The following is a 72,089-nucleotide window of genomic DNA, read 5'->3' on the forward strand; positions in this document are numbered from 1 at the left end:
TAGACCATTATCGGCTTCGTAATCCTCGTCTAAAACTGTGGTATCTCTAGTCAAATCCTCGTCCTTTTGAATAGGTGAATAATTATTAAAATTATTTGGATTTGAACTAGAAATAACATTATCATTATAAGGCTCAATTGGAGAAACAAATTCCTGATTACTCTGCCTACATATTTCAGATTCTTCATCATCACTATCCTCATCATCATGATACAATTTTTGAAATTCAAGAATTCTCAATCTTTGTTCCAAACTACATGGTCTATGTTTATAATATTTCTCATAGATCGTTAGAGGTGATTCCTCAATAAAAGTTGGAGTATCCATATATCGCTGCCTACGCATATATTCACCAAGAGTCATTTCCGAAGACGTCTCTTGATAACAAGAATTTCTATACATATATTCTCGCAACGTCATCGCAGGTGGCGTCTCCTCAAAAGGATTCATCACCGAAGAAATATAAACTACAGAGGGATTCTATACAATCACAAACAAGGCCGACTCGACTCCACCAAAACAAACCTAAAGATTTCTAGCAAACAAAAAGCATGATAGCTCCACTTAGATTGTTTCTAGACCAGCTTCTATCTTTCGAAAGGGAATTCGTTGCAATTTGAGCAAACCCCTCTGGAATCAATCCGAGTCGAAGTAAGTTGAATTGAGGCGAGGGAAGCTCAATGGAGCTTTGATACCCAAGGCCTCACCGCTATCAGAAGGCGGCGCAGTCACGCATTCAACTCACAGAAACCATCATGAACTTTGTAGTGTGCTTAAAGAGCAACCAATATTTTTCGAACGAGTTTCCTATTAAGCTCGTTACCCTATCGGTCTCGTTCTATTCCAAATTTTAAGCTTGGGTTCGCGTTAGGTTTCGTTTTCCTAAGGCGGGCAAGAAGGGAACGGTGATGAAATCCGAACCCTTATCTTGTATTGTCCAGGCCTTGCCCTTTACTAGGAATTTAAAACAGTCCAAATTCGTCCTCAATAAATGAATCACCTTAAGGAATACAGTAACTCGCTTACAGGAGATTCGCGAGTGTTTCGATGGACTTACCTTCCGTACCAGACGGGGGATGAACCGTTGAAGTCGACTCGGGCCACGACTCCTATGTCATGTACGAACCCGAGGGGCCGATACGATATAGTAATCGTCGTCCTTCCCTGCACACAGTTTATATAATATATATATTTTTTTTTAATAATAATAATACCCTTCCGTAGGGTTAAAAAAATAAAGTCCAATTGTTTATAGTCCAAAGTCCAAAATAAATAAATAAAAAAATTACAGTTTTCCTCACACACTCTAAAAAAATTAAAAATTAAATCCTAAAATTGTCCTTTTTTTTCTTCTCTTTTCGCTTTTCGCTTTAAGCTTTTTCCTCTCCAAGTCCTTAGTTTTCACTTTGAACCTGCAAAATAAAGACAAAAAGAAACGTAAAAAGGAACAAACAATTCTAAAAAAAAATAATAAACCTAAAAAAATAAATCAATCTATATACAAGTCCGCGTCGGCGGCGCCATTTTTTTATAGTTTTGAAAGTGGTAGTAAAAGTTTGTTGCTCGGACTTGTAAAGATTTAAAAATAAAAATATATACACAATATTTGTCAAAATGGGCGAGAGTACTGGGACTAAAGATTCGGCCATTTTTCATTTTCAAGTGGTTCAGAATTTAATTTTAGGCGATTATAGTTCAAAACAAAACAAATATTAACTCTAGTTTATTGCCAAGATAGATTTTATAAAATATTACTTGTATTTCTTAAGCATGGCATATCAATAATCCCTAGGACTAAGCATACTCCATCAAATGAAATCACAAGTAATTAATTTAAAATCTTATTTCAATTAAAATTGGTGCAAAAGGTAAATAAAGAATTAATTTAAATTACCACATGGATGAAACACGGCCTCCTCCGTCGTCCCAGTGTTTGGTTTAGCTCATCATGTTGGAAAACCTCTCAAAGAATTTCATTGATGCTCAAAAGTGTTTTACAATGAAGAGAAAGATAAGTAAATAGTATTAAACAGGATTCTACGACCCACAAAAGGCGTCCAAAATAAACGACACAGAAGAGGTGCTATTATTACTGAATCTCTAAGACCCACACCTACGACCCACGATTGTGAGTCTCTTTCACTGTTGATAAACGACTGCTGCTGCGAGTCCGTTCTTCGTGTTCTTCGTGTTCATCAGCAGCAGCAGAAACCGAGTTTGGGAAAACTCGAATTTCTTCTTCTCTGGACCTCCTTTCCACCCCAAACTCTCGACAGCCTCTCTACTAAACCCAAGGGGCCCTTTTATACCCAACAGGTGCGTTTAATCTCGCCATAACTCGAGATAATCTTCATTATTGCCGCTGTCCAAAAATAGGGAATAATTGCCAAAAATAGAAGATTCTTACGTACTCTTGCTTCCTGCACACTCCCAATTGCCTTCTCCACGCCTCAGAACTCGTCCAATGCTAGTAGAACTCCTCCATGCACACAAGAACTTCAATTTTGCTCGTATTACAGTACACGTGCTCTGTTTTGGGTGTGTGAATCATCACGCGTTTTCCAGCCAATTCCGATCAAACCCACTGTCCAAAATGTGTTCCTTAACCTATATCACATCTCTCTATCAAATTTAAGCCATTGAATCGACCTACAACTCCTTCATTTTCTCGATCGAAATCTCTCCTGAACTGTGAACATTTTCCCGCCAATTTTCAGAATTTGAATTTTGAAAAAGGGTGTCCCCCTATCCAGTTCTGGGGTGCGAATAGAAGATGCCTTGGGGGTGACCTGGGGGTGCCCCTTAGTAATTAGGTTACCCCTTATCCAAACTTGGGAGTCCGAATAACACGTGTCCTCCGGGTGCCAAAATCAACTTTTCAAGCCGAATTTTCCAAAAATATTTATTTCCAAAAAATACCTACAAATACATAAAATAACAAAATTAGTACAAAATCGAGTGCCAACAATATATAGTATTGAGATAAAATTAGACACGAAAATGTGTCTATCACTTTGTCCAATACTTTCCGAAATCTCTCAATAGAAAATCTCCAATTAGTAAATACGCATTACTAATATATTCTCTAGAGATATGTGTTTAATTGCTGGTAATTAAAGCATATAAAACTAACAACCTTAATTAAAAGATTCTTAATTTATTTCGGTCTGGGATCTCCTTGAGTTATTAAGGAATATCTTTGAACAATAAAAGATAAGAGTTATTGTTCATGTTCAAAGTATGTTGACATCTTTTCTTTGTAATACAATCTTGGAATCGATTATACCACACTTCCAAACGAGTTTAGAATTGGCTCATCTGTATTCCAAGACAACTATGTAATTGATCAAATATCAAATCACTAATCATGGGTTCACGGTTCTACCAAACACAAGGATCGGTTCTACCTTAATATGGTTTGCTTGTGATCGAACGCACAAGTTACCATGACTGGTTACATCAGTTACCAAGATCGGTTACGTCAATTACCAGGAACGGTTACCATATACTCATGGTATTACTTGTGATCGGTTACACAAGTCACTAGGTTCGGTTACACCAATTACCAGGATCGGTTACACCAATTAATAGGACCGATTACACTAATTACAAGGATCGATTACACAACTCTTTTGTGATCGGTCACACCAATTACTAGGATCGGTCACACCAATTACACATGTCGATCATACCATCTCAGGTGATTACTTAGGATTGGTTACACTAATTAAGTCATAACAAATCATAAGTCAGGGACTGTGATTAGTTATACCAAGATACATAACAAGTTTTGATCGGTTCTACTAACTCACACATATTGGTAATCCAAAGATATGCAATGAATAACGATACCAATAAGCCTAGCGATTTCCCTTTCAATTCACAAAACAAGTTCATGAATGTACTTCCTTTAAACAAATGTAAACATTGTTTCCTAGGATGAAATCTTCACCTTTACCCATACACATAATCACAATAGCATTCATACGTTTATGTCGATGTCATATATACAAAGTTCAAAAAATAAGCGTTATACTTCGTATTCTAATTCCTTAACAGTATGATCATGTGATCATGTCTCACTACTGGAGTATAATCATTCACAGCTTCGCAGTTATGTTTTCAATATAGCACGACTTGAAAGATATGTTAGGAATGAAACAGTTCAAGTCAATATTACTAACCTCAAGAGGAAGGATGATGTCGTCGTTGTAGCTTGTTACTTCTTCACATTCTTCAGGTCTTCGAGTAATACTTGTATATCTCATAATTCTAGACTTTCTAGTCTAACCTATACGAAGTTGTCTCTAGTTACATAATCAAGCGACTCTTAGATGAGTTTTGATTCACTAAAATATGACAACCAAACTTGACATACCAACGCTTGGTGGGTTCAACCGAGCTATGCTCTAACAATCTCCCCCTTTATCAAGTTTAGTGATAAAACTCTTAATACATATGGATAAACAAATTACAAGAATTCATTACGCATACGCTTGATTCCAAGTTTTAACAACACAATAACCTGCATATATTGAATCCATAAATGCCGTTGTTGACATTTGAATAACAAAGCTAATACTCCCCCTAAAGGAAAGATAGGTAGATTTTCAATCCGAACATCTTTGTCATTCCCCTTTTGTAGTCAAGATAACTATAATAGCAATATGATATGTTGCTCCTCCTTAGTCAATGCTTTACTCTTTCGTTAGATATAATGTTTAAGCACAATTATCCTTTCCTTAGTGATTACCAATCACTTGTTTACTCCATATATTTCTCCCCCTTTTTGTCACAAAATGACAAAGGTTCGAGCAAATAAAGGTCAAACCGAAAGGATCTTATAAATCTAAAAGACTTGTACAACCTATAAGAGTTAAGCACGAAGGTTTGACATACCATTTTAGATAACCAATGTCAAAACTGAAACTACAAGTAATTTAGTTTTAATATGTTATCAAGGAAAGAATTGCCCGAAACAATTTTCCCTAATAGTTTAACAAATTGACTAAGAAACTTAGTTCCCTTGCTAAAACTATTGTACACAATCGGTTATTTCGATAAGACCAAAATAAAGATCAGAAATAACTCTATTTTTCTCATCAGGTTCTAATTACTCAGACAATAACTTAGACCTTTCACTTTAGACAATACAAGTACTAGGTTAGTTAACTAGTATTTCTTGTCAAGGCATTCGGTTAGACTTGATTAACCAAATCCTTTAATTTGATAAGTCTAACTAAGATCAGAATTAACTTAGTTTCTCTTATCCGGAATCGAATTGGACTAAACAAATGATCTCGTATTTCGTTAAGCCATAAACAATACATACAAACCAAATAAATTGACTTGCACAATTATTTCTCTTAACCGGAAGCAATTGAAATAAAACATAGACATTATAGCACTGCAATTGCACCGAAATTTCGTTAAGCAAAAACACTTGATATCAAACAATAAAGAAGATACCAACTAATAAGCCAAATAAATTGACACAATTTTTCTTAACCGGAAACAATTGAATCACGCACACACACATCCATACACACATAATGGAATAAATATCAATTGTACCGAAATTTTTTTAAGCAAAAGCAAAATATATGCAATAAAATCAGGCTTTTCTTAAACAGGAAAACGATTAACTAACAAATTTGTTACCTCAGATTCCGCATCCTCTTCTCCCCAGAAAGATATATCATTAAGCGCAAGTTCAAGTTAGAACTCTCCCCCATTATGTTGTCATCCTCTCGCAAGAATAAAAAATAACAACAAAAGCAACCTTTACCATAGAAAGGTTGAATCAGTTTTAACTAATGCGTGCCAATAGCAAAAGTTGAAAACCCTAAACACATATGTTTATGCTAAAAAAAACTCATGTAAACACAAATTGATTCAACACATTGTGACTTTTTACATATGAGTTTCAATCGGAACACCTTATGATCCTTTGATAAAGCGTACCAACATGGGCTAGAACTTAATCCCGCTAAATCAAAAAGCCACACAAACCATAAGGGTTCACATCATATGAGATCGAATATTAAGGTTATGAAAACCGAAATCATACATCCCATAAACACATAGCAATAATGTAAATCATTCAAGCATAGGCTATGTAGTTGGAAAAACTATCACAAGAAAAATTATAGAATAATAATTTTTATTCATAAATAATAGATAGTTTTATTCAGAAATAGACCTTATACAATAATCGAAATAAATCAAAAATTGATGTCTATTTTTCTTGAAAAACAGAACCCTTCATGATCTTGGGATCTCTTTCGCTTGATAGGAATAATTATCTGAATTCCTTGAAGAGATCCTTGATTGAAGAATAATTCCTCAACCTTGAGGAAATTGGGTTCCTCTTCATTTACTCTTTTAGAGAGTAAATCTTGTTGCTTGAGAAGCTGAGCTTGAACAAGTAAAGAGTTTTCAAGAGTACGTTTCAGCATTAATACCTCCAACTTAGTTTCAGCATAAGTTCGTGCCATCTTATGAAACTCCTTTTCGTAATCGATCATACAGGGTGAGTCACATTCATGCAAGAGGTGGTTCCGTTTCCATTGAAGTTATGTAGTCCAAAAGGATCACATGTCATCTTTTCAGCGCATCTTTCCGAAACCTTTGCAGAAAGTTTTGCATGATAATTTGTATTGTACATAATTCTTTGTTCCAGAGGAATACAAGAATTTTTCTTAAAGATTATCGAAATTTTATACCAATATTTTCCAAAAACTTGGTCATCGACTATGGAAATCAAATATTCTCCTTTAATATGAAAAACCGAAATTTTATCAATATTAGGGTTTTGAGAAAGTGTCTTTCTGTGAATATTTCCATAGATCTTTCAAGTTTTTAAACTATTGTGCAATATACACTGAACTCATCAAACAATTGTTTGAGTACTTCACGAGACAGTGTACTCAGTTACGATACTAAGTATCTAGTCGAAATAGATTATTCTCTTCAAGCGTAGTAGAGAATTTTCCTTTATATGTTTTCTTAAGGATCTTACTCCTTTTGATGGACAACCCAAACTTATCATAGAAATGACTATCATCAAGATATTTAGATATTACCTTATGTGTTGATGAACTGGAGAATTTTTCATACTCCTTTCTGTTTAGCTCCATAGTCTTCTTTGGTATCCACTTCCACGAGTTTCTAGTCTTCAGATCTTTTTTCTTTGTGTGATGAAATCAGTCTTATGTAAGATTTTTCTTGAAAAAGATCTCAAATTACATCCTTGACCGGAAGTGGTTTTGTCAGAGTTTGAGCAAGATAATCGTTGACAATCTTTAACAACATGACCTTTGATTCCACAATGATAGCATCGTCTGTGATGATGCTTATGATGATGTGGAAGACTCTGATATGAGTTGTTCATCTTGGAATTTTATGAGAATACCAATGCTCTTTTAGAAGATGAAACTTTCTTTCGAGAGTTTTTAATGTCATTCTTCTTTCTTTTTGAAGATCAAATCAGAATTATTGGATTTTTCCGAGGAGGATGTGGCCAAATGACTTTCTGACATTAACAAATGCATTTCATCTTTAAGACTATTGACATGTTCTGCAACAGTCTTTATCTCAGAATAATATGAGATTTTTAAGGCATTGTATTCATGTGCAACTGTTTTTCTCAAGATCTCAGTCATTTTTTATTGATCAATACATTTATTTAACTTTGCTTCTAGAGATTGAATCTTTGAGGAGGATACACTCTTGAGAGAGTCTGGATCAGCTTTAAGGGTGGTTAGATCAAGATTGAGTTGATCATTTTCAGGTTTCATATGACATAAGTCTTCAAGAAGTTTTCATTCTCTTTTTAGTGCAAGAGTGAGTTCGGTTGCACATGAGAGGAATTCTTTACGTAGTTCATTTTTTATATTCACATAATCAATATCTTCTTTGTCATTATGAAGTGATTCAGAATCTGAATCGTTGATTGTGAATACAAGGCTTAACTCAACTTCTTCTTGAGAACATAAGGACATATTTTCATAAGAGCAAGTAGAACTTGTGGAAGAAGCCCCTTCTAAACATATGCTAAAATTAAACCCATGGAGAGTTTTACCCGAATCTTGTGGGACGTTAACTGAGTCTAGTTTTGGCTTTGCCTTACCTTTTCGCAGACTCATTACTTATAGGTTGGATCGCACCAAACACAGATTGTTAGATGTTTTCGTGTTTTCCTGCTCTAATACCAATTGAAAAGATGAGGGTACCCAAATACACCACAATCTTTAAATTATCCACTTATAAGTCCTCTTACCGAAAGTGATTGTCTATGGACAAAGTCGAGACAAAACTACAAATCGGTATTCACATTGTGTGGTCGTCTATGGATACGAGATCAAGACAATACAACAATCAAAGCGTGATTACTTGATAATAGGTTCGGACTTAACCAAACTCTATAGGATCACTATCAAGTAACACGAAGTTAACGTTTGTATAATTTACTTTAAATTATAATAACAACAATTATAATTTCGAAAGGAAAAGTAAATGACACAGCAAGATTTTGTTAACGAGGAAACCGCAAATGCAGAAAACCCCCGGGACCTAGTCCAGAATTGAATACTCTCAGAATTAAGCCTTATACAAAATCTAAACCAAAACTTCGTATAGCCGAGACCAAGCAACTAAACCTAGTTCACTTAGTTTCTTCAGTAACCCTGCGCTTCCGACATTCAATAAGTGCACGCACTAGAACAATTCCTTTGGATCGTAATACAAACAGTAAAGGAACAACAAATTTGTTTGGTAACAACTCTCTTGATTCTTTCATATGAAGATATCTCAAGTCATATGCAAAGGCTCTTCTTTTTAAACTAATAAACTCCTTTGCCTGGTTAGATCAATCTATCCAACACTACTGAAGTAGCAGAGTTTAGATTTGTAATCAATCAATATAGATTCCAACAAGAAACTATAAGGTGATGCCGGTCTCAAGAAACTAATCAATCGAATAAATCCGATTCTAGTTGGATCCCAGACGATCAAGGTTTGTTCACACCCAAAGATATAAAAAACAAATAAGAAATCTTCTTTGTCTTTAAATCTTATTTAATCTTCAATAAACACCTGCACAACACCACTTAAATATCTTGTGATCAATCACGCACAGAACGGAGTCTGTTAACAATGGATTATCACAAGATGTCTTTAGATCTACAAACAGTTCTAAAGATCACGTCGATACTTCGATCTAGCTTGAGTGAATCTTATATCAGAAGAGAAGATTCTCAAGAATAAACAAACTAGATGAAATAAAAGTTCAACAACCGTTAGTCAATCAAATCAATCGAAAACTAAAATAAACTGCAATTATCTACTTTCCCACTAGAGCTTCTTGATCCCACAGAAGTCTTTAAACGAGCGGTCGTAAAAGATTTCGCCTAATTAGGGTACTTTCCTCTCCGGATAGACAGCTCCACCAAAAACAACAAAAAGATGAAGCTTGCATGGCTCTTAGGATAGTTTGCTAGAAATTCAAACTTGGGTATTTATAAAACAAAGATGTTTGGACAACAAGGAATTTCCAAAACCGAATATTCTCAAGATATGCAATATATGCCCAAATTGGTTTTCATAATTCCTAGAAATGATTTGTCCAAGATTTTCCAAAATCTCTCAATAAAAAATCTCCAATTAGTAAATGCACATTACTAATTTTTATTCTCTAGAGATATGCATTTAATTGCTAGTAATTAAAGCATATAAAACTGACAACCTTAATTAAAAGATTCTTAATTTATTTCGGTCCGGGATCTCCTTGAGTTATTAAGGACTTTGAACAATAAAAGATAAGAGTTACTGTTCATGTACAAAGTATGTTGACATCTTTTCTTTGTAAATCCTCTTTCATATTTACTATCTTGGAATCGATGATACCACACTTCCAAACAAGTTTAGAATTGGTTCATCTGTATTCCAAGACAACTATGTGATTGATCAAATATCAAATCACTAATCATGGGTTCACGGTTCTACCAAACACAAGCATCGGTTCTACCTCAATATGGTTTGCTTGTGATCGAACACACAAGTTTCCAAGACCGGTTACATCAGTTGCCAGGATCGGTTACGTCAATTACCAGTCCCGGTTACCATATACTCATGGTATTACTTGTGGTCGGTTACACAAGTCACTAGGATCGGTTACACCAATTACCAGGATCGGTTATACCAATTAATAGGACCGGTTACACCAATTACAAGGATCGATTACACAACTCTTTTGTGATCGGTCACACCAATTACTAGGATCGGTCACACCAATTACAAATATCGATCATACCATCTCAGGTGATTACTTAGGATCGGTTAGACTAATTAAGTCATACCAAATCATAAGTCAGGCATTGTGATTAGTTATACCAAGATAAATAACAAGTTATGATCGGTTCTACTAACTCACACATATTGGTAATCCAAAGATATGCAATGAATAACGATACCAATAAGCCTAGCGAATTCCCTTTCAATTCACAAAACAAGCTCATGAATGTACTTCCTTTAAACAAATGTAAACATTGTTTCCTAGGATGAAATCTTCACCTTTACCCATACACATAATCACAATATCATTCATACGATTATGTCGATGTCATATATACGAAGTTTAAAAGATAAGCGTTATACTTCGTATTCTAATTCCTTAACACTATGATCATGTGATCATGTATCACTAATAGAGTATAATCATTCACAGATTCGCAGTTATGCTTTCAATATAGCATGACTTTAAAGATAAATTAGGAATGAAACAGTTCAAGTCAATATTACTAACCTCAAGAGGAAGTATGATGTCGTCGTAGTAGCTTGTTACTTCTTCACATTCTTCAGGTCTTCGAGTAATACTTGTATTCTCATAATCCTTGACTTTCTAGTCTAACCTATACGAAGTTGTCTCTAGTTACATAATCAAGTGACTCTTAGATGAGTTTTGATTCACTAAAATATGACAACCAAACTTGACATACCAACGCTTCCGAGCTATGATCTAACATTAATGAAAAGTAGTTACAGTCAATAGAGAGGACAACTTTATTTATTACACGGAGAGAAAGGGAAAATACAGGCTGTCATGAAAGACAGACTGGTACAATGGTAGCCATACATGTGTACCAATAGAAAGCCTCTAAAAACAGATAAAGACACATGACAGAGAGTGGAGACAGAATGAGTGAACTGACTGAACTATTACCCCCTCAAGCTGGAGAAGGTTACAGGGAACAATCTTCAGCTTGTCTCTGAGAAGCTGATCAAGAGTTGATAAGTACTTAACCTGCAGAGTTTTCTTTTGTACCAGATCCCTCATAAAATGATAATCATTACTGTAAAACACAGGATTAGAAGAAAGAGAGACAAAACTGATGTTGTCACATGAAATGATAGGTGGAATGCCTAAAAATATATGCAAGTCTCTGAGAAGCTGACAAACCCAAACAACCTCAGCAGCAGTATTGGGTAAAGATATGTATTCTGCCTCTGTTGAGCTTCTAGCAACACTATTTTGTCTTTTGCTAGACCAAGAAATGGGATTAGATCCAAAAAATATGCAGAAACCACCATAGACCTTCTTGTATCAATGGAGCCATCCCAGTCAGCAACACTAAAGCTATGAATAGGTAATAAACCTTTTTTAATAGAAGATCATAGTCCACAGTGTGTTTGATATACCTGAGAATTCTCTTTCCAGCAGTGAAGTGAACATCAATAGGAGCTTGCATGTAAAGAAAAACCTGATTCATTGCATACCCAATTGCAGGTCTTGTCCAAGTAAGGTATTGGAGAGATCCAACTAGAGATCTATATTCACTTGGATTACTGAGAATAGTGACATCTGACTAAGACATTTGAGAAGTTGGTGAAACTAGAGTGCTACATGGTTTGGCACCTGTCATGTTGAACTTCTCCAGAAGGTCAAGAGCATACCTTGTTTGGCTGAGAAAAAGATTGTCCCCTTTACTTTTAACCACTAATCCGAAAAAATAATGCAGATAACCTAAATTCTTCATAGGAAAATGAGTTTGGAGTGTGGTAACAAAGTCACCGCAGTATTGTGCAGAATTTCCAATGCTAATAATATCATCTACATAGACCGGCATAATGGTTATTCTTGAACCAATTTTCTAAACAAAGAGAGAAGAGTCTGCCATAGAAGGAGTAAAACCATAACAGACAAGAACTGTAATGAGCTTGTCATACCAAACTCTTGGAGCTTGTTTCAAGCCATAGATAGGCTTGTGCAATTTACAGACATGAGTAGGTTTGGGCTCATCCACAAAACCCGGAGGTTGCTGCATATACACTTCTTCAGTTAAGTTACCATGCAGAAAAGCATTGCTTACATCCAAATGATTGATTTTCCAGCCAACATGAACAACTAAGGAGATAACTAGTCTAATTTTTGTTGGCTTGGCAACAAGACTGAAAGTCTCTATGAAATCAACACCTTCTTGTTAATGAAACCCTTTAGCAACTAGTTTAGATTTATACCTAGAGATAGTACCATCAACATTATGTTTGATTCTATAAACCCATTTGCATCCAACAATGTTGTAAGAAGGATGAAACTCAACTAAGGACCATGTACCAGCATCCTTTATGGCAGTATGCTCTTCAACCATTGAGTTTCTCCATTTTGGAATTTTGTTTGCCTTAGAAAAACAAGTTGGTGTAGGTTGTGGAATTTGACTAACTAAATTCGCAGATAGCACATGCTTTGTATTAAACACTTTGGGTTTAAAAATACCTGATTTGCCCCTGGTTTGCATTTGATGTGCATTAGAAGGTACTGTGTGAGAAGTTGATGAAGAATCAGCAGGTGCAGAAGCAGAAGAAGTAGAAGTAACTGGTATGAGTGATATACTGGCAGCATCATTTGAGGCATGTATGTCAGAAGCACTATTAGTAATAACTGTGTTAGAAACTACAGAAGAAGTATTTGAAGTTGTTGAAGTTACAGCTAATGTATGAGATAACCCTGATGCTGAACTCTTGGATAAAATGGTAGAAGAAATAACTGCAGTGGATCTCAAAGGAAAGTCAGTATCATTGAAGACTACATGTCTTGAGACATAAACTTTACCACTCTTAATATCCAAACATCTGTAGCCTTTATGATGAGAACTGTAACCCAAAAATACACAGTGAATGCTTCTAGGTTGAAGTTTGTGAGAAGTATAAGGCATGAGCCATGGAAAACAAGATGAGCCAAAGGTTCTTAAAAAAGGTATAATCTGGTACTTGATGTAAAAGAACTTGAAAGGGAGAAATAAAACCAAGTCTTCTTGATGGCAGTCTGTTGATCACATAATTTACAGAATGAAAAGCATCAGCCCAAAAAGCATTTGACAATCCTGACTGAATAATAAATGTTCTTCCTATATCAATAATGTGTCTATGTTTGGATTCAGCTAATCCATTTTGTTCAGGGTATTAGGATAGTATATTTCATGTAATATTCCATGAACACACAGAAAATCTTTAAGCTCATTGTTAGGAACTCTCCACCACCATCTGTTCTAATTGTAGTGATAACACATTTTAATAAATTCTCTACCATATCTTTAAAATGAAGAAATATAGTCTTAAACTCAGATTCTCATAGAGTGAATAAATCCAACAATATCTTGAATAGCCATCAACTATGTTTACATAATATTGGAAACCACTAATAGAAGTTACAGGACTTGGACCCCATAAGTCCATATGAAGTACTGCAATGGAGTAGTAGCTCTATGAGATGAAAAACTAAATGGTAATTTGTGACTTCTCCCTAACTGACACTCAATACAGAACATATGAGACTTAATAAGATGAGGTTGTCTTAAAATGTGACTAACTTTTTGAAGTACTTGGAAAGAGGGATGGCCAAATCTCTTGTGCCAAATAGATACTGATGTAGGAATGCTAGCAATATTTGCAGTAGAGTTGAAAGTTGTTGATGATGTGCTGGATAAAGCTTGATGCTGATGTGGAGACTTCAGAAACTGGATAGGATATAAACCATTTTTATGCTGCCCTTGTAAAATGATCTTCCCAGATAAGTGATCCTTGACATAGAAACCATCAGAGTCAAAAGTAATTGAGAAATGATTTTCACTGGTGAATTTGTGAACAAATAGCAGATTGTGTGCAGATTTGGGAAAAAGAAGAACATTTTTTAGAGTAAAAGTAGACATAGGTGTGTTTAGAAACACTACCAATATGAGTAATATGCATACCTTCACCATTTTCTGCTTGAATTTCCTCACCTCCTTCATAAGGTATTGCATTTTGAAGTTCAGAATCATCATAAGTGAGATGATTGTTAGCACCCGTGTCAGCATACCAAGTATTCTCTCCCATGATATTTGCAGAAGCAAGCATTGCACTTAGGTTGTGATGTATGTAGGAATTCTGATATACCATATTCAATATGTGCCTACACTCAAGTGCAATATGACCTCCTTTATTGCATATTTGACAAATCTTGTCTGAAGTAGGTATAGCAGTAGAAGTACTAGCTCTAGTAGGAAAACTAGGATTTGAAGGATTACCAGATCCATTTGAAGTAGATCCCATAAATTTTGAACCAAGGTTGGGTGAAAAATTAGGCACATGACTCATTTGAAAATGAGAAAATCCTCTTGCAAAAGGTCTGTATTGGTTTGGAAAAGAAGGGTGATGATAATAACCACGACCTCGACCTCTAGATAGTGAAATATTAGATCTAGAATTTGTAGCAAAGGCTTTAGTATTAGCTTCATTCATGAGATCTTTTTGGTTAGAGGAAACAACAATTTCTTCACTAAGAAGAAGATTATGTAGTTCTTTGGAAGACAATGGTGGATTACGCATACGTATAGAAGTTGAGAAAGAACTATAATCAGGACCTAATCCATTTAAGATGGTAACAAATAATTCATCATCAGCAATGCGAGAACCAGCAGCAAAAATCTCATACGTAACTTTCTTGATTTCGCTAAGAAAATAAGAAACAGTAACTGAACCTAACTTTAGTCATTGAAGCTTTAGACGGAGTTGGATTGAGTGACTAGAACTGCTACAAGCAAATCTTGACTCAATTGTTTCCCAAATCTCTTTTGATGAATCAGCACCGGCAACATAAGGAATCACAGTGTCTGAAATTGATGATTGGATCCATAGAATGAGAATGTTATCAGCATCATGCTAAGCTGCATATCCATTATTAACTTTATTCTCAAAGAGATATGGTGGACAAGTTAAAGATCCATCAAAAAAACCAAATACTTTGTATCTTTTGAGGAGTTGTAGTAACTAAGATTTCTAGGTTAATAAGTTATCCTCCTTAAGCTTGTAAGAAGTAATTGGAGAAATTTGATTTAACGGAATATTTGAGATTCTTGATTCGTAGTTCGCCATTGATGTTAATTGAAGAATGAAGAACAGTAAATGTATTGATAGAATTAGTAAGAATGAAAGTAAGATTAATAAAAGAATCAAGAAAGAAAATTGTTGTGAAAGAAAGTTTGAGATCTAAAAAAATTCACCATTAATGGCGGTTGGAAGCGTATTTTTCTTCTGATACCATGGTTGTAATGTATTGAAACATGTATTAAATGAAAAGTAGTTACAGACAACAGAGCGGACAGCTCTATTTATTACGCAGAGAGAAAGGGAAAATGCAGGTTGTCATGAAAGATAGACTGGCACAATGGTAGCCATACATGTGTACTAATAGAAAGTCTCTAAAAACAGATAAAGACGCAAGACAGGGAGTGGAGACAGAATGACTGAGCTGACTGAACTATTTCTGTCTCTATCTTAATTACAGCTGAGACTCGAAAAGAAAAGAGAAACATTTCTCTTATGGTGGGTTTGGTAATGATGATAATTACTAATGGCTCCCAGAAACTAGATATGGGCCACCAAATGTGGTATCTCTTAAGCAAACTATGCAAGTTGTCTCCTAGTCCTTGGCTCCGATCATAATATCACTTGGGTGAATGATGCTTTTGCTCTCCTGGTTCCACATGGATAATTTCTTCTTATTTTCGCTCAAAATGACTCCACAGTACCTAAAAGCTCAAAAACGCACATAAGATACATAATTTACAAGAAAACTAGCAAAGAAAGCATAAACAACAGATAAATATCAAGGTGTTTACGACACCTATCAGTCTTCACATACCTTGTTGATGAAGTTCTCCAAATATGTTCGTGGATCTTCAGTCTTTGAGGGTAATGTCTGATACTCAATTGTCAACTTTTATACCTAGTCTGAGACTTGTATTAGTCGACTAGAAATCAAGACATAGTTTTGTTCACCTAACATTGACAATAAGCTTGAGATAGCAAAACTTATAAGTTCGACCAAGCAGTGCTCTAACAAAAAGCCTAGTAGTTCTGTTTCTGGAAACGAGGGATCTCGAAGACCCTTATCTATAGAGCCCTGTTTTTGGACACTTTAATTTTGAAAGCTTGATATTGTGTGAAGAGGTTACTCCTAGTCCTTTGATAATGTCAGCAATGAAACTTTAAAAGCTTTATTGAACCTACTAGGACTAGTCGTCCATCATGTATCAAGTTAGCTGATATTGAAGCAAACTATGAATTGAGACCTGGGACCATACAGATGCTCTTATTTTCTTAGGAAAAGAAAACGAAAATTCCTATATTTTACGTGAGGGATTTTGAGGAAATTTGTAGTACCCTAAGAATTCAAAACTTGGATGATGAAGCATTGAAATTTAGGTTGTTTCCTTTTTCCATTGAGAGACAAAGCCAAATCTTGGCTATATTTTGACTTCTGAGTCCATTAAAACATATGAAAAACTCACAAACATCTTCTTCGAGAAGCTTTTCCCTAGGAACAAAACATCATCTATTACGCAACATATGTGCACATTTGCTCAATAAAAGGGAGAATCCTTATAGAGGTATTTGGAAAAGAGATTTACTGGCACAATGTCCTCATCATGGTTTAGAAAAGATAAGGCTAATCTAGATTCTCTACGAGGGGTTAAATTATTCGACAACCACCATGGTCGAGTCTTTGTGTACATGTGGTTTGAAAACAAAACTGTTGATGGTGCGATGATATTTTTGAATGAAATCGTCAAAAAAAACCCAACAATGGGAAAGTAGTAGGGAACTTCAAAAAAAAATTCTTCTGAGCAAAGCAACTGTCAATAGGGTAGAAGGTGAAAAAGAGAGGGTACCAAGTACACCACCAACTTTTTCGTTCGGCAACATATATGGACAAAACCTAATACAAGTGCAAGTAGACCAATTTAATGATTCTTGACAATATGTATATAGAGTTTATGTCTTTATCTCTTCTCAATTAGAAAGTGTAGACAATGGAGTCTGTGAACCTGATTGTCAACAAGAGTACTTGGACGATCTCAAAAATCAAAATCCAAGATCAATCTAGTCATATCCAAATAATTGAATTGGAATTCTGCCAAGTACGAAACTTGTTATCTATCCTTGAAGATACGAATTTTACAAGAATAAGTCTCGTAATCAGTCTCAATTAATATGGACTCATCTACTAGGATTGATTAGGTATTACTTGTGATATTCCTATTATAATGATAAAACAATATAATGCGGAAAAGGGAAAACATAAGACACCAGAAGTTTCGTTAACGAGGAAAACTGCAACTGCAGAAAAACCCTGGGACCTCGTCCACATTTGAACACTAAACTATATTCAGCCGCTATAGACACTAGCCTACTATCGGACTTCAGACTGGAATGTAGTTGAGGTCGAATTCACCCTCCAACCAATACAGTTACAGTCGCGCTCCTTATGGCACTTGAACCTCGCAAGGCTCTACGCAATTGATTACCTTAGATGATTTCCTTTACAACCTAAGAGTTGCTTCAACCTAAGTGAAGACTTTTGATACCAATCTGCCTCTAACAGATAAGCCTATTTGATTTTCCTTTAGATCAAAGATCAAGGCTTGGGAATCTGTTTGCAATAGACAAAGCTAGCAAACCTCACAAATCCGGAACACTTACACTCAGTTATGTGAGAAGCCGGGATTCTTAACCACCTCTCAAAAATAAACGTCAACTAATCAATTAAGATTAGTTTTCAGGTATCTATCTTGAGGGATCACAAAGTCTGAAACGAAGAAAACTTTGTGATTTCTATCTATTTTGCTACTGAAAAAGATTACAAAAACCTCGATTAGTGCTCATCATCTCTCGGATTTTAAGGTTTAGTAAATGATGACACCTAAAATCTGAAGCAGAGTAAAAATCATTCATCATTTCCCAAACTATGGGGTTTAGCCGATTTTGGCACCTAAAACTAGGAACAGAGTCGGAGGCTCGGAGGTGTTTAAGGAGGAAATATCACCTCCCATATTATTCTCATAGAAATTTGGGCACAAAATAATCCCATAGTTATTCTGGTTTAGGTTTAGAGACACAAGCTTATGAACCAAACCATTGATTCAGTAGTCTAATTTTCCATGGCTACTAATGGGGGTACCAGTTTATTAAGGAGAGTACCAAAACCAATATGAGACAAAATAGAAAGTTCTCTGTCTTATATAGATTTTGGTACCCTCCCCAGTAATCGGACACCCCCATTAGCAATGTTGTAATTTATTTTATCTTCGTTTGGTAGCACAAAAATCTCTCATGGTGTACAGTTTTCACTTCTAGGAATTACTAGTTAATCCTGTTCTGAAGACTCGCTTAATGGCTAGTCCACCCATAAATTTGTTTTAACCGCTAGTCCTATTTCATGTTATTGGACCAGATTTTTTACTCGTTGGTCCAAAAACTTTGTGGAAGTTATAAAGTATGTTTCTTAAACGCCTAAAACACCCTTCCAGATCTGATTCTATTTTATCAGTTCGTTCTTCACCCTCAACCTACTTCAATTTCACCTTTTGGATATCACCACCAAAATACTTATTCTCCACCACCATCACAACCAACAGAATCATCACCACCAACCACCCTCCTCCTACGCCTCCAGCTCAATTAAAGAAAATTTTGTAACTTTAAAATAACTCATATTACACCAGTCTGATTGGATTTTGATTCATACCAATTCAATCTGATTTCAACACATGCCAATTTCGGATCCAGTAGCACAAAGCTTTCATAGATCTCTCTCTATCTTGGATGTAAGACTTTTGTTTATTCTATGTTATTCACTTTGTTTTAGTCTTCATGATCTTCATTTTGGTGAATTTGTTAGAATTAAGTTTTAATGATTTGGGTTTGTTTCGTTTTTAATCTCCACTGAATCTTATTTGTATCTTTGTTGTTAGTCTTAAAACTATGGAATTGGTTTAGTTTCCATTATTTGTTCATATCATATACCGACGGATTTTTGCAATACTACAGAGCATGGAGTTTTAATTTCAATATCAAAAGTTGGGATGAACCTGTTTATCAAAATGCCCAATTGATAATTTTGTATATTTTTTTATTTTGAAAATTGCAACAACATTTGGTATCATAGATACTTATCAATGTCTTCCATGAGAAATCTTAATATATAGGAAAATTGCAAATTGAGGATGACCTGTTTGCCAAAACGTGTCATCGTCATATGTTCCATGAGAAATAATTCGTGGCTAAGACCAAGAGATGGTTGGAAGCAACAACATCAAGGAAAATAGGTTTTTGCTTATTTTTTCTTACATGTCGTTTAAAATAGGTTTGATTTGGTTTAATTTTCAGGAAATCGTGATTTTTGTTCTTTTTCTTGATTTTTTGTATTATCCTGCAGTACATAATAGTATGTACCACATATAGTATGCATTTTGTAACATACTGCATATAGTGTACTATTTAATCGGTACATATTTATTTTTGCACTCCAAATAAAATGCTTTTGTTTGTTGTGTATCCATGAGATATGTGATGCTCCCTAAACTAGTTCACCATATATAACAGTATCAACATATATGTATTGTTTTAAGCATGCTTCACTAATTTAATTTTAGTACATATTTTGTTGTAGTGTACATAATACGCTTGTTGTTATAAATTATTTGTCATGTAGGCTACGAGTAATGGAGTCGGTGTCAGAACGTTGCGGAGACCGTCTTTTGGTGAAACCCGAACTCTCTATCCATGTGTATAAATCCTTGTTTGAACTACACGGTACATATCGATATGTTATCTACGGTTCAACATGTACTTTGTAGATCGCTTGTTTGTTTGTTTGTTCCTTATTATGACAGGTACGTGTTTAAGCAGTACATATCATACATAAGTTAGTTTAAGTAGTAATCATTGTTATATATTAGAGAGTACATATTGACATGTACTGTAGGATCAATACATCTCAATAGGTTTAAGCACTGCATATCAACCATAAACTAGTTTTTTTAGTAGTACATGTTAATATGTAGTGTAGGATACATCAACAAAAAAATAACACAAGAATATACCATGTACATATTGATATGTATTGGTGATTTCTTATTTTATTTTATATTTTTGAATTTACCACATGCATGATGAGTATACTTATTTCTGCCACCAACTGTAATTAGGGCTCCACCGGAAGAAAAAAGAAGAATCGCAAAAAAAGTGCATGAGAGAACAACAAAAATCCGATTACATATTCAAAATATGGTTTGCAAGCTCATCACAACAAGGCTATATGGAATGTCATTCGTTGTTACCAATGAGAATTAAATTCAGTACAGTTTTTTTAAGTACCTTTCATAACCAGTTTGTCTTTAAAAATTGTCGCACTTTTTTACGTTTCTTTTTTACAGCATAATAATTTATGTACCCTTTATTCTCTAAACTAATATATGTTTTGAGTAACAGAATGAGAACTAGATGATGATGTAATTCTTAGATTGCTTACTTTATAAAAACGTATGAATCTGTGGTTCGGGGGTCGAGGGGCAGCATCACGTCGTTATTAGTTAAACTTTTACTAATAACTTTTTCTAAGACACTATTTCAAGAAGAAAATAAGAATTAAAAAATCATATTTTCATATCAATATATACTGTCTGAGTATGAATATATGTGGGGTTGTGGTACATATGAACTGACTAGTATATATCAATATGTTTCGAGAATATGAACATGTGGTTGTGGTACATATGTACATATCAATACATATGTAACGCAAACTACATATCAATTTCTAATGTTATAATAAGTATTGTCTTTTTATAGAACTCGAAGAAATGAACACAAACATGACAATGCTAGTAAGAATCATCAAAAGATATAAACATAATCACACTCGCTTCAAGGAAACAATTCTTTATCAGTTCAACAACGAAAAGGAAATTTCAATAACTAAAATGTACTGCCAAATCTACATATTCTTTCAAAACAAAGTAAGTTACATATCCATATCTTATTCATCAACTCCATATCTTATTCATCAACTTTAGACTTTTTCGACTTCTTTTTTTCTTTGTATGATGGGGAAAACCTACCACCAATACTGAAAGTAGAAACTTTTCTTCTTTGCTGGATTTGCATGAGTCACTGGCTTCTTAACTTCTCCTACTCTCTTCATGACAACTTTCTTTACAATATTATTCGCTTACCTTTGTGGAATCAACCATGGTGGCAAGCAACATGCCAGCAGGGGCAACTTCATCTTCCTGCATAATCAACGAGCATCTAGAAAAAGCATAAAATAGCAATAATGTAAGTATCTAACACTGCATATTGATATGTACTGGTGCTTATTCAAACTAGATATGTACTCATGTACAAATCCCATTTTCCCCAAGTACATACCAATATGTACTAACCAATTGTTAGAAGTAAGTTTTTACATCAGTACATATAAATATGTATATTGTTCTTACACATATTTTCCTTTGCATGTTAGTACATATTAATATATAATGTTAGTTAAGAGTAAGAAACACAAACTGAAAGTTATTTATGATGGGTATTCAGTACATATTCTTATGTAGTGCATGAATGTAACGCATGATCATATTCAAGCATAAACTACTCTTTATACAGTACACAATGACATGTACTGCTTCAACGAACCACTCTTTCCTTAAGCACATATTGATATGTATTCTAGAATCATATCACAAAATAAAAAAATCCTAAAATTATATCCACAACACATCATACTATACACATATTGGTATCAAAAATAAGAAATTTGGTATAAAAAATCAGCAAAAATAGAAGTATAAAGTAGAAGTCGTACCTTTTCCTTGAAAGAAACCTGCGGTTTCTTCTTCTTTTTTGTTGGTTGAGTATCCATTAGATTTTTGTAGAAATCAGTTTCAGATCTACGGTTTTTAATGCTTTTAGGCTTGTTTTTGAGTCTCGATTTTAATTTTTTGTTTTGATTTCGATTTTTGTTGATGATTTCCCTATTTTTGACTAATGGAATGATTTATCGACGACAAGAAAAGGGATCTGGTGGTTACTGAAATGGAGTTAGGGTTACTGTTGTTGATAATGATCAATTTTTAGAGACGATTAAGCATGGATTTTAGGTGGATTTTAGATATGGTTACTGAAATTGAGTTAGGGTTTGTTGAAGAAGATTGAAGAATGAAGTTTTTCTCTGAAAAGTAGATGAAAACAAGAAAGTTTTCATCTGAAAAAATAAAGAAGAAGAATGCGATATAGTCCACACGTGATTGGTGAGGATAGTGAAGTAATTTTAACATTTTTGGACCTCCAGTTATTTTATTTTTGCTGCTGGACTATAGATTAAGCTGGATCCGGTTTTGTGGACCAACCACCAAAGTTCTCACATCATTTTTGCCATCCTGGTTACAAGAACTTGAGCAATGGAATGGAATACATCCTGTCTTTTCACTCTAATAGTCCTATGCATTGTCAGTACTATTGCCCCACTCATGGCTACTAGTAAAAAGTGATTTGGATCATGATCGAACTCGCTAACATGGTAGAACAAATAGATGCTAAACTATGTGTTTACCGCATCATCTATCGAAATTTAGTCGGCAATCACTCTGTCAAGTTACTAGTATGTCCTCTGACTGCAGGTTCTCTACACAAGCGGCTAATATTCCCTGTTCTCATACTACTAGTAGTCTAGTACAAGCGCTAGAAATCTGAAAATGGCATGCCAAAACTTTAAACTGAATCAAATCCATCTCCATAAATAAACCACCTTGAATCGAGCATCAACACGCGGTGAGTAATTATAACACAAGAACTTATTCTATGAAGAAATTTGGGAAACTAGAAAATTATTATTAAATAATGTTTTAAATATATGTAAATCAGTAAATGTAATACAATGATGATACACGTAACTAGGGCAGGGGCCCTTCCCTTACCCGGCATAACAAATTCCGGATTTCCCACATACCAATTCCTGTCGATGGCTCCCAGTTCGTGTGCCCCAAATACGAGGGGGTTCCTGGGTCTTCTCGGGACACTATTTGGCAGTTGCACATGGAAGAAGCCATTCCACCAATTGAGATCTTTGATGCTGTGGCCTCAGTTGAGAAGTCTGCAATGGTGAAGGATACAACAAATACAATAATAAGAAACTACCTTGTGTTCATCTTGATACTTGAGATACAATGATAGAGATTAATGCTGTTACCTTTCTGAGAAAGATTCTCGGAGCTCTCCAACAGTGCACCTTGGAGTCTTTTCCAAATTCCTTCTCTAGTCTGCACATGAAATTATTAGGTCCTGTTAGATATTCGTAAACAAGCAGACGGATGGAGGTCTCGTTAAGGTAAATAAGAAAGTCATAGCAGTGAGAATTCAGAATACCATCCACAAAAGACTACAGAGAAATTAAAATATCCCTAATATATGCATAGTTTAGTGATGAAGTTCTGCTGAAAATGTTCAAGGTTTCTGCAAGAAAATTACTAGTTACTGTTCTGGTGACTGGTGCTATGGAACTACCTATGCCTGATGGTTCTGGAAGGAACCAAGGAAAGGATACCCATTTTACAACGTGCACGTGAAAAAGTAATCAAGATATCTAAAGACAGGAGAGGATCTTGATCACTTACCCAGCCTCTTCTCCAGAAGTGAATGTGTTAGAACTGGAACAGAAAATGTAATGGTCACTTGGACAGAAAGATGTTTCGGAAGGTGAGTTCCGAGGAATCTCGAGTTTGTTATGCGGCTGGATCCGCAAACAGGTTGTACGAGAACCATCGGATGAACGTAGCTTTCTTTGAAGTCTTAATGTCTTTGAGAAGCAGCTTGGTTGATTCTCGGGTTCTTGACCAGGACAAGCCTGGCATTCTAAGTGTACATCCTCTTCCTTGGATGAATCAGCTCTAACAACCTGAGGTCGTAGTTGTTGATCATCTTGGTTTGATCTAACAGACATGGATGTACCGGTGCTTAGAGCGTTTCCAAAGCTATTTCTAATGGTAGTAGCTCCTTCTTTATAATGGGAAGAAGTAGGTGAGAACTGGGGTCCAGGATCAGAAGAGTAAGTTTTAATAGCTTTTCCCCTTCGTTGGGCTGTTCCAGAACTGACATCTGAACTGTCTGACTGGTCAGTATAATCCTCGGTGGTTGATTTCATTCTCCGTGAACAACCCAAGAAACGGAAGGACGGCTTATTCCCTTTGCCATTCTTCACAGCAGAAGAAAATGGCCTAAGGTTGGTCCGAATCTCAACATTACAACCCAGTACAAGTTGAAGTGAATTTGCAATAAGTTTCCACGACTTCTCTGCTTTGGATACGTGATTAGGACGAGTAAATTCAACCTCTGCTACCGCAACACCTGAATACACAGAGGATATCGATGTGGTAAATTTCGGTAGCAGCAGTCAAAGCCATCTTTACTGGCAGAACCAACACGTCCCCATTTAATCAGCAACAAATAGTAGTTCATAGTTATTCACATTGACAGCCCAAATATTTGGAGCAATATGGAAATGAAAATAAATAAATCTCATTATGAACTTACCTTGGTTAACACATATAGATGATACCCTCCCTTCTTTCTGTAAGAAGCTCCTGAGTGTACTGGATTGGCATTTTTCTAAGGCTTTTCTCCAAATGATTTCCAATTTCCTATTACTATCTGTGTGCATCTCTAAATTTTGGGACTTGTTATCATGACAAAAACGTGAAAGGTGGTGCTTCTGACTCTCCTCAGTTAAACATGTACTACAAATGCCATCATCTGTATCAGAAGTACAAATCACTGGGCTTAGGTATTTCCTCCCCAATCAATCTGAAGCTCATAAAAATATGGAAAATTACAGAAACCATAAGTATTACCTCTACGTTGTGTTGCTGCCAGACATGATCTCGAATCATCTCCTTCCACGGAAGAGGAATCTACAGAACTTAATTGTAAAAGTGCTACTGTAAGCCAGGTAGTTTGATTCTTTGATGTCCTCAACTGTTTCTCAGTATCCGAGAGGATCTTTAGTGCATGCCTCAGCTTCTGTAAATCTCCTTCAGCTAGTTCACACAATAATAAGGGGGAGATCTAGTAAGAGTGTATATTGGAGTAGAAATGTAAACATAAGATGGAGTAAATGGTGGACCTGAACCATGACAACAATTAAAAATTATCTTCATTTTGTCTATCGGTATCATTTATACACATGTATCCATGACATGATGTATGAATTTAACTTGAACGTCTTTCTGCTCACAAATATAACCCAAAAATTGGCAAGTAATGAACTTACAAGTATGTCTTCCACAGAAGTTCCTTCCAGCTTCGGAATTCCCTATTTGACATCTTCCAGCGAGAATGTCCATAATGATATTAGCGAGCTGTGATATTAGCTGCATAGGATCAAGCCGCGATTTCATAAGATCTCTAGCCCTTCTAACTGTATTTGACGTGTCTGAGGACAATGCTAGATCCAGCAATTCAAGCAACTCATCATCCGAAACGACTCCAATCTCCACATGGTCAACAGAAAAAAGAGTGATCGTCAAATTATTGAATAAGCATTCTGTATACTGTATATAAAAAAAGGAAGTTGATATATTAGGCCTTACAAGTTCATGTGCTGATGAAACCGTGATTCTTTTTCCAAGTAAACTCAGTTGATCAAGCATCATCTCGGCGTCACGAAGTGACCCACTAGATTTAGCAGCAATGAAATCCAATGCGGGAGCATCATAATCCATACTTTCTTCGTTACATATTCTCGTCAACCTGTGCACTATATCAACATCTGTTATCTTCGAGAAGTGGTATCTTTGGCACCGTGACACAGTGCTTCGTGGCAGGTTATCCAGGTCAGCAGTAATCATGATAAACACAGAATATCGAGGAAGCGAATCGAGGTTGCTCAGAAAAGTTGCCCATGTTTCCGCTTGAAACAACTGACACTCATCTATAATGAAGACCTTATATCGTGAGGAAACTGGAGGGCGAGCTGCACTCTTAAGTAGAGAACTAATTTTACCCGTTCGATTGATTTTTGAGGGATCCAATTCCTTGACGTCTCTACTCCTTCCAGAGAAGAACAACATACATTCTCGGCACAACCCGCATGGTCCGTGTTCATCAAGAGAAAGGCAATTTAAAGCAGCTGCAAAGATTCTAGATGTGGAAGTCTTACCTGTACCACGAGGACCGTGGAAGAGATAAAAGGAAGTGATTCTTCTTCTAGACACAGCATTTAAGAGTGACCTTGCCACAACATGCTGTCCCACCAAATCACTGAAGGTTTTCGGCCTGAATTTCTGACTGAGACTTCTTGGGCTCTCTGAATGTGGAAAAGCTTCTCTTGTACCATATGCGTAGTTTGTTTCCTGCTCAGATATACTAATTTCCCCTGATAACAAGGGGTGGTCTTCTACATCGGAAGGAAGATCAGATTGCCTGAATCTTGGGGTTCTAGACCAACAACAACTGATTCCGCAGTGATCAAGACCCTCATTATCCAACTCATCATTAGCAAACAATGACGGGCTTCGAGTAGACTCGTACATCCGAATATCGCTTACAGATGGGAATGGACTACTAACATTACTATCAAACTCTAAGGCAGCTCTGGATGCTTTAAGTTGTTTATTGTGTCCAGGTTTCCTCTTTATTGCATTGCAGTCACGTCTCTCCAATTGCGAAGATCCTAAAGTTGGTTCACTGTAAGAATCCACATCCTCCAAATTGGTGTCGCTAGGCTGTACACAAACCAAATCCAGTGCTCTATTAGCAGTACTATCACATCTACGGTCAATTGTTTTGTTTCCATAAGCAAAACCTCCATTTGCTGTTGTAAACCCGAATTCTTCACATGGCGCAGCATCCGGACGTCTCTTCTCAAACCTAGTCGACTTGTTAAATTCAAAATCAGTTTTTCTAGGACTATCATCTAATTCAGGATCACTTTGAATGTCCTCTTTCGTTTCCTTTAAACCAAAATTATGGCACCGGATAGTACTATGGTTACTTAAATCACTATTTTGGATATCGTTTCGCAATGCGAGGGAAAACCCATTACCATAATCAGGCTCCCAAGTAAGATTATCAACAAAACCAGAATTTTTTGTTGCATAGTTAGTTGAAGGGTCTCTTAATGACTTAACTCTCCTTAGTGCAACTAAAGTTCTTGACAAAGGAAGATCAACCGAATGTCGCCTTCCATCAGTCATTTTCAAAAATGCTCCACTAACAAAACCAGATTTCAAGTACAAAACATAAACCTCAGCAGAAAGAACCTAAGATTTATCCTAAGCATGAAGTGGGAACCTGAGATTTCTCCTATTAGACACCAAACGTGAAGAAATAGAATCAATGCAGTACTTCACTTGAGCTGCATTCCTGCAACAACAAAAAAAAACAAAAAAAAACAAGACAACCCTTTTTCAGAAAACATGTTTCATCTTAGAAAAAGCAAGGGAAAAAAAACTCATTTGCTCATAAACAGAGACTAGTGCACTTAAAGAAAAAAGAAAAGAAATAACAAAACCAACAAGATCAAACCTGAAGATTAAGTAAAGTTCAGATCTTTACAAATGAGAGAATCCTAACCCTAAGAAAACCAGACTCTTGAGCTTATTTAAGAATGTTCATGGAAATAGTATACAATGTTTATGAGTTTATCCATAAAACTGTAGAGAAGTGAAGAAAAGGGTAAGTAGGTAATTAAACTAAGAACCTTGGTTATTAAATATTGCATTAAAAGGTGCCATTGTTCTTGACAACGTGTACAGGTAGAGAAAAATTTTGCAGATTTTTTTTTCCTCAGAATTTTCTGTTCCGTTTTCAGGGATTATAGTCTTGGAAACTGTGCATGAATTTTAGGTCAAATTTGAAATAGACTGTCGTTTTTAATAGTGACTCTCTATGTGTCCGATGTCCACTTCAAAGCCCCAGTTTTATGCCAAAAAGCTGCGTTCATTTTTCGTCTGATTACAGGAAGAAGGTTATTATTGGGACGGCACATTCCTTTAAAGGGGCTTCACTTGGATTCTTAGTGTCCAAAAAAATGGTTATGCGATATTCTAATACCAAAGCAAAATGTCTAGATTACCCTTGAACTAACATGAAAACTTAAAAACCTAATATTTTCTATTTTAATTCAAGAAAAAAATTGCTCCTCTTCATCTTTCTGCTGGTGTTACGTCTGGGTTCAGGTTTAATTTCTAAACGTAAAATTTGATTATGAAGAACTTACATCTGGGTTCGGGTTGAATTCAACCGTAAAATAGGATTTGCATGTAGTCTTACGTCTAGGTTTTGTTTTAATCAAACCGTAAAATATAGTCTTACGTCTAGGTTTAGTTTATTCAAACCGTAAAATCTAGTCTTACGTCTAGGTTAGTTTTAGTCTTACGTCTAGGTTAGTAAGTTAGTTTTAGTCTTACGTCTAGGTTAGTAGGTTAATTTTAATTTACGTCTAGGTTAGTCTTACATCTAGGTTAATTTTAATCAAATCATTAATTAATTAGATTATAATTAAACTAAATTAAAATTAGCTAAATAAAGATTACTTGATCATTACAAAATTATTTGAGTTAAGGGGTTTTTGATATTATTTATGGATGACCCGTTTTATCCTATTAGGTGACGCCTCTCTAATAAAGTGACGCCCCAATAATAACCTTCCACAGGAATGTGAGACATTTTTTGTTGTGATGGAGAAAAGAAATGCTACCAGTATAACTGTAAGTTGGTAATCATGGAAGAGGACACCGTTGTTGAACGTTGGATGTTCCTTGAGATGTGAATTTTGGTTTGTTGTTGTATACGGAGGACCCGCTAAAAGGAAAATATGGGGATGGAAGTTGGAAAATAGCTTTTTATGGTTTGAATGTTTGATACTTGGCGTGTATTTCATTTCATAAAAGAAAGAAATGTGTGACAGCCAGAAAATAAAAAATACGAAGTACTTACTTAGGGTTCACATAATTTTACATTTTACACTAATCAAAACTCTTGAAATGAAATTACTAACTTGGAACGTGTAGGTTGTGGAAACCCTTTTACGGGATACCATCTAAATCCTTTAATTCAACAAAAAAGACAGTAAATTTTAAAATTTTTCCAATGGAATATGTGTGAAGATAAATGTCTAAATCCACATAGGATATAATTTATTTTTCCTAAAATTATTCTCCAATCCCAACGTCTTATACAATGGGAAGATGATATGGTTAATTTTTGTCAGACATTGTCAAGGTGAATGTCTAGTTTTAGACATTCACCTTGAGAAAGTCAAGCTATCCTAGTAAGTTTTTACTTAACTAAAATTAATTCTAATATATTAAATAACCATTTTTAGCTCTAATAAAATCTTAAAATTACTAAAATAAAATTTGCATTTAATAACAACATGATCACAAACAACACCGTTGTAGATAAACTACTTTTTTTTCACCTAAACTTAAGGAAAAATTGGAATGAGGATGTCTTGTTTGTGTTGCCACCTAGGAAATACATACAACAACCATTGGAGAAGCTCTTGTTTGCAACGCATGTTGGCAAGGAAATCAATGCTTATTTAGGGGATTATCGGTTTGGAGTAGGTGTCAAATGTGGTGGAGAGGCGATCCTACATGTTGTTAACCGTATGATAGAGGAGAAAGGTGACTCGGACAATCTTTCCATGCTATTGGTAGATTTCTCGAATGTGTTTAATATCATTGACCGTTCATCCATGCTTTCTGAGGTACGTAATTTGTGCCCTTCGATTTCTCGGTGGGTTGAATTCTATTACGCTTCTCCTGCACGTCTATATTACATGGATCATGTTCTCCCCTCTTCCTAAGGTGTACAACAAGGTGATCCCTTAGGGCCCTTGTTGTTTGCTCTTACCCTTCACCTATTGGTTAAAAAAATTGTTGTGCAATGTGAGCTTGAGCTGCAGGCCTGGTACTTGAATGATGGTACCTTGATAGGAGATACTCTAATGGTTGCAAAGGCTTTAAAGATTATTCAAGATTATGGGGTTAAAAGGGGATTGTATTTGAATATAGCCAAGACGGAATTGTTTTGGCCCTCTCCAGACCCTAGAGCTCTGGTTCCAGGAGTTTTCCCTGCTAATATCAATAGGCCAACTAAGGGTGTGAAACTTATGGGTGGACCGGTCAGCCTTGATGCTCAATTCAATAAAGATTTGGTTGTTAGTAGGGTGCGCAAAATTATGGCACTCATTTGTAGAAAAATTAGAAGACCGTCGATGTGAATTGCTTTTGTTTCGAAATTGCACCTGTGTACAGAGACTTTATTTCGCCTCGAGAACAACTAGACCTGGTTTTCTACAAGAAGCTCAAGACTTATTTGACGCTCGTATGTTTTAATTACTTTAACGCATCATCACTGGAGATGGCCCTTGCTACAGACTTTTTCAGCAATGGCTTTCTACATTGCCATTCAAACATGGAGGTCTAGGTGTGTATACTATGCAGGATGCCAAACAATATTGTTTTCTTGCTTCTTTAACTCACAGTAGTAATAAACGCATCTCTTCAGGAAATTTATGTTTATATTACAGACCCTAGAGTTGCAGTCCACGATTTTGAGGAATGCTGGTGTCAGTGGTAGTGGCCCATCTCTTCAGCGAGCTTTGGATTCCTTTAACTCACTGTGTGCTGTTGTTTCTCCTCTATGCTCTAGTAATATTGCCACCCATTCCATGAACTCCTTGGAAACTATTTACTTTGACGCAGTGAAGGAAAACATACCCACCAGTTATGATATGACGCGCGTGATTCTGTTCTATGGCACCGCAATCAAACTAAAAATTCATGGGATTTTCATATGGCGATTCCAATTGTGGGGCTTAATCAACATATTGGAGCTAGGCAGTTCAGTGCAATTCTCCGATATAGATTAGGGATCCCTCTTTTCGAGGCATATGGCGCTTGCCCCTTTTGCAAAAGAGATGTGGATGTCTTTGGTGATCATGCCCTTCATTGTGTGAATGAAGTTGGGCTTAAATTTAGACATGATTTGGTGCGAGATACTATTGCGGACATGTGTTACCGTGCGGGTGTGCCCACTAGGAAGGAAGTTGACTTGGGACTTCTTGCTAATAATGGCACTACTTTGAGACCGGCTGACATACTTGTGCATAACTGGGAAAATGGACGTGATGTGTGCTTGGATGTGACTGGGGTTTCGCCTTTTACCGGTGGTGGAGTTCGTACCTTTCCTTGCCATTAAGAATGCTGTCACTCGTAAGAATGCTAAATATTTAGAGAAGTGCACGTCTCATGGCTATGGTTTTGGGACACTTGATTTTACCACCTTAGGTGAGTTGGGCGATGATACTATAGACTTTCTAAATCGCTTGTGCAAAAATATTGCTAGCCATGATGCCAATGTTCGAGTCGGAGAATTTATTTTTCATAAATTGGGTGTAGTTATTCAAAAAGGTGTTGGAGCTCAGCTTGTTGCTAGGCTTCCGACCAATTTCTTACCAGAAGATAGTCTTCCTGAGTTGTAATTATTTATTTATTTTTTTGATCATTTAATAGACTTTTCGCAATGTGGTCCAAAAAAAAACTCTTATTCCTGACCGAAACCAAATGTCAAAGATCTCTAGTTAAAATCCATTATCTCATATTATCCCAATTATTACATAGTGGATCCTATATGTACTGCTGAAGGATTAGTGTTTGCTTGGTTAGATGGCTTCTTTTTTTGACGTTATTCTGTTTTTTTTGCTAAGATAATGAATTCATTCCAAAGAAGAGACTACATGTTTAGGATAAAGGCAGGTATATTTCCTAACGATTCCCCCATTACATTGTTTCTCCTACAATGCTTGGCTGCCTTATCAGCTAAAGATACAAAAGTTCTGTTGACATAATCTAATCCTAAGAAAGAGAAATTGTTCAAAAAAAAATTGACAGTCATCTAATATAGTTTGACTAAACCAACACAATTGACTATTATTATTATTCAAATAAGTGATTGCATTCTTTGCATCACTGCGAATGCAAAAACTGCTAATGCCTTTGTCTTTCATCCATTTGATTCCTTCTAGTATTGCAATGCACTCTGATTCTTATGTTGTCCTTTCTACTCCTTTGATGAGTTTGCATCTTTGAAAGGTCCATGCCATATCAGTTAGAACAAGCCCAATATCTGCTTAGTATCTTTATCAAAGCTTGCATCACAGTAAAGAATACTACACATATCAGGCAGGCCACTGTTGTTCGGGGTCTGAGTAGGTGCAGGTGGTATGACTGGTTGATTATTTGCAGCATGCGTACAACGATCTATATCTGCTATCAATTTCATAGCATAGTTGGCAGTATTTATCGGCATAACATTTTTACTTTGAAAAATCCGAAAACACCTATCCCTCCAAATACACTAATTTGTGGTGAATATCGACTGCTTTGTTGCTAGACTATTACTACTCATCAGCCAATTGTCAAACCAACTTCTTATGTCTATGTCAGATTCTTCCTCAAAAGCAACAAAGTGACCAAATTGAGTGTTTTCCCACACCGATTTCGCATATGGGGAAAATAAAAATAGATGTTCAACTGAGTTGGTATCACACAAGCAACACGAATCAATTTGGGTTTTATATCGCAGTAGTCTAGCATTGATAGGAATAATATTTTTTATACATTTCCATATAAAAAGTTAAAATTTAGGTAGAGTGGGAAATCTCCAAAGAGCTTTGTATGTAATTGACTAGGATGGGGGTTCTGCATGAATTACAGCTCACCTGCTAGAGCCTTATTATCTGTTTTCACAGAGAAATCACCATTGTTGGTACGCAACCATACCAATCTGTCATCCCCAGTGAGAGGGATTATGATTCTAAATATCTTTTGAGTATTTCCTACAGTGAAGAAACTATTTATAAGATCTACATTCCATGTCCTAGTACTAGCTACAATGAAGTCAGCAACTATCTGTTGATGGTAGTTTTTAGCTTAGGGTTGAAATCGTAAAACCTTACATCTGATGTGACGTCACTCTGTAAGGAAACGGTGTCGTGAGTGCTAACCTCTCCACCGACCTATTTATTGAGTCGTTCAATATACTTACATGAAATTTATCCAGACTGGCGAATGTAGCAACCATCCCAGATGTTCAGTAAATTTCGGCGCCTCGCCTATATTCACTTAATATAAGTTCCTTTGAATGCCTTATATGCTATGTTCTCCGGCTGAACCCTTAATGTTGATATGGCATGACGATTTGCGTTCACTCGCAGCAGAGTAGCACGAATTTCCAAATATCAAGGATAAGGTCTTTGCATAAGGTATTCAATCAGAAAAAGCATGCTTCTCTCTGGCAATGAGCTTAAAAGAACTCTATGTCAACACATAGAATTCAATCAATTGCCCTGACTAACTTGCAGAAGTTAGGGTTTTGGGCCTCGCGCAGTATATCAGACCATGCTTGTCGAAATTAAACCTAGGCAAACTAGGTAATTAATCCTCCATGGATTAGCAGGTGCAAAACCTTGCTCAGAATCAAAAACAGGGAGCCGCAACAGCAAAGGGAGGCGTGGTCATGCCTTAGGAAAACTGGCACCACTTACCATTGGCCACGCCCCTTCCTAAACCGACCTTATTTCTCTCGGCCAATCGTGTCGCCTCAAATTAGCCTCGCGCACATAAGTTGTGGTTGGACCCATACTTGTCGGCCCAACTTCCCATCGACCAATCAGGTCGCAATAAAGCTGCCACACTCTCACCATAAGTGTAGCCACGCCCATGCTTGGTCGGCCCTCTTTTAATCGACCAATCAGGTCGCTCTAAAGCCGCCATACTTTCACCAGAAGTGTATCCGCGCCTTATGTTTGGTCGGACCCTTTCCTTGGCCAATCAAGTCACTTTGAACTTGCCACCATACATTAAAGGCCAAATGCACCCTGTCGCGCCACCATTTAAAGGCCAAACGCACCCTTCCGCGCCACCATACTGGCAAGCCAATCGCACCTTACCACAACAACATATTGATCGACATGCCAACATGCCACTCTTCCACGTAGCATGCCACTTTAGCCTTGGCCACGCCGCCAAGCCCTGATTCTTACCACGCCGTCAATCCCTAATTTTACCACGGCGCCGAATCCTAGCTTTGGCCACGCCGCCAAGCCCTAATTTTGGCCATAGATCCAAATCTTAGTTATGGCCATGCTACAACGCCACAGGCATGGCCATGCCACAACGCCACTGGCATGCCACCATGCCACGACTACTAGCATGCCGCGATGTCACGGCTACTAGCATGTCGTTATGCCCCGGCTACTAGCATGACGCCATGTCACGGCTACGCCACTGGCATGCCACCATGCCACGACTACTAGCATGCCTCTATGCCACGGCTACTAGCATGCCACTATGTCGCAGCTCCACCAGGCGCTACTATGCCAATGGCGTCACTTCGCTATACAACAAGATGCGGCCATAATCAATGGTCACTCTTCCTCATGAGTTGCAATCTCAGCCATCCAAGTTCGCCACTGAACTTCTGGACTTGCGGCAAGCCCCAAGCAACCCGCTACGCCACGGCTACGCCAGGCGCCACTATGCTAATGGCGCCACTTTGCTACACAACAAAGATGTGGCCATAATCAACGGCTACCCTTCCTCATGAGATGTAATCTCAGCCATTCAAGTTAGCCACCAAACTGACGGACTTTTGGCAAGTTTTAGGCGGCCAACCAAGGCAAGCCTAATAGCATCACATGCTATTTTCCTATGGCAAAGTCTCTTGACTTTGACTTTCCACACATAGCAACCTGCTACACGTTTTCCACGAAAACACTCGAGACATCAAACATGTCACAAACTAGGGGATACTCATCAGGGTATTGGTCTGGAGGTTTACAGCGTGCGGTGTGCAATGCGCCCGTTACAAGAAAGTGTCATGAAGTAGGACAATTAGTGGTGGTGAAAAGTAACGGTGTAAACAATTCATTACCTTCATCATGGAAGCGTAATGACTGATGGTTATACGAATTCACTTCCCTCATCGAAGCATAACGTCTGACGGTTACACGTTACTCTATTCTTCCACCACTCAATTGTTTCCACTTCCTACGAGACCAGGGTACGTTTCAATATGACTTGTATAAATAGGCTTCACCTATTTTCACCAAACAACAAGTTTTGGTCGGCAACAATACAGTATCTAGAAATCACCTGGTAGTTTTCCATTCTGCTAGCCAGTTCTACTTTCAGATACAAGTCATAAACAATCACACCTTCATAATCAACGATTCTGGTCTCAACACTCTCTTCACTTCCCTCCCTAAGACCAACCCTTCTTCTTCACTGACCGAAGCAAGCCTGGAACGACCATTTCTTGGTTTAGGTCAGGATTGTACAGATTTATCTCTCGAATCAAAATTACTCCCGTGCAGTGTATTGTTTAGGGTTTAGATTCGTTTCTCATCCACACACCCAAAATTACCAAAATCAGCAGAAACGGTTTTCACCCACAAACACTATCATGTTAGGGTTGAGATAATTATGACAAAGAGAAAGAGATGCTTCTGGTATCAAATTGTTTGTGAATGCATGAATCCTTAAGACGTTTCGAACTTCGCATATGGAGTTTTCTCTAATGATTTATAGACCAACTTCTATCCCTTTCCATAACCAAGATGAATCTAATGGTTTCCTGGCATGCAAGGTGAAAACGCGGGGGTATAACAACAACACCCCAATATTTCGTTCGACAATCTGTATGGACTAAACTCCAATATAATTCCGAGAGCACCAACTTAAAAGTGAGACTCAATCAAGAAAGATATCAAAGAGCTTTTTCTCTTTCTCAATACAATCAATAAATCAACTAAATAGAAATGCGTGAGACTGATTGATATGAGAATAACTCGGATGGTACCAAAGACCAATGGTCGAGTGTCAATCAAGTTTTATCCAACAATCAAGGTCGGATTTATCAACTGATTGAACTACGCACAACCTGTGGTATTTTAATTATATAAACAAATATAATGTGGAAAAGAAATAACACAGACACCAGAAATTTTGTTAACGAGGAAGTCGCAAATGCAAAAAAAACCCGGGACCTAGTCCATATTTGAACACCACGATGTATTAAGCCGCTACAGACTCTACCCTACTACAGGTTAACTTCGAACTGGAATGTAGTTATGCCCTAACCAAGTCTCACACCGATTAAGGTACAGTCGCGTTCCTTACGCCTCTTGAATCCTAGCAAGACTCTGCGCACTTGATTCCCTTAGTTGATTTCATCCACAACTAAGAGCTGCTACGACCCAAAGTCGAAGACTTATAAAAAATTTGTCTCCCACAGATATGTCTATCCTTTATTCTTTTTATTTCGTCTTTTGATACAAAGATCAAGGTGAACAGGAACCAACTAATAATCCGGTCTTATACTACCGAAGAATAGCTTAGAAATATTAGTCACCTCACGATAACCTAACAGATTAACGAAAGAAGTTACTGTGGAATCACAAGAGTCTGAGACGAAGAACTGTTGTGATTACTTTTTATATCTTACCTATCAGAGATGATTCTCGAGTAAATCTTAGAGAAGATAAAACTCAATACGATAGAACAAGTAAGATCAAAATATGCAACTACAGAGAAAATAGTTGGATCTGGCTTTACGAATCCTAAATGAAGTCTACAAGTCTTTAACCTAATAATGGTTTTGGAAAAACCTAGGTTAGAGGAGAATCGACTGTAGTTTACAACTAGGACACACGAGCGTGTCGGGATTAGGTTTCCTAGCTGCTAGAGTTTTCCCTTATATAGTCTTTCAAATCAGGTTGCTTACAATCAAAGCTAAGAAAGCTTAGTAACAAAGCAATTTATATTCACCGTTAGATGAACTCCTAATTTAAGATTCAAGCTAAGTCTGCTTAGAAACTAAGCAATCAATCTCCACCTTCAGATGGTATTAGCTTGATACACACAAATGAAATATACTTATATTTAGATAAGGATGAACCGTACCCAAACGTGTATACCTTGTTGGCTCAATAATAGTTAACCAAAGTTAGCCATATTAACACTAACTTAGCCATATTCATCTAACACTTCTAGATCAAATATGATGATCAATCAATTATGATAGATAATCAATTGAATCTAAATGTGTTTCAAGAGAGTTGTTCAAATGTTCATCATCTCATAAAAATATATATGAACCATTTGAAATAAAATCGATTTTGGTTTGTAATTGTACAAAGTGCTTATACAAGAACCAATTCATGAACATAATGCCACGGTTTGTAAAACTAGTTCACATACCTTAATCATTAAAATTTCAGGGACTTTAGTTCGCAAACTGAGTTTGCAAACGAACCTGAGTTCATAAGTATGAAAATCACACTTTACCGACTTTAGAACTTGACCACTATGTTCGCGAACTGAGTACGCGAACAACAGTTCCGGACTTTGGCTTTTTCCAGCCGTTCGCAAACAGGGTACGCGAACAACAATTACGGACTTATCCTTTGTCTAGACGTTCGCAAGAAGGGTACGCAAACAACAGTTCCAGACCTTTTCATAGGTAAACTAGTTCGCAAACAATGGTTCCGGAACTGAACTAGACTTCCACAGTGTACATAAAAAGTATACATACTGTGATAATATCCAAGTATTGGTAGTCGTTCTAAACTCTCATTTAATCATTCAAACATTCTTAGAAGACAACAATGGTAATCTTACACATACCACTAGCCTCAAGAAATTTTCAAGTGATTAATCGATCAATACGAAACTTCCCAAGTTAACATCAAATGACTGTCTCACATAAATCATGTAAGATGTTCAAGGTAATATTCACATGATCATCTTTGACTTAATATTTAGTTTCCAACAAATAAATTGTCTCCAACTAAACTCGTCAAGTATACGATGAACTTAGCTAAACCTAAAACCTTCCAACATATATTTCAAGAAATAGATAAACGAGATAAACTCGGCTCGAAATATCAAATGTGTATAGTGTAAAAGTCTATATAGCTTTACAACTTAGTCTCTTTATAAATAGAATAGAATAGACTTCTGAGTGATAGATAAGTTTCAGTATCCACATACCTTTTGTTGATGATGTTCCTCCAAGCTCTTCAGTAGATCTTCTTCTTCAATTAGTGAACGACGTGAAGTCTAAAGCTCAACTACACACTTCTATCCTAATCCGAGACATATCTATAAGTAGACTAGTAATCAAGTATATGGTTTTGATCAACTAAACTTGACAAATAAGCTTGAGATAGCAACGCTTGCGAGTTCGACCGAGCAGTTCTCTGACACAAGGAATGACAATTTTGAAATATTTACATCTCAATATTTTGACCCACAACTCATTCTGTTAGAACATTGCTCGGTCGAACTCGCATGCGTTGCTATCTCAAGCATTTTTGTCAATGTTAGTGATCAAAACTATAAGTCTTGATTTCTAGTCTACTATAACTAAGTCTCGGACTAGGATAGAAAGTGTAGTTGAGATCAAGAACTCCATGGCGATCGTCATACAAGACGAAAGACTACTCAAGGAACTGGTGGATCTTCATCGACTAAAAGGTATGTGGAGACTTGAACTTATCTATCACTCAAAAGTCTATCTACTCTATCTCCTATCTTGAGACAAAAGTCGTTTTGCTATATATACTTTGATTATGCACATTTGCTATTTCAAGCCGAGTTTATTTCGCCTATCTATTTCTCGAAATATGTGTTGGTAAGTTTTTGCTTTGGCCAAGTTCATCTTTACCTAGTGACGAAAGTCATGATATGTTTCAATCACTTTGAAAATTGCTTTCTTTAACGAAAAACAGTTTGTGAATAACAACTATATAATAACGTCCTCTAAGAATGTTTCAATGATTGAAATGAGAGTTTAGATTATATAACCAATGATGGATATAAGCATTGTGTGGTAACACATATATGTATAAGTCCTTTTTCCTTGAATCGAAGTTTGCGAACTTTGTTGATCAAGAGAACCGGAATAGTGGCGTGAGCTAAGTCCGCGAACTGGCGGAAGTTCTCGACCCGAGAATATCTGCTGGAGTTTGTGAACTCCTTCTGGGAACTTAAGTCCGCGAACTAAGTTTGCGAACTTGAGTTAGTTATATATAAAAACGATTGTTTGTGAACTTATTCATATTAACTAAGGAATGCTAAATGCAAAACGTGGCTATATAGTTCATGAACCGATTCGAGTGAATCAATTCGTTTTTGCTATTGTATCTTGTGCAGTTACATAAGATTTCCTTGCAATTTAACAACTCTCTAACTAGTTCATTTGAGTCATTTGAACTAGTTATGGTGAAGAAGAACATGGTTGATATGAAAGTGCTCATATGGCTAACCATTGGTTAACTATTGTTGAACCAACAAATGTTCATGTTTGGGTACGATTACATAAACCCAAAATAGTACATTTCATTTGTGTGTAACAAGCTAAGTTTTCGATCTAACGGTTGAAAGATATTAGCTTGAATCTAATCAGGTTTTCATCTAACGGTGAATATTGAATGCTTTGTTACCAAGCTAACATTGATTGCAAACCTTGATTTGAAAGACTATATAAGGGAGAACTCTAGCAACTGGGAAACCTAATCCCCACACCTCCTGTGTGATACTAGTTGTATTAGCTAGAGTCGATTCTCCTTTAACCTTTGCTTCCTTCTTAAAAACCAGGTTAACGACTTAAAGACTTCATTGGGATTGTGAAGCCAGACCGATACTACTTTCTCGTAGTTGTGTGATCTGATCTTGGTGATTCTATCGTGTTGAGTACAATCGTAACGATTGGCTTGAGATATTTATCTCTGATAGGCAAGATAGAAAAGTAATCACAAACATCTTCGTCTCATCGTTTGTGATTCCACAATATCTTCTTTCGCCGCGTCGATTAAGATTATTGTGAGGTGATTGATAATACTAGGTTGTTCTTCGAGAATATAAGTTCGGGTTATCAATTAGTTCATGTTCACCTTGATTTATCAAAAGACGGAACAAAAACTTGTAGGTTTATCTGTGGGAGACTGATTTATCTATTCTGTAGACTTTTATGTGTGATACAAATTTGTTTATTAAAGTCTTCGACTTTGGGTCGTAGCAACTCTTAGTTGTGGGTGAGATCAACCAAGGGAATCAAGTGCGTAGTATCCTGCTGGGATCATAGACGTAAGGAGCGCAACTGTACCTTGAATCAGTGTGAAATTTATTGGGGTTCAACTACAGTCCAGACCGAAGTTAGTTTGTAGTAGGCCGGTGTTTGTAGCGGCTTAATACAATGTGGTGTTCAATCTGGACTAGGTCCCGGGGTTTTTCTGCATTTGCGGTTTCCTCGTAAACAAAATTCTGCTGTCTGTGTTATTTCTATTCCGCATTATATTTTGTTATATAATTGAAAGTACACTTTATTAAGATTGAGTCTTATTGATTCTCTTGAAAGTATATTGGAATTTGTCCATACAGATTGTAAGCGAAATATTGGGTGTGGTTGTTATACCCATGATTTTTCAATTGGTATCAGAGCAGGTAAACACGTTAAAGACTTTATAAGTCTGTGTTTGTAGCGATCTGATTATGGACGAGTCTATCTCTAATAACATACAAGTTCAGAAATTACCAGATGATTCTAAAATCTTGGATTCACCCGAGAGAACTGTCACATCTAAGTTAATATCTAAACATTCTCTTGATGTAAAAACTATTGATTGGGAAACTCTCCTAGAAGAACAGTTGGATGAACTTTCTGATGAAGGTGATTCAGATATTGATAGAGATGTTGATGAGGAAGTCTCAGAGTATGTTAAGTTTTTGGATTCGTGGAATATGAAGAAGATTACAACTTCTCATGTCTCACCTCTTCTGACTCCTCTCTGTCGAGAAAACAAGAAATTGAGAAGATGTTACGCATGTGCTTATTTTTCGAATCGTTCTAACGAATCGATCCTCAAGGATTCTGAGAAAAACCTACGTATGAAGTCACTTGAATGTGATAATCTTTATCAAAAATATTTTTTGTTGGAAGAGAAACTTGCAGAATCTGAAGCAAGGTTTAACTCTCAACAAATTAGTTTTGATGACAGAGAAAGTGCTTGTCTCGTTCGAGAAAACGCCTTGAGGCTGATTTAACTGCTGCTCTTGATAAAATCAAGATGTTGGAAGATGACTTGAAAAAGTTCTTTACTAGTTCAAGCAAATTAACCACTATGCTAGGAGCAAGTAAAAATCATCGTGATACACGAGGATTGTGCTATAAGGGAATAAATGCTCCAAATATTAGCAAAGAGGTAAAATTTGTCAAGGCTAGTGATTCTTCTCAACAAAAGGTTTCCACTGATGACAAAAGTGAAATACCTTCACCGACAGTTAAGGTTCAAAAGAGCAAAGTATATCAACCTCCAAAACCAGCACACATGAATCCGGGTAAGAACGTTCCTTATATTTGTCATTATTGTGGAAACAAAGGTCACCTGAAAAGGAGATGTCGTTTCGTATAAGTAATGAAAAACTTCATGATATTCTTGTTTGGGTGTCAAAAGAAGTGATTAAACCGGGATCATATGTTAAGGCTAACACTCTCGACATTACGAGTTGTAAATGTCCAACCTTTAGGCAAAGGAATCAGTGCTGTGATAATCCTAGATTTGCCTATAAACGTCATACGAAGTCTTTTCACAATCGTAATGGTTATCAAAAGGATAACTTCGTAAAGACTAATACAAGATCCGATGCTCCCAATTGGAGAAAGAATAACTTGCAAAAGAATAGTCAATCCAATTCTCTTCCGAGAAATCTTGAAGAGAGTGATGGGAAGAAGGTTCTGATTGTTCCTAAACGCACTCAGAAGTGGGTACCAAAAAAATCCAATGATGCTTTGAGTGTGAAAAGGAATGATCTTCCAGAAAAATCCATGACTATGGAGAAGGCAGTATCCATAATGTTGGAACTTAACAAGTTTTTTGGAAAAATGGAATTGGATGTGAAAGGTTCTAAAATCGATCTCTTTCATGATAATCCAACGGTCACTTGTGGTGAGCAAGACATTGTTCACCCCAACGCAACTTGATTGTGTTGTAAGTGCATCCTCACCAAGGAATGCCCTGCTATGTATACGGTGAGGGAAGCACGAGATTGGGGCACATAGATTATGTTCGGTAGGGCTGTAGAATTCGACTGGATTCTTCTAAAAAGGTACGTCTATAAACCTTAGAAAGATTTATGTTTTTATTTGCTTAGAGTACTTATAATGATCCATGTACCTTGCTTATTGTTCATTTCTACCTACCTTGATCTGTGTTTAAGGTTCTTAAAAGTTTAGGTTTGAAAATAGTATTTCGGGATGTTTGGACTTCATGGTACACCTACCTGGTATGCATAACCTCATTTAAAATCAAAATCCAGGCTTTTAAGTACGCATACCCGTTTGCATACTCTCCCAGGTCATGAAAATTCGTTTGCAAACCCGTATGCATACTTAACGTCGATATTCGATAAACTTGTTTTGACCGTAACTTCTTCGTCCGAACTCAGAATGACCTCATTATTTTTGCATTATCTTCCCCTTTGAATTATCTTCAAAATGGTGATGAGAAATCATAAATTTGAATGAGTAGAGGTTGGTCTTTGTCCCGTATCTTGTTTTTTATTGCTTTGCTCCATTTCGTCGCACTTGTTCTACTTTTGTTGGACTTGGGCACTTGGATTCTTGGAGTAATTCTCTTCTAAGCTCATTTGTAGATTTTACAAGAATGATGTTGGTGAATCACAAAGAAGGAAGTTCAAGAATAGGCAGTAGTACGCATTGCTATGGGATTCTTGAATCTTCACAATCATCTTATGTGAACTATGATGCATGGTCTTTATGACTTTGTATGTCTTCTTTGTTAAGAAAATATTTTTATACGCCTTTGATAACCACTCTTGGTGTAAATCCGTGCGTAAAAGATTGATTCTACCTTCAAAGGGCAGAGATTGTTTTTACAGTATTAATCTTTATGGTTTTATATATTGCAATTTGTTATGGGATATATATGTTTGCGTCCGTGAACTATGATTGTCCCATACCCTGTCAAAATTTAAGTCTTTCATATGTCGATATGCATGTATTGATAAAAGAATGAATGAGCTTTTGACATTACAAAAGTTAAGCCTATTATGTCATTTTTTGATGGAAGATAGGTTAAAATCTTTTGTGTACAAGGATTATGTCTATTGTATGTCACTGTGCAAATAGTGATGGAAAATAGAATGAATCCTGTGTATTCCGCAGTATTGATCTTCCCTGATCCATAATTTTATGTTTATATACTGCGAGGCTCCGTAAGTTCTCTTATGTTGAGCATAATCAATTAATTTCATTACTTTTTGTGGTTAATTTGATTGTATATTTCCGATTAGATTAATTATGAGTTCTCTTGTGATTAATCTAATTGGGTATTTATTTTTGGATTCAAATTCATACTAGTATGTGATTCGTTATGTCCAAAGAAATCCTTCTTTTCTTTTGAAATTAAGGTCGCTCTTGTTGTTCCTTCGGGAATAACATATTATGGGGGATAGTTCTTAATTGAACTTGTGCTTAATTTCCAAATCTTTGTAGGGAGTGCGGCTGTGGAATATTATAGAGGTTATCTTGTATCTTTATAAACTCCTTGATGAATGCATTTAGCTTCGGCTATATGATTGCATCTAAATAAGATGATATGTGTTTTTTTTTTGTCATGAAATGTCTCTTTCGAAAATTTCATTAGGATCCTGTTTTCATACCTTTGCCAATTTTATTGACAAAAAGGGGGAGAATTAATATGTCGTTCACACTACAAATACATATGGTTTTCGAATCATTGTGTAAGGGGGAGTGGTTTCCATATGAGATGGAGTATTGACTAAGGGGGAGTGATACATATCACCACAGTATTGTTGTCGAAGTTGTGATACAATTGAACTTTGATACTATATAATAATAGTATGACACTGTATAACAATGATTGAGAACTCTTGTTTTCTCGTTGTTATAGCTACGGATTTTCAGCAACGATGATGCTGAACTTACAACCTTTGGGATCATTGGAGTACTTGGAAGTGACGAAGATTTCGAGTAATGTTGAAGATTAGGCATGTGGAATAGGAGATACAAAACTTATTTCATTTATTTTTGTATTCCATATATATTGATAGTTTTGTCACTAAAATTGACAAAGGGGGGGATTGTTAGAGCATTGCTCAGTCGAACTCGCATGTGTTGCTATCTCAAGCATGTTTGTCAATGTTAGTGATCAAAACTATAAGTTTTGATTTATAGTCTACTATAGCTAAGTCTCGGACTAGGATAGAAAGTGTAGTTGAGCTCAAGAACTCCATGGCGATCATCATACAAGACGAAGGACTACTCAAGGAACTGGTGGATCTTCATCGACTAAAAGGTATGTGGAGACTTGAACTTATCTATCACTCAAAAGTCTATCTACTCTATCTCCTATCTTGAGACAAAAGTCGTTTTGCTATATAGATTTTAATTATACACATTTGTTATTTGCAGCTGAGTTTATCTCACCTATCTATTTCTCGAAATATGTGTTGGTAAGCTTTTGCTTTGGCCAAGTTCATCTTTACCTAGTGACGAAAGTCATGATACGTTTCAATCACTTTGAAAATTGCTTACTTTGAGGAAAAATAGTTTGTGAATAACAACTATATAATAACGTCCTCTAATAATGTTTCAATGATTGAAATGAGATTTTAGATTATATAACCAATGATGCACATAAGAATTCTGTGGTAACACATATATGTATATCCTTTTTTCCTTGAACCGAAGTTTGCGAACTTTGTTGATCAAGAGAACCTGAACAGTGGCGTGAGCTAAGTCCGCGACCTGGCGGAAGTTCTCGACCCGAGAATATTTGTTGGAGTTTGTGAAATCCTTCCGGGAACTTAAGTCCGCGAACTAAGTTTGCGAACTTGAGTTGGTTATATCTAAAAACGATTGTTTGTGAACTTATTCATATTAACTAAGGAATGCTAAATGCAAACCGTGGCTATATAGTTCATGAACCAATTCGAGTGAATCAAATCGTTTTTGCTTCAATTGTGTCTTGTGTAGTTACATAAGATTTCATTGCAATTGAACAACTCTCTAACTAGTTCATTTGAGTCATTTGAACTAGTTATGGTGAAGAAGAACATGGTTGATATGAAAGTGCTCATATGGCTAACCATTGGTTAACTATTGTTGAACCAACAAATGTTCGTGTTTGGGTACGGTTACATAAACCCAAAATAGTACATTTCATTTGTGTGTAACAAGCTAAGTTTTCGATCTAACGGTTGAAAGATATTAGCTTGAATCTAATCAGGTTTACATCTAACGGTGAATATTGAATGTTTTGTTACCAAGATAACATTGATTGCAAACCCTGATTTGAAAGACTATATAAGGGATAACTCTAGCAACTGGGAAACCTAATCCCCACACCTCCTGTGTGATACTAGTTGTATTAGCTAGAGTCGATTCTCCTTTAACCTTTGGTTTCTTCTTAAAAACCAGGTTAATGACTTAAAGACTTCATTGGGATTGTGAAGCCAGACCGATACTACTTTCTCGTATTTGTGTGATCTGATCTTGCTGATTCTATCGTGTAGAGTACAATCGCAACGATTGGCTTGAGATCTTTATCTCTGATAGGAAACATAGAAAAGTAATCACAAACATCTTCGTCTCATCGTTTGTGATTCCACAATATCTTCTTTCGCCGCGTCGATTAAGATTATTCTGAGGTGATTGATAATACTAGGTTGTTCTTCGGGAATATAAGTCCGGGTTATCAATTAGTTTCTGTTCACCTTAATTTATCAAAAGACGGAACAAAAACTTGTAGGTTTATCTGTGGGAGAAAAATTTATCTATTCTGTAGACTTTTCTGTGTGATACATATTTGTTTATTAAAGTTTTCGACTTTGGGTCGTAGAAACTCTTAGTTGTGGGTGAGATCAGCTAAGGAAATCAAGTGCGTAGTATCCTGCTAGGATCAGAGACGTAAGGAGCGCAACTGTACCTTGAATCAGTGTGAGATTGATTGGGGTTCAACTACAGTCCAGACTGAAGTTAGTTTGCAGTAGGCTAGTGTCTGTAGCGGCTTAATACAGTGTGGTGTTCAATCTGGACTAGGTCTCGGGGTTTTTCTGCATTTGCGGTTTCCTCGTTAACAAAATTCTGGTGTCTGTGTTATTGTTATTCTGCATTATATTTTGTTATATAATTGAAATATCACAGGTTGTGCGTTTTAATCAATCAATTGGAAATACGACCTTTGGTTGTTGATTGAAATTGATTGATCCTTGAACATTGGTCTTTGGTACCGTTGAAGTGATTTCTCTTGTATTCAATTAGACTCGCCGATTTCTATTTGATTGAGTAAGAATTGAATCGAGAAAGAGAGATATAAATCTTTGATATCCTTTATTAAGATTGAGTCTTATTGATTCTCTTGAAAGTATATTGGAGGTTGTCCATACAGATTGCTAAGCGAAATATTGGGTGTGGTTGTTATACCCCCGCTTTTTCATATTCGGCGAGTGAATAAGAGCTCAGGCTAGTTTAGCAAGTATTTCTCTATTAAAGATTCTTAAAATTTTAAATCCCAAACCACCTTGCAACTTATGAGAACAAACATTCCCCCAATTTTTCATGTAAATACCCCCTGAGTTATTCTTCCCCCACCAGAAATTTAGGAGTCTTCCATTTTTTGTGTAATGGTGTCTGGTAGTACTCATGTGTATTGGAGAGGATTTCAAGACATTTTGCACCATTATGGATCCACCATCTTGTGAAAACTGTTTTCCTTTCCATTTCGCAACTCTTTTGTCAAAATGATCAAGAAGATGATAAATAACTTTGTTTTATTTTTATCAATGAACAATGGAATGCCTAGATATTTTTCTTTAAGATCGATTTTCTTAACTCCTAATGCATTGATAAGTGAGATAGCATGTTCAGGATGAACATTTTTGCTAAAGAAACAACCGGATTTGTCAAAATTAATGACTTGACCAGAGATATTGCTAAAAATCTTTGATCAAAGCCATCAAGTTATTAGCTTGCTCATGGAAAGCTTTGACGAATAAGAGGTAGTCATCAATAAAAAACAAGTGCGAAATACTAGGGATCTCTTTATTGATACGTACCCCTTGAATTAGTCGGTAGTTTTCGGCATGAATAAGATATCTAGTCAAAAATTCCATACATAAAATAAAACCATAAGGGGATAATGGATCCCCTTGTCTTAAACCTCGAGTTGGTTTAAAAGAGGATCATGGAGATCCATTAAGCATGATAGAGATGTTGGTGGTGCTAATACATTGATAAATAAGAGCATACCAATCACATGAAAAGACAAAATATTTGAGAATATCAATCAAGAATGAGCATTCAACCCTGTCAAAGGCCTTAGACATGTCCATTTTAAGACCCATGATACCATTTCTATCTTTTTTCCTTTTCCTTTTTATAGTATGAACTATCTCTTGTGCTATGACAACATTGTCATAAATGTTTCTCTTAGGCACTACGCAGTTTTGTATGGACAGATTAGCTTACTAAGTAAAGGTTTCATCCTATTTACAAGAAGTGTAGAAATTATCTTGTAACTAGAAGTGTTACATAAGTGTTAGAGCATTGCTCAGTCGAAATCACAAGTGTTGCTATATCAAGCTTGTTGTCAAATTTGGTTGATCAAAACTATGTCTTGATTTCTAGTCTACAATTATTCAAGTCTTGGATTAGGATAGAAGTGTGTAATTGATTATCGGACATCACAACGTTCTACTGTTTAAAGGCGAAGATCAACAAAAGCTTTTGGAGAACTTCTTCAACAAAAGGTAAGTGAAGACTGAACCACCTATTTCTCAAGTTATATTCATCCTTTTATCTAAGAAACGATGTTGTATGACTAATTAGACTACTGCAAGCATATCAAGAATTTCGAGTCAAGTTTATCTTGGTAATTCATTCTCAATAAATATATGACTAAGATTAATGAACATTTGTTCATACTTGATGAATTTAGGTTAAGAATAATTTATTCTTCATAATCTAAATCTTGATTCAAGATTATCATTCGAAAATAGCCTAGATCAGTGATATGTGTCATTAATGTTATTTGAGAATGTTTCAAATTGATTTAGAGAGAAATATAGAACTATTGTAAATCTGGATACAGGATAATATGCATACCAGTTTCACATACTGGGAAAAATGTTATAGGTCCGGAGCCATAGTGCATGTACCTAGTACACGAACCGGCGTAGCTATAGTTCTAAAACAATTTTTTGGTATACATACCCAGTGTCCATACCATAAAAATTATGTTGCTCGTGAACCAGGAATGGTACGCATACCTTATATGCATACCATAAAAGTACTGTTGGTTTTGAAACCGGTATGGTATTCATACCCGGTACGTAAACGGAAAAGTTTTGTGAGTTCCTGAACTCTTTTTTATCTTAAGGGTACACATACCCCGGTACGTTTACCATGACAAAAATAGTCACGAACAAGGTAGAGTACACGTACTTTCCCTGTAGAATATTAAAGTGGGGGGGGGGGGGGGGGGGGGGGAACATATCATCGTAGTATTACTTCGAAGTTGTGATACAATTGAACTTTGGAGAAGATAATAATACTATGTTTCTGTATAACGACGTGAAAAAGTGGGGGTCTAACAACCTCATCCAATATTTCGTTTAGGCATCTGTATGGACTAACTCCAATATAATTCCAAGAGAATGAACTAGACAGTCAGAATCAATCAACGGAAATATATACAAGAGTTGTATCTTTGTTTCACAATGTAATCAGCAAATCAAACAGATAGAAATATGCGATCCTGATTATTATGTGAAACAACTTGAACGGTACTAAAGACCAATGTTCAAGTGTCAATCTATTTATATCAACAACCAAAGGTTAGATTGTCTAATTTATTGAACTACGCACAACCTGTGATATTTCAATTATATAGAAAATATAATGCGGAAAAGAAATAACACAGACACAAGAAATTTTGTTAACGAGGAAACGCAAATGCAGAAAAAATCCGGGACCTAGTCCAGATTTTAACACCACATTGTATTAAGACGCTACAGACACTAGCCTACTCCAAGTTAACTTCGGACTGGAATGTAGTTGATCTCTAACCAATCTCACACTGATCAAGGTACAATCGTGTTCCTTACGCCTCTGAATCCCAACAGGACTCTGCGCACTTGATTCCCTTAGCTGATCTCACCCACAACTAAGAGTTGCTATGACCCAAAGTCGAAGACTTGATAAACCAATTTGTCTCACACAGAAAAGTCTATTGAATAGATAAATTTGTCTCCCATAGAAATACCTACGAGTTTTGTTTCGTCTTTTGATAAATCAAGGTGAATAGGAACTAATTGATACACCAGACTTATATTCCCGAAGAACAGCCTAGTAATATCAATCACCTCACAATAATATTAATCGTATGGTAGCGAAACAAGATATTGTGGAATCACAAACGATGATACGAAGATGTTTGTGACTACTTTTTATCTTGCCTATCGGAGATTAAATCTCGAGAAAATCTTAGAGAAGATAGTACTCAATACTATAGAATACAGCAAAATCAGAACACGCAACTACAAAGAAAATAGTTGGGTATGGCTTCACAATCCCAATGAAGTCTTCAAGTCGTTAACTTACAAGGGTTTGGAAAAAACCTAAGGTTAAAGGAGAATCGACTCTAGTCGCAACTAATATCACACATGAGGTGTGGGGGATAGGTTTCCCAGTTGCTAGAGTTCTCTCTTATATAGTCTTTAAATCAGGGCTTGCAATCAATGTTACCTTGGTAACAAAGCACTCAATATTCACCATTAGATGAAAACCTGATTAGACTCAAGCTAATATCTTTCAACTGTTAGATTGAACTTAGCTTGTTACACACAAATGAAAAGTGACTTCATTTAGATATGAGTAACCGTACCTAAACGTGTACACCTTTTTGGCTCAACAATAGTTAACCGAAGTTAGCCATATGAACACTTTCATATCAACCTTATTCATCCTAACCATAACTAGTTCAAATGACTCAAATGAAACTAGTTCTAGAGTTGTTCAGTTGTTTATATTCTCATAGAAGTATACACGATACAATTGAAGCAGAATCGATTTTTGATTCACTCGAATCAATTCATGAACATTATAGCCACGGTTTGCAAAAGATTGCATTCCTTAACATATAAATGTATTAGTTCATTAACAAACCGATTTTAGAACATAACCAACTCAGGTATGGAAACGGGTACTTATACCTAAGTTGCCGGACTTGGTTTGGATTCGCCAGTATGCGAACGGGTACGTATACCTTCAAACTCAGTTGAATTCCCTGACTTGAACTATACCGTCGGTACGCATACGGGTATGCATACTAAGTTCCCGGACTTTCTACTAACCAACCAGTACGCATGCGGGTATGCATACTATGTTCCCGGGCTTGGAATAACTTGCAACAGTTAGCATACAAGTACGCATACTGTGTTATATACAATCATGGTTAATTTTTCTAAACTCCCATTTCAATCATTGAAACATTCTTAGAAGACGATAATAGCTGTCTCACACAAACTATTGGCTTCAAAGCAATTTTCAAGTGATCGAATGATCAATACGAAATGTTAGAGCACTGCTCGGTCGAACTCGCAAGCGTTGCTATCTCAAGCTTGTTTGTCAAGTTTAGTTGTCAAAACTATAAGTCTTGATTTCTAGTCTACTTATAGCTAAGTCTCGGATTAGGATAGAAAGTGTAGTTGAGCATTAGACTTCACGGCGTTCATCAATTGAAGACGAAAAACTACTAAGGGGAGCTTGTGGAACTTCATCAATAAAAGGTATGTGGAGACTTGAACTCGTCTATCACTCAAAATTATATCTACTTTATCTCATATTTGAGACAAAATTCGTATTATATAGACTTTGATTATACACATTTGATATTTCGAGTTGAGTTTAACTCGCTTACATATTTATAGAAATATGTGTTGGTAAGCTTTCACTTTAACCAAGTTCATCTTATATTCTTGACCAAAGTCATAAGATGATCATGTGAAAATTGCCTTATAACATCTTATATGATTTGTGTGAGACAGACATTTGATGTAGACTCGGAATGTTTCGTATTGATCATTCGATCACTTGAAAATTGCTTTGAAGCTAATAGTTTGTGTGAGACAATTCCGAGAATGTTTCAATGATTGAAATGAGAGTTTAGAACGATTAACCATGATTGTATATAAACACAGTATGAGTACTTGCATATGTGTAGTCCAAGACCGACAATCTAGTATGCATATCCGTATGCGTACTGGTTCGTCAGGTGAAGTTCGGGAGCTATAGTATGCATACCCGTATGCGTACTGGCGAAGTCAGTTGAATTCTGGGAACTTTAGTATGCGTACCCGTACGCGCACTATATTCAACTGAGTTCGGATGTGAACGACAGTGTGCGTACCCGTTTGCATACTGGCGAACACAATCCAAGTCCGGCTTGTTAGAGCACTGCCCGGTCGAACTCGCAAGTGTTGCTATCTCAAGCTTGTTTTTCAATGTTAGTGATCAAAACCATAAGTATTGATTTCTGGTCTACTTATAGTGATGTCTCGGACTAGGATAGATTGTGTAGTTGAGCATTAGACTTCACGACGTTCATCAATTGAAGACGAAGAACTACTAAGGAGAGCTTGTGGAACTTCATCAACAAAAAGTATGTGGAGACTAAAACTCATCTACCACTTGGAAAGTCTATTTCTACTCTATCTCCTATATTGAGACAAAAGTCGTATAATTATGTAGTATTCGATTATGCACATTTGAGATTTTCAAGCTAAGTTTAACTCGCTTACATATTTCTCGAAATATGTGTTGGTAAGCTTTCGCTTCAACCAAGTTCATCTTATATTCTTGATGAAAGTCAAAACATGATCATGTGAAAATCGCTGAGTAACATCTTACACGGTTTGTGTGATACAATCATTTAGTGTGGACTTGGAATGTTTCGTTAGGATTATTTCAATAACTTGAAAATTGCTTTGATGCTAATAGTGTGTGAAAATGGCTATTTTCATCCTCTAAGAAAGTTTCAATGATTGAAATAGAGTTTAGAACACTTAACCAACATTGGATTTTAAACATGTTATGCTCTCTTGCATATATGTAATCCATGTCTGGGAACCATAGTATGCATACCCGTATGCGTACCTGTTGGTTGAGAAATCCGGGAACCTAAGTATACGTACCCATACGTGTACTTGCGTAAGGTTCAGGTCCGGAAAATTCTGCTGGTTTGGAGGTATGCGTACCCGTTCGCATATTGGCGAAAACCAAACTTGGTCCGGCTATTTAAGTATGCGTACCCTTTTGCATACTTGAGTGGTTAAAGTTCTAAAATCGGTTGTGACATGAACTAATACATTTATATATTAAGGAATGCATTCTTTGCAAATCGTGGCTATAATGTTCATGAATTGATTCGAGTGAATCAAACCGATTTCGCTTCAATTGTGTTCTTATATACTTCAATGAGAATATAGCAATTGAATAACTCTTTAACTAGTTTCATTTGAGTCATTTGAATTAATTATGGTTAAGATGAATAAGATTGATATGAGAGTGTTCACATAGCTAACCTCGGTTAACTACTGCTGAGCCAACCTAGTGTACATGTTTAGGTACGGTTACTTAAACCTAAATGAAGGTACATTTCATTTGTGTATAACAATCTAAGTTCGATCTAACGGTTGAAAGATATTATCTTGAATCTAATCAGTTCATCATCTAACGGTGAATATTGAATGCTTTGTTACTAAGGTAACCTAGACTACAAACCCTGATCTGAAAACTATATAAAGGAGAAATCTAGCAACTGGGAAACCTAATCCCCACATCTCTTGTGTGATACTAGTTGCGACTAGAGTCGATTCTCCTTTAACCTTAGGTTTTTCATGAAACCCTGTAGGTTAACGACTTGAAGACTTCATTGGGATTGTGAAGCCAGACCCAACTATTTTCTCTGTAGTTGTGTGTTCTGATCTTACCTTTACTATCGTGATTGAGTATTGTCTTTGCTAAGATTTTCTTGAGATTTATCTCCGATGGGTAAGATTAAAAGTAGTCACAAACATATTCGTTTCATCGTTTGTGATTCCAAAATATCTTGTTTCGCTACCATACGATTAAGATTATTGTGAGGTGATTGATAATACTAGGTTGTTCTTCGGGAATATAAGTCCGGTTTATCAATTGGTTCATGTGCACCTTGATTTATCAAAAGACGGAACAAAACTTGTAGGTGTTTCTGTGGGAGACAGATTTATCTATTCCAATAGACTTTTCTGTGTGAGACTGATTTTTTTATCAAGTTTTCGACTTTGGGTCATAGTAACTCTTTGTTGTGGGTGATATCAGCTAAGGGAATCAAGTGCGTAGAATCCTACTGGGGTTCAGAGACGTAAGGAGCGCAATTGTACCTTGATCAGTGTGAGATTGATTAGGGTTCAACCACATTTCAGTCCGAAGTTCATTGGTAGTAGGCTAGTGTCTGTAGCGGCTTAATACAGTGTGGTGTTCAAAGCTGGACTAGGTCCCGGGGTTTTTCTACATTTGCGGTTTTCCTCGTTAACAAAATTCTGGAGTCTACGTTATTTCTTTTCCGCATTATGTTTTGTTATATAATAGAAATATCACAGGTTGTGCATTAAGATCAATCAATTAGATAATTTAACCTTTGGTTGTTGATATAAATTGATTGACACTTGAACATTGGTCTTTGGTACCGTTCAAGTTATTTCTCTTATTCGATCAGGCTCGCAAATTCCTATTTGCTGATTGCGGATTTAATTGAGAAATTGAGATATAAACTTTTTGATATACTTTTCTCTAGATTGAGTCTGACTGTCTAGTTGATTCTCTTGAAAGTATATTGGAGTTTATCTATTCAGATTTCCAAACGAAATATTGGGTGTGGTTGTTAGACCCCCGCTTTTTCAATTGGTATATGAGCAGTCAAACACATTTAAGACCTTATAAGTCTGTGTTTGTAGCAATCTGAATATGGACAGAAGTGCTATCTCTGACAAACGCATTACCAGAAACAAAAGGTCTATTTCTTTGAAATCTATTAAAGAGAAATATTTTTCAATCTCGAATATAGACGAACCTAGTGTTCTAGCGAAACAGACTTCCATTGACAAGTGTTACCCGGATTATCTTACTGACGAGTCTGACTCTGAAGTTGAAAGGAAAGCAGCCAAAGAGAGTGCAGTGATTCTAAAACTTGTTAGAATCCAGACTTATGATGTCAACCGGTTGAAACACAAAGTCAATACTCTTGTTGGTATGGTAAATAAGCGTGACTCTCTTCTAAAAGTCCTTCGAGAGGAAAATGCCTCAGTCTGTTCTTCACGAACTCGGCTTGAGGAAAATCTCAAAGAGGATGCTTTGGAAATTGAACTTCCTTTGAGTAAACTCTCTATTCATGGATGTTCCAAGGAGTCCACTCTACCAACTTCTTATGATTTAACTGGAAAATTTTTTGTTACAGAAGCAAAATAGAAATCCCTTCCTGTTAAAAAGGATGTGCTTGTGTCTACCTCTAATCAAGGAATATCCACATCACATGGAAGGAAGACATCTCCTAACGATTGTGTCAAGACTGTTTTGTCTAATCACTTAGGTGATCAGAAAATGTGTCTCTTTTGTGATTCAAAAGGACATGGCGAACAAAAGAGGAATTCTAGGTTGAATGACAATTCTATTGTTCGTCTTCAACACACCTTAGATTTAATTCTCTAAGGTGTAACTGATATTCGTATGTCTAGACCAATTGGTTTTAGTACTCACGCATACTGGCGGAAGTTCACGTCCGTGAATTTCTGCTGAGTTTGGAAATCAAAAACCAACTCAACCGTACGCATACTGGTGGAAAGTTCACGTCCGTGAATTTCTGCTGAGTTTGAAAACTAAAACAAACTCAAATCTGGTTACTTAAGTACGCATACCCGTACGCATACTTAAGTGGTTACTTTCTAAAATCGGTCATGTACATGAACCTAAACATTTATAAAATAAGGAATGCAATCTTTGCAAACCGTGGCTATAATGTTCATGTATTGATTCGAGTGAATCAAACCGATTTTGCTTCAATTGTGTTCTTGTATAATTCTATGAGAATATAGCAATTGAACGACTCTTTAACTAGTTTCATTTGAGTCATTTGAACTAGTTATGCTTATGATGAATATGGCCAAATATCACGGGTATAATTCTTAGTTACCTAACTTGATTTGTGATTGAAATTCTTAAGTGTAATAGGTTAGAAGTGATGGTATTTATCAATGAAGTTGTAGTAAGATGATTCATTCACTCAGACTTGTTGAGAATTTATTTTAAAACTTCATAACAAAAATAAGGAAAATATATACAAATATCGTGACGGGATGAAGAGATGACTGGGACTCGGGATTCCACCAATTCTCACATTCATGCGGTTCAATTATTAATTCCGGACAATTAAAGCTCATAAAATAACAAACATCGACTCTAAATCTGCCAAGGTATATTTTATAAAGAATTATGTGTAAATCACAAGCATGACGCATCAAAAGTACCTAAGACTAAGCATGCGACATCAAACGAAATCAAAAATAATCAAGAAAAATCATAAATCAATTATAATAGTGCAAACAGTCATAAAAGAATTAAATATAATTACCACATGGGTCAAAAACAACTTCCTCTGTCTTCCCAGTGATGGGTTCTAGCTCCACATGGTGAAAACACGCTCAGAATAGTTTTTCATTGCTCAAGGGGTGTTTACAATGGCAAATATGGAGAAAATAATAAAAGAACCGAGTTTGCAACTGTAAAGGGCGTTACAAGTCGCTGTTACAAATATGTGTTACAAGTAAACTATAGCTCAGAACTGTTGTAGTGCAACAGTTGCAAGTAGTGAGAATAGATCACACTTTATAAACGACAGACTACTAGTGTAGCTTGTTTTTCTTCTTCACTTCTCTGCTAAAAATGAACACGACTCTGCAACATGATTTTTACACTCAGTTTCTCACCCTAACTCTCCCTTTTCTGTACGTCTCTGTTGAGTTCTATATAGGTCTTGCGAAAAGTTCCACTGGGTCCAAAGTTGCCCAGAATCCCAACTTCTAACACTAGCGCTTAACCAGATCCAACTACAACACGTATTTCCAAAGTCCGATCCCTTCCAAACTGTCCATCCTATACCGAACAAACAGCTTCACCAGCGACATGCAAAACTCGTCTTCTTTCATGTCTCCGTTCCTTGACTGCACAACTCGCAAACGAACCCCACCATCGATTCAACCTCAGCCATATCGTAACAGCAATTCCATCGAGTATAAGATTGGCGCCATCTCCATTCTCGTACACATCCACCACTTTCAGTTGCTTTTTCCGAGAGCTGCTAACAACCATTTCTCTTTACGGCGAACTCTCAATGTAACCCAATTTCAGGTCTCGGTATCAAGACCCATTTGAACACCAACTCCGACCACAGAAAACCATGGCATCAGTTTCATTCGTCTAAGCTCAGCCACAACTGCACTTTTATGCTCCATAACCAGCACCACGTTCTCTACTCATCTCTGCCAGCAGCATCGAGAACTTTTAACATCGCCAGTCCCTTCTCAATCTGACCACGGGACCAGGTTCATTGAGATTCATTCCAACTGTGGATGCGAACTGCCCAAACTACAAGTTCGAACTCCCATTTCGATCAACAGCAAACCAGCACAACAATCGTTTCCTTTATAACCTCCTGCAAATTCCGTGCATCACCAAGCCAACTCCAATTCCTTCTTAGCTGCAGTGCCTATTACTCCCTGTATTAAAGAACATGCACATCTCAAAACCCGTTTGCACTCGGGTCCACACCACCTGACTCTATTTCTTTTCACGTTCAGACCACAAGCTGTTCCAAGTTATCACCAACAACTATTCATCTCCTTCATCTGTCCGTCCTCAGTTTCAAGTCACCACCAATAATCGAACTCACTCCATTTCAGTCTATCTCCTTCGAACACCCCTGAAGTTCCAGTTGTTGATGTTACCAATGTAAACACGACCACCATTTTGAGAAACTGCATCCATCCTCCAACTTCTCAGCCAACACTATTTTAACTTCAGGCCATTACCACGACTATTGTTCTCTTTAGCTACACTATTGGGCCTGGCTTGTTTGTTCCAGAATATGTGTGAGATGTCTTGAGTGGTTAAGCTTGAGTGATTGATATACAGAGATACCATGCCATCACATTTAACGCTCTTTTCGTTGATAACAACATGAGGAACTCCGACCGCAATGACATTCTACACTCCAATTAGCCATATATCTTTTTGTGATCGGATTCACGAGTGCTTTCTGCAAAAAGCACTAAAATAGTGTCATTAGTCAAAATATCGAGTCCTAACCAATATAAATATGGGTATAAAATATAGCATTTACGTGCTTATCAACACCCTCACACTTATATTTTGCTAGTCCTCGAGCAAAATAGAATATTGACCCGCTACACAGCTGGTCATATAAGAGAGTGAGAGACCCGCTACACAGCTGGTCATTTAATTTTTAATTTTTCTTTGTTTATTTTTATTTTTATTTTTTTAGACCCGCTACACAGCTGGTCATAACATGCAAGAAAAGAGAAAAGACCCGCTACACAGCTGGTCATAACCCTAACAATATATTTATTTATTTTTATCTTTTTTTAATTTTGAAGTTACTTAACGAAAGTGCCACTCCCCCACACTTAAACATTACATTGTCCTCAATGTAATTGATTCATCCAACGTAGAAATTAAGATGGGAGATTCAAGCAAACAGATAAAAGATGGAGGAAAGAGAACAAATCTGATCACTAGTCCAAAAAGGGCTATAAATGACGAACAAAGTTTGTTATAAAACATGATTTATCACGGTTTTCATCTGTTATTCGAACCGTTATTTATTTGGTGTGACTCTTTATAAATGACAAATAAAGAACGTTACTAAGTATGAAGATTAAAAAATGTGACTTTAAAACAGAATATGTTATTTAGAATCACGGTATTCATATGTTAAATACAATGACTGGTGATGTCCGCCATAAGAGATGCGCTAAGTACCACCGTTATTGGTTGTTAAATACAATAACGATTAATTCAGATTTTGGTATTCAGACCTTGTGGATCTGAAATCATTCAGATTTGGATTTGATCTAAAACTGACTTTGGTTCAACTAAATCTAGAGACATAACAAAATTCTGATATCAACTGAATTTGAAACAGCTTGAAATTAAATTTATATTAATTACCTTAAATAACATTCTAGAAATCAAATCTCCGGATGCAAATTGCAAGATAAATTCTAGCTAAAACTGAATTCAATCTACCATCACTTCACCAACACGGATTTGGTCACTCTTCTACAAGAGTTACATAAGCTTTTGGCCACTTAATCATCTCACCTCTTGAAACATCTCCATGTACATCACCTCTATCGCACAACATGGCACTTGCATCTATAATTTCTTGAATCACGCAATCTCCAGTGCTAGTTCTTTGTCTTTTCGCATCCAACTTTGCTTTAAGGCTTCGCTTTTCTGCCTCGTTCTTATCTTCCAGCAACTTCATCGCTTATGAACATAAATTCTGCCAAGTCTTTCGCCATTATCATCACTTATGTGCTGTAGTGCGTGTCTTCATGATAAAACTGTCTCTCCCATGTTTTCTCAATATAATCCTGGAAGAGAAAAAACAAGGAAAGATATAGCTTAAGATAAAGCACAACATACACAATACACAAGAGCTAAGTTAATAGAAGAAATTTGCAGCGACAACATTTCAAAGATTAAAATTTCAAATTTCAGTATTTATAAGAAGCACCAGGAAATCAATGTCTTACAGCATGAGAAAACAAGGAGACTAAAATGGTGATTATAATTGTGCTTCGAGGTTAAGAATATCAAAGGCATCAACAGTATGATAAGTAGATCGGAAAATAGTATGGTTCCGAAAAAAAAAGGTAAATGAAAGTTATATGATATATATGCATCAGGACATGCCGTAATCCCTTAGGAATGGACACCCTTGAGACCCCCGTAAGTTGTACGATGCTCTTTAAACGAACTAGCTATCCTGAAATGATGGTGGTGGCAGTCCATTTTGATAGTAGAGATATAGTATATAATAAATGCATCAAATACGAACGTTGCAGCTGTGGACAAAGAAACTTCAGCATAACTGGTATACTGCTAAAAAGAGCAAAACGTACATCACTAGAGTGCAAATAATACTTTCAATCTAAAGAGTTTTCCAACTAAAATCTACAGCTCTCTAAAAAAATGAAGTAGCAAGAAATGCTACAGAATTCTAATGCTAACCTCTTCCTTCACATGATCAGAAGTCAAAGCTGCAGTTCCCACACCAGATGTATATTGGACAAGCATACGATCTCCCAAACGACAACCTAGGAAGAAGAACGAGCTGCCAATTGTTGCAATACCCTGTAGAATCAACAAATAAATTGGTTAGTCAGATACTATTGCTGTAGAGGAGAAATGGAGAATAGCAGAAAGTCGTCGATATGAGAAAAAAGAAAAATAGTTAAAGATGCAGCCAACCGGAGTCAAAACTGAAGCTCAAAATTTTGAAAGTTCCAGCCTTTGCAGAATCCTGAACAAGGAAATACAAACACGCTCATCAACCACAACTCTACATATACATGCATGCCACATTTATATGCGAGCACAAATATTTATTTAAATATTGAAAGTTGAAGGTGTTGCCAGGGGAACATGCATAATCCTTAACAGACAATTCGTGCCCATACTTCAGTTCATAGTGACTTTTGATTTAAGGTAATCTATGAACAACTCCACAGAAACATACCGTCCAACGGAAACCAATGTGAGCAATAGTAGTTCTCCTGTTTTGATCGAAAACATGGCCACCTCAGGCAATAACCATGTCGTGTTGGTTGCATCAGCTCCACACAAAAACTTGATCAAGGCAATTATTGACTGAAACGAAACAATTATAGGATCTCCAGTTAGTAGGCTCGAAACAATCTCTTAATTTACTCACGAAAGTGCACTCAGCATGTTAAAGATACATTGTGGGATATTAATCATGCGATTATTGAGGCCAAGCTAAAACAAGAATACTACAGCTCTTTCACTTCCATTCTAATAAATGCTAATCATCTTAGCATGCAAATAGCCACTTTCTGAAATACAAAACACTAAGTAGATCATAATCCTTCATAAGAAATGGAAGAAAACCTTATATCAGCAGGAACAACAAAATGGTTCAAGGCAATGGCACAAGACGTCAACTACAAGCAGGAAAAAAAAATGTAAAACAATTACATATTGATCTGACATGTACAAATACATGTAGGTCTGGCAAAGTAAAACTTCTTGCAGCCACTAACAAAACAATCAATGAACTCCAGCAAACCAGGTAACAACTTATTTGACTGTGATAGTGTATGGAATTTGCACTAATTACAAGAACTCCACCAATTTCAGAGGGCACTGCAAGAAGTTTGTACGCATCATGTGGAAGATTCTTCCAAAAATGGGAAACGACAAACAAGATTGAGGCAGTAATTATTTGTTATATGCTAACGCCATATAATGGAGGGAGACTTAATCATGAAACTTCAGTCTTAAGTGTAATAATCCAACAACTGAATAAGTAACGACATATTTTGCCAACTTCATCCTTCTCTTAATTAAGTTGCAAAACGTGTACTCCTACACTCCCTTAATATAATTTGTGGCTAGCAAGTTTTCACATTATAATATAGCCATTAAGGTAAGCCAACTAAACTACGGATAGAAACAACGTTTACCCAAGTGTTGGTTGTCTGATAAGTTAATATAGTTAGGCGTACTGTTAGATATTGCAATTGTTTCCATCTGCAATACAACAATAGACAAGACGAATAAGAAACCTCTGATAGATAACATGAGGATCAACGCAAAAAAATTACAAAACAACAACAATGTACATCTGAATGAACATATGACAGAGATATCACCCCTTACTAGCAAACTAAGAAACCTATCACCAGTTCTGAAAACCAGCAAACTCAATCCAAGAAACCTATCACCAGTTCAAAAAAACAAAGAAACAAAATGAAGTTCTTATCAACAATCTGTCAATAACAAACAAGAAATTAAAATCTTCAAAATAAAATGATGAAAAAAGAAGAAACCTCTTTAAATGGAATAACTAAGCCAAAAAAATTCCCAAGCACACAACAACAACATAAGAATAACAAAAGCAAAACGAACGAGTTTTATATCCTGGTTTCTTCATACAACTGATTTTAGATCTGAAGAAGAAGATAACCCTTTTCTCAACACCCAACTATAAACCGATTAGCTCTAATCTATTGACAAATATAAAAAAAAATAACCATTTTTCAAATAACAAACCCTAATATAAATATACCTTAAGAGATCGAAATAAAATTAAAGGTTTCATGAAATCACCTTGGCAAATAAACAATCTCTAGCAGCAAGAGAAGATGCGAGTAGCTGTGAATAGATAGGAGAGGAAGAATCTGAGAGAGATGCAGAAGGAACCCCTACTCATCAGAGAGAGTAAAAATCATTCTCTGTTGGAGGCCTTTGTTATAGAACAGATTCAAGGGGAATTAAGATTCGAAAACTTTAAGTGATTTGGAGCGAAAAGTAAGAGGGAGCGAAAAAATTTGGTGAAAATTTGGGAGCGGTAGATAGAAATCGAGGGGGGAATTTTGGAGCTCGATTTTGAGTTAAATTTTCAACCTAATTTGAGACTTTGGTGAAATTTTAGTCTTAAATCAACTCATACTTGTGGGGGTTATGGAAAAACAATAGCCGGGTTACAGATATACGGTTAATATGGTGCAGTGATCGGTGGGCCGGTGCTTAGCCATGTTCAGATTTACATAAACATGGCACTATAGGTGGCTAATTACTTTGCGCACCCAATGGAAAATTAGTGATGGGCGTATAAAATATTTGAAGGATTTATTCTGTTATTCAGTGGTTCATCGTTAAATCACACACCTAGTAAATTATTACATTTGAGAATAACGGTTTTCTTATGTTAAATGATGGGTCCCACTATTTTTCACATTATATGACGGAATTTGTTTGTATTATCTTATTCACGTAATTAATCTGTGATTTAAAAGCGTGATTAACAGCCATTTCTAGACTAGTGGATGGCCCATGTATCACTCCCCCTTAGTCAATAATCAAAGCCATTAGATGTTGTATTTTATTGTCAAAGAAACTTTTTCATACACTTATGGTAACCATTCTTGGTGTAAATCCTTATGAAAAAGGTTATTCTTCCTTCTAAGCATATCAATTCTTGTTTATACAAGTTTGTATCTTAGAAAAGATGATCACAATACTTGATCTTCATGATTACATATTATGTATTGTTACCATGAGATAGTTCTATTGTTTTTAGTAACACGATCTCATGAGAGACTTTCAGTGATTGGTTCTTAGTTCGTATCTCCTTGTGGGGTTTCTAAAATCCAATATATAAATCCTTATCTCTGGCGTAAGGTCACTCTTGTTGTTCTTTCGGGAATGACATTTTATGGGGGAGAGTTCTTATTGAACTTGTGCTTAATTGCTATATCTTTGAGGGGAGAAGCGGTTGTGGAACATGTAGGGGTTAACTTGTATCTTAATAAACTCCTTGATGAAGTTACTAAGTTTCGACTATGTGATATCATCTAAAGTAAAGTTGATATGTTTTCTTTTGGTCAAGAAGTTTCTCTATGAAAATTTCATTAGGATCCCACTAGTTTTCGTACCTTTGCCAATTTATAATGACAAAAATGGGGAGAATTATTTTGTAGTTCACACTACATATACATATGGTTTACGTATCATTATGTAAGGGGGAGTGGTTTTCATTGTGAGATGAAGTATTGACTAAGGGGGAGTGATACATATCACTGTAGTATTATTGTCAAAGTTGTGATACAATTGAACTTTAATGTTGTGTAATAATACTATGATGGATCTTCAACAAGTATAGGATGAGCACACGCATAGTTGAAGAACCAAGGAACTCAACCATGTCGGATTTAGAGCTGTAATGATTTTAACAAGTACAATCTATATGTAAAATGGTTTTATCACTAAAATTAACAAAGGGAGAGATTGTTAGAGCATTGCTTGGTTGAACCCACTAGTGTTGGTATGTCAAGTTAGTTGTCAATTTTAGTTTCCAAAATGCATTCTTGATTTAGTATACTAAAGATAATTTCGGACTAGATTAAGACTAAGAAGTAGAATTGAAGCTATCCTTGAAGGATGAAGTTTGAAGACTACAAGAAGACATCGACAAGGACTTCATCAAAAAAGGTACGAGTTAATTGATTTCATTTGGATTATTTTTCAATTCTACCTTTCTAATCTATCCAAAAAAATGCTCACTCTATGGAACAATTCCTATGACGGTAAATGTACATTTATGTATATACACTCGAGGTTATTTGATCCACGACTTTTTTGATAAAAACCTTTATCCCTGGAAAGGTTCTCATGTTATAGTGAATGAGCTTACGAATTCAACGAGCCAAGAATCACTCAATTCCGATTTATAACGATGAAGTTATGCGTGATTTATTAAAGTAATAATTATAAGTGTTGTTGTAATTGTTACAGTTCGTTAGTAGGAAACAATCCATGAACTATTTGTCGCGGTTCACGGACTTGAGCCGAATTACGTGACTAGAAGTCTTTTTTGTTCAAGTTGGTGATGTTTCCTTATCTAGGCAAGTTGGTTGTTATTCCAAACATATTTGATTACCATATTAAAGTGTTTGTGATAACTTTCAATTCCTGCCTAAGTTGGAATGTGATTTATTCACATAAATACAATATTTGCTAATTAATTATTTATTTAATTATTTTGGCAAGAGTTGTAACTTAGGAAAAACTCCCAAAATTAGGAGAGTCTTGAAAAGGAAAATAGCTTTGCTTAGCTTTCAAGCTACCTGTCACTATAAATAAAGGGTTCGTGAGTGCTACACGTTTTTCATCCCCTTTGGAAAATTGGTGTAAGCTCATAAGGTTGTTTTCCATGTCTTCTGTTCTTCGTGAATAAGAGTGAGATAAAAGTTTTTGTATTGGGGATAACAAAGCCAAGTTGGGTTTAATCTCCGTGATTGATTATACAACTTGTAATCTAGGTTTTTCACCTCTTGTCTATTCTCAGGTTTTCTCTTCTGATATAAAACCATTCAAGAGTTATTGATAATAAACCCTAGATTTTGATAGATTTCAGTTTTCGATCCTATACAAACACTTGTTAGTCGAAATCGGAAGCTAGAAAGAAAACTTCGATTAAGGTATCTCGTAAAAATCCTTAAGAAGTTTTAAACAAGATACCTCTAGATTTATTCTAGTTGTTCTTGTTGTAGAATTATTAGGGTTTTCTTAACTTGGAAATTGATCTTTGGAATCGCCCAAGTTCACTTACAAAAATCAGGTTCACAGACTCCTTGTGTGTACGCATACTGATTGTAAGTTAAAACCCTAATCTACAAGTTTGTTTCGGTATCTCTACTTTTATTTGGTAGTTGTTCGAAACAAACACAAAATTTCCAATACCTTGATTTGCATCTAAAGGGAAATCAAATTGGTGTTTTCGTGAAAACAAAAGATCGAAAAATATCAATCGTGTTGTTCTATCTTCTAAAGATAGCCTTGGGTTATGCTAGAAGATTTACGAGAAGAATTCCTAAAGACAATCGGTTTTGTGCTAGGAGTTCTATAAGTGCTGAAGCAGATATAACATCTAGTCCGAATAGGTAGTAGGAAATTGGTGTAACAGCTTATAATCAGTATGTGTTTATTCTGGACTAGGTCCCGGGTTTTTTCTGCATTTGCGGTTTCCTCGTTAATAAAATTTCCGGTGTCTGTGTTATTTCTTTTCCACATTATATTGTTTATCTTTATAATTGACATATCACAGGTTGTGCGTCAGTTCAATCAACTGGGAATCCAACCTTTGGTTGTTGATTAAATTGATTGACACTTGGATATTGGTTTTTGATACCGTCCAAGTTATTTCTTATATTCAATCGGGTTCGCAAATTCCTATTTGTTGGATTACGGATTGAATTGAGAAATAGAAATATAACTCTTTGATATACTTTACTCTAGAATGAGTCTGACTGTCTAATTGATTCTCTAGAAACTGTATTGGAGTAAGTCCTCTCAGTTTTCCAAACAAATTATTGGGTGTGGTTGTTAGACCCCCGCATTTTCAATTGGTATCAGAGCAGGCAAACACGTTAAAGACCTTATAAGTTTGTGATAGACACATTTTTGTGTCTAAATTGTCCTCAATTTTCTCTATGTTGGTACTCGATTTTGTACTTATTTTGGTGTTTTGTGTGTTTGTAGGTATTTTTGGAAAATAAACGTTTTTGGAAGAATCGGCTCGAAAAACTGCTAAAGGCACCCCCGAATGACATTTTCTAAGCGGACCTCAGATTTGGCTAAGGGGAACCCGCGGTTATGTGCAGCCCAAATTTGTTCTCAACACCCAAATTACTATCGGCACCCCAACAGAAGGATAAGAGGCACCCTTCATCTTCAACATTCAAAAAGAATATTTGCGGGAAATTTGGTTCCACCGGTAAAGGATTTATTATCTTTAAGATAAGAATATCTTCTTGCCTTATAAACAGGAAGAATTTGAAGAAAAAGGAAGTTATCTTGTATTTAACAAGAGAGATATCCTTGGAAGATTTTATCTTGGATTTTATTCTGCGAATTAAAGAAGATATGAGTTTAGTAAAGAAATATGAAGAATAAAGAGAAGAAAAAATTCCTGAAGATATTTTTAATTAAAAAGAAGAAGATTTTGGAGTTATGGAAGAATATATTTGAGTAATGTGTATTTGTGTGTATAAATAGAGAGCTAGAGAGCACATTTGACGGGGAGAGTTGGGGAGAGAAAATAAAATCATTGCGTTAATAATTTTCTCCCATTTTCATTATTTGTAAATACTTTGAGCAATGAAATTATATTTCGAGCGTGTTTCCAACCTAATGAGCTAAACCCAACATTGGGATGACAGAGGAAGCTGGATTTCATCAATGTGGTAATTTGATTAATTCTTTTATTTACTTTTTGCACCGATTTTAAATGATTTATGATTTCTATTAATGATTTTTCATCTTGTTAGATAGTGTATGCTTAGTCTTAGGTGCTTTAGATACACTATGCTTGTCATTTACAATTGATGTTTTACGAAATCTATCTTTGGAAAAATATTAGAGTTGATATTTCTTTTGTTTGAGCGATAAATGTCTAGGATTAATTTTTGAACCACTTGAATATGAAAGCAGTGAAATCCTGAGTCCCAGTGAATTCTTCATCCCGTGACATATTTTGTATATAATTTCTTATTTTTGTATTTTCATATTTAAGCCTAGAATCAATTTCAACAAGTCCGAGTGAACGACAACCTTATTTACCACTATTCAAAATTCGATCAATTTTTGGCGCCGCCGACGCGGATTTGTGTATAGATTTGTTTTTAGGTTTTATTTTTATTTTTATTATTTTTGTTTTTGTTCCTTTTTACGCCTTTTGGTATTTCTTGTTTGTTTTCATATTTGGAACTAAGCTAAAGAAAAGGGGAGAAAGTGCTAAAAACAAAAGCGAAGCCAAAGAAGAAAAGAAAGGAGGAATCCAAAAGGAGCGAAAAAGAAATTTTTTGTATATAGATATTCTATTTTATTTTATTTATTTTTAGAAACTGTAATTAAGGTTTTTATTTTTGTAATCTTTTATTTTTGGACATTTTTTATTTTCGGACATTGAACTTTGGGACTTTATTTTTTTATACCCTACGGAAGGGTAGTTTTACATATAAACTGTGCGCAGAGAAGGACGACGATTACGATATCGTCTCGGCCCCTCGGGTTCGTACACGACATTCGAGTTGTGGCCCGAGTCGACTTCAACGGTTCATCCCCCGTCTGGAACGGGAGGTAAGAATTCTAAACACCCGCGAATCCCCTGTCAGCAGGTTTACTGGATGATTTTGTATGCCTATATGTTGATGACCTGAAATCGGATTTAATTTTCTAGTAAAGGGCAAGGCCTGACCAAATGTCCCGCAAATATTCTTTTTGAATGTTGAAGATGAAGGGTGCCTCTTATCCTTCTGTTGGGGTGCCGATAGTAATTTGGGTGCTGAGAACAAATTTGTGCTCCACATAACCGCGGGTTCCCCTTAGCCAAATCTGAGGTCCGCTTAGCAAATGTCCTTCGGGGGTGCCTTTAGCAGTTTTTCGAGCCGATTCTTCCAAAAACGTTTATTTTCCAAAAATACCTACAAACACACAAAACACCAAAATAAGTACAAAATCGAGTACCAACATAGAGAAAATTGAGGACAATTTAGACAAAAAAATGTGTCTATCAAATAGGTAGTTTTAAATATAAACTGTGTGCAGAGAAGGACGACGATTACGATATCGTCTCGGCCCTCGGGTTCGTACACGACATTGGAGTTGTGGCCCGAGTCGACTTCAACGGTTCATCCCCCGTCTGGAACGGGAGGTAAGAATTCTAAACACCCGCGAATCCCCTGTCAGCGGGTTTACTGGATGATTTTGTATGCCTATATGTTGAGGACCTGAAATCTGATTTAATTTTCTAGTAAAGGGCAAGGCCTGACCAAATTTCCCGCAAATATTCTTTTTGAATGTTGAAGATGAAGGGTGTCTCTTATCCTTCTGTTGGGGTGCCGATAGTAATTTGGGTGCTGAGAACAAATTTGGGTTGCACATAACCGTGGGTTCCCCTTAGCCAAATCTGAGGTCCGCTTAGCAAATGTCCTTCTGGGGTGCCTTTAGCAGTTTTTCGAGCCGATTCTTCCAAAAACGTTTATTTTCCAAAAATACTTACAAACACACAAAACACCAAAATAAGTACAAAATCGAGTACCAACATAGAGAAAATTGAGGACAATTTAGACACAAAAATGTGTCCTTAGTCTGTGTTTGTAGCGATCTGATATGGACAGATGTGCTATCTCTATAAACGTACCGCCAGCCTTCGATGGCACGAACTATTTATGGTGGAAAATTGCTATGCGTGCTTTTATACAAGCGCGAGAGTTTCAATCATGGGTTCGTATTGTTAATGGCTATAATCCTCCATTAGTTACAATAGACGGTGTAACTGTTGCGAAGGATATTGGTGATTATGATGATCTTGAGATTCTTGCTGCCAAGCAAAACTCGGAAGGATTAAATGCTACCATCCATTCCATTACTCCAGATCTCCAGCATCATGTGATTACTTGTAATAAGTATAAATATGCTTGGGATATCTTGAAAACCGTATTTGAATGGAATGACGCAAAAAAAGAAGCAAGGATTCATTACATAGCTTCTGACTGGGAAAACCTTCGTGTGTCTGATGATGAAACCTTTAATGAGTTTAACCAAAGACTTTCTCAAATAGTTAACTCCTCATTTTCATCAGGAAGAACTATTCCGGAGAAAGATATTGTGTGCCAAATTCTCAAGTCTCTATCATCAAGATACGAGTCTAAGAAACATGCCATTGAAGAAGGAAACGATCTTTCTACGCTCTCCAGGAATACTCTTGTTGGAAAGTTAAAGATCTTTGATAATGAACACCGATCTGGAAAATAGGTGATTTCTTTTAAAGCCACGAACAATTCTGAATCCTCTAAGGATAAATATGGTTCACCAGATGCTAAGGATGTTACTCCACGACAATTTAGAAAATTCTTGAGAGACGGGAAAAAGATTTTTTCTAAAGGTACAACATCTCCTAATGATGATGTACAATGCTTTAACTGTCGTGGTTTCAGACACCTTTCTTCAGTTTGTTCTAGCTGGATGATAAGTGCCTAAAATATATCATTTGAGTATCACTTTCTTATGCTTTTCTTAACTATTTTCTCTTGTATTTTTGGATATTATGCTTGTTTTGCATTTTATAGGTATTTTGGAGTCATGAGAAGAAATAATAAAATATATGAGCTTAATTCGTTGTTGGGTGACTATTGGAGCCGACGGACTCGAAGCTAGCAAGAATGAAAGTCTTTCGCCGAATTCAGACTCACTGTTTCTGCAAATTAGCAATTACAGCACCAGGCACTATTTACATTAGGGCTGCCAATGCAACCCTCTTGAGAATTGCTAAGGGAAGACAGTGGTTCGTTAAGGGCCACTTGTTCTCATTTACTACTCAACTACAAAACTAGGTCGTGTTTCTCCTCCTTATTTCAGTTCAGGTTCATAATTTACAAGTTCAGGTCATGAGATGACTGCACCATTATCAACTCCGGCATAACCCTGTAGATGGTGGATTTTCAACAAAGGGCAAAACCGTAAAATCATGAGGCATGTTTTGACACGGCTTTCAGGCATGATTCATATTTTACGAAGCCATGATGAATATGTTTTCGAAAAGCCTCCACTAGTTGAGCGTTCGATCCCTGACATTTCGTCGTGCCCTCTATGCATAATAACGTATTTGGGCGGTTCTCCGTAGATTGAGAACTTAACGCCTTCAGGACGTCGGTGATACTCATTGTTCCCTGACTGCAGGAGAGAGACCCCCCTCCGCATAAAAGAATTGTTGGGCGGCGGACGCCTTCAGGACGTCGGTGACACTCACCGTTCCCTGATTACGTGGAGAGAGTGCATAGATTCAGGCGGTTCTCCGTAGATTGAGAACACTAACTCCTTCAGGTCGTAAACAACATCGTGACTCCTTGACTGTGCACCATTCAGAATGGATGTGACGCTTTAACTGGTTAATATCTTTTCTGAAATAGATTACTTCTGTCGTGACATTCACTACTGAATTCCCAGAATAATCTATTATTGCTCCTATTCCATGGTCGAATTCACGGCCTGATCCCATGGAATGGAAATAACAATTGCTCCTATTCCATGGTCGAATCCACTGCCTGATCTCATGGAATGGCAATAACAATTGCTCCTATTCCATGGTCGGATCCACGGCCTGATCCCATGGAATGGCAATAACAATTTGCTCCGATTCTATGATCGAATCCACGACTTGATCTCATATAATGGCAATAAAACAACGGTGCTATCTCATTACTCCGATTTCATGATCGAATTCACGACTAATCTCATGGAATGGTAATAGATAATCATATTACTCCGATTCTATGGTCGAATCTACGATCCCATAGGGTGGTAATGCTTGTTTTATTATTCTGAATTCGTAATCGAATCCACAGCTGATCCTATGAATTAATAATGAACATTTATTCACTTTTATTACTCAGTTTGATGAATTGTTCTCCACTGAATCTCATAAATTGGTAATAAATACTCAACAACTGGGCATCTGTACCATCACTGAGTAAGTGCCACAAAAATGGTGCGAGTGTATTCGACAATGATGCACGACTGAGCACCCGGATGCACGAACGAGCATCCAAAAATATGAAACAATGAGGAATCCTTCACAAAACAGGAGAGAGAAAATAATAATAATAAAATAATGGAGAAGCGCCCCTGGGCCGGGCCCACCGGGGGGCCAGCGTACCCTAGCCGTGGCCGGTCCCATGCGTCATCCATTATTTTTCCCTTATTTTTGTTGTTTTCATAAACTCATGAAGACTTCTCCATCTTAATTCCTTATTTGTGCAAAACTCGTGAATTCTCCACAACTTCGTGGATTCACCAAATAAAATTATAAAATAAGGAAAGGTGTGCGGGATCGGGCATCCCAGCCGGCCGGCCATGCCCAAGCCGTGGTCGGTCCCACACCTCACAAATCCTTAGCTTTTTATAATTAGCATTCCTAATCTCACGAAACTCCTCCGTTTCAATAAGAACTCATGGATTCTCCATATCTTCAAGGATTCCCATAACTTCAAGGATTCATGAAAAATAATAATAAAATAGGGAAAGGTGTGCGGGACCGGGCAACCTAGCCGGCCGGCCATGCCCTAGCCGTGGTCGGTCCCATACCTTGCAATCCCTAATCTTTCATAATTATTATTTTTCTCAACTCGTGAAACTCTCGGGTTTGAGCAAAATTCGTGATTTCTCCATGTTTTCTCAAATATTGCTCGAATCACGAAAAAACCAAAAGCCTACATGGTCACACGACTGGCTAGCCTCCCACATCAATTTTAAATATTCAAACAGTTTTATTTTAATATTTTCAAAATATTGATGAATTGAGCATACATGCTCATTCCACCAAAAATCGAGAATTCTCAGTCAAGATGAAACTCTTCTGAATATTCACGATATTGCTCAAACGCGCATCAGAAAATACTGAAACTCTTAGTATGGAGAGACGGACATCATGGCAACACGTGCATGCCTCCATGACCGACCATGTCATTCCCAGGGCTTGCACGAAGCCGGTCCCATACGTTTTCGCACCTAATTTGCTCAATTGCTCATAGTGGGCCCGAACTCTCTCCAACCAACTGGAGAATCCTCCAAACGACCAACAATTGGTCGGGTGACCACCAAGGGCCGGTCCCATGCCCTCTTTGTCGGTCCCCATCTCTCATACCTATGTTTCACCACCTAGTGCTGAATCCAGCAATATTTTC

General features: G+C 36.4%; 1 protein-coding gene and 1 long non-coding RNA gene across 10 annotated transcripts; both read right to left on the minus strand.

Moving 5' to 3' along the window:
• Nucleotides 1-23,193: 23,193 nt before the first annotated feature.
• LOC113299441 (protein STICHEL-like 2) lies at nt 23,194-28,121 on the minus strand. Its single transcript, XM_026548461.1, has 8 exons — nt 27,895-28,121; nt 25,959-27,732; nt 25,640-25,859; nt 25,221-25,406; nt 24,904-25,122; nt 23,988-24,717; nt 23,564-23,633; nt 23,194-23,467 (listed from the first exon to the last, which is right to left on the minus strand). Exons 2-8 carry the CDS (start codon nt 27,561-27,563, stop codon nt 23,393-23,395), a joined length of 3,105 nt encoding a protein of 1,034 aa, XP_026404246.1. The 5' UTR covers nt 27,564-27,732; nt 27,895-28,121; the 3' UTR covers nt 23,194-23,392.
• A 30,607-nt stretch (nt 28,122-58,728) lies between these two features.
• On the minus strand, nt 58,729-62,289 carry LOC113299443. Of its 9 annotated transcripts, none has more exons than XR_003334908.1 (8): nt 61,954-62,289; nt 61,504-61,561; nt 61,308-61,374; nt 60,733-60,785; nt 60,341-60,471; nt 60,073-60,124; nt 59,833-59,955; nt 58,729-59,192 (listed from the first exon to the last, which is right to left on the minus strand). It is a non-coding gene; the product is annotated as an uncharacterized LOC113299443 (long non-coding RNA). The 9 variants fall into 9 exon arrangements; XR_003334911.1 differs by having other exon boundaries at nt 61,497-61,561; XR_003334906.1 differs by lacking the exon at nt 60,733-60,785.
• Nucleotides 62,290-72,089: the final 9,800 nt, after the last annotated feature.

The sequence above is a fragment of the Papaver somniferum genome, chromosome 7 (assembly GCF_003573695.1).
Source record: "Papaver somniferum cultivar HN1 chromosome 7, ASM357369v1, whole genome shotgun sequence".
Taxonomy (NCBI): domain Eukaryota; kingdom Viridiplantae; phylum Streptophyta; class Magnoliopsida; order Ranunculales; family Papaveraceae; genus Papaver; species Papaver somniferum.

Coding starts and splice junctions, on each gene's coding strand:
- LOC113299441 (XM_026548461.1), bottom strand. CDS start 27,563: ATGACTGATGGAAGGCGACATTCGGTTGATCTTCCTTTGTCAAGAACT. Junction 25,407..25,639: donor CTTCTGTGGAAGACATACTT/GTAAGTTCATTA, acceptor TGTGTGAACTAG/CTGAAGGAGATTTACAGAAG. Junction 23,468..23,563: donor CGAGAATCTTTCTCAGAAAG/GTAACAGCATTA, acceptor TCACCATTGCAG/ACTTCTCAACTGAGGCCACA.